The following is a 72089-nucleotide window of genomic DNA, read 5'->3' as shown; positions in this document are numbered from 1 at the left end:
GTCAGCTCTCAGTGCCACCTATCAGTGCCGCCTCTTCAGTGCATATCATTTAAAGTCCCAACTTCCCCCAATATTTTCTTCAGTGCTTATCAGTGCCACCTATCTGTGCCCATTTGTGCCACCTATCAGTGCCCATCAGTGCCGGCTATCAGTGCCCATCAGCACAGCCTCATCAGCGCACATCAGTGAAGGAGAAAAATTACCTGTTTTCAAAATTTTATAACAAACTATGAAACGGTTTTGTTTTTTTGTTTTTTTTTCAAATTTTTCGGTCCTTTTTGTTTTATTTAGCAAAAAATAAAAAAACCCAGCAGCAATTAAATTCCACCAAAAGAAAGCTCTATCTGTGTGAAAAAAATGATAAAAATTTCATTTGGGTAAACTGTAGCATGACCACGCAATTGTCATTCAAAGAGTGACAGCGCTGAAAGTTGAAAATTGGTCTGGGCTTGTTTTACTTATCCTGTTTGGTTTACAAGTGCCGTACTTTACTTCTAAAGATTAAACCGTTTTGTTCTAGACTATCAAAAGTCACTTCACCTTTTTCTGGTTTGTTAGACACAGATTGCTGCTTTATAAATATGTGCTGCATTTGTCAAGTTCTTTCAGCAGTTCTTTAACGCAATAATTACCGTATTTATCGGCGTATAACACGCACCCCAAGTTTAGGAGGGAATTATATGGAAAAAAATGTTTTAAGGAAAAAACTTACATTTAAATGCCCATCAATGCAGCCTTGCACAGCGTCCATCTGCATGCTTGTCCAGTGTCATTTGCAGCCTTGCAGTAATTTGCAGCCTTGCAGTCAGCAGCCTTGGTGTCATTTGCAGCCTTGCAGTCATTTGCAGCCTTGCAGTCAGCAGCCTTGGTGTCATTTGCAGCCTTGCAGTCATTTGCAGCCTTGCAGTCATTTGCAGCCTTGCAGTCAGCAGCCTTGGTGCCATTTGCAGCCTTGCAGTCAGCAGCCTTGGTGTCATTTGCAGCCTTATTAGTGTCCATTTGCAGCCTTGCAGCTTTGCCAGTGCCAATCTGAAGCTTTTCTTTGTCCTTTTGCAGCCTTGCCCAGGCTGCAGTTAAACTGCAGTGATATGTCATGGTGTCATTTGCAGCCTTGCAGTCATTTGCAACCTTGCAGTCATTTGCAGCCTTGCAGTCATTTGCAGCCTTGCAGTCAGCAGCCTTGGTGCCATTTGCAGCCTTGCAGTCAGCAGCCTTATTAGTGTCCATTTGCAGCCTTGCAGCTTTGCCAGTGCCAATCTGAAGCTTTTCTTTGTCCTTTTGCAGCCTTGCCCAGGCTGCAGTTAAACTGCAGTGACATGTCAGTGTCACTGCAGTTTGAAAATGGCGCAGCCGGCGCCGAAATACACAGAGCCAGTCCTCGGCTCTTCTCGGCGGCTCTCGTTCACTTTCGGCCACTTTCGGCTCCACTCGTAGTCCCACCCGGGATGGGCGTGACTGTGAGCAGAGCTAGCCGAACCTAGCCGAGTACACTCGGCTAGGTTCGGGCGGCGCTCGAGTGAAGCCGAAAGTGGCCAAGAAGAGCCGGCGGCGCCATTTTCAAATCGCGGTCGGCGATCGCTCCGCTCAGTCAGCGGGGGATCGCAGGGGATCGGCGTATAACACGCACCCGCGATTTTCCCCTGATTTAAAGGGGGAAAAAAGTGCGTGTTATACACCGATAAATACGGTAATTGTCATACTGCACAAAAACAAATGTCTGTTGAAATGTAGACTATTTATCTATTCACAGTTTCACTTCTTCATAGTATGACCACAAGGCAGCGAAATGCAAATGAAATAGTATTGTACTCTATTACATCATATATCATCTTTTAAAAGAAAAGTGCGGGGTTAAAAAAAACAAACAAACATGTATACTTACCTAGATGGCTGCAGCATGGATCCAATGCCCTGCAGGCTTTACACAGAGAACTGAGTGATCAAAAACAGCTGATTGCTCAGTTTTCAGTCTTCAGTGGGCCGATGACTGTCAATCACCAGCTCTCTTCACTGATCCTCCAGCACTCACTGAAGAACTGGGCTGAGGAAGGGGTGAGAGTGGCTGGCTCAGGCTCTTAGCAGTGCTCTGAGACAGACATCTGGGTGGATTCCAATATTGTTTGCAGGATCCATGCATAGCGCTAAGAGCTTTTTTCCATACTTCTCCTTTAAACTATGATGATGTCTTTTGTTCATTATAAAAAGATCAATAGTCATTTGTAAACAGCAAAATGATAGGGTCTCATTTTCCACTTTATCTCACCTGATGCATGAGGTTGGGTTACAAATCTTCACATCCTTGTACATTTAGCAATATGTGTCTTTAATGTGTATTATTGCATGTATTTTATACATCCACTAACATGCCTTAGGCCTCATACACATTAGGCTGCAAAAAACACAAATTTTGCGAGCATTTGGTGTGTTTTTTTTCAGCCTGTAAACTCACCTCTATGTTAGCCTATATGTCTATGCACACATAGGGGTTTACAGGCTTATTAGAAGAGGTGTGTTTACAGGCTAAAAAAAAATCATCCACACAAAATCGCAAGCGGGAATGAGAGTTCCCGCTACGCAAAGTGTGAATGAGACCTAAAACTACATCGCTATTATTTAATAGTGCCTAAGGTTTATATTCTATATTATTCTAATATATATATATATATATATATATATATATATATATATATATATATATATATATATATATATATATACATATATATATATATACACACAAACAGTAGTTACTGCCATGCATTGTTGCAATCTCTTTACAGAACATGTACTTAGATTAAGCTTCCACAAGGTGGTAGTGTTTTATTATAAGAAATAGTATTTATATAATTTAAAGCAGACCTTCATTCATTCTTCAACTTTCCATCTATTAAGGGGGTTGTAAACCCTCAAGGTTTTTCTCCTTAATGCATTCTATTCATTAAGGTGAAAAACCTCCTGTGATGCAACAGCCCTCCCAGAGCCCCCCTTTTACTTACCTGAACCCGGTCTTTCCAGCGACAGGGACGAGCACACCAGCTCCAGCCGGTGTCTCGGATCCTGATTGACTAGATTGATAGCAGCGCAGCCACCGGCTCCCGCTGCTGTCAATCAAATCCAATGACGCGGGAGTCGGGGAGCGAGGGTGAGTCCTGCTGTCTGTGTCAATGGACAGAGTAGCAAGACACGGGAGTGTGCCCGCACGAGTGCCCCTAGGGAGAGCTGCTCTCCAACAGGCGCTCGAGAAGAGGAGGAGCTAGGAGCGCCGCTGAGGACCCCAGAAGAGGAGGATCGGGCCACTCTGTGCAAAACCAACTGCACAGAGGAGGTAAGCATGACATGTTTTTTTTTTAAAACCAACCTTAAGTTATCCTTTAAATCTTCTGCCCTTGTTTGTTTTATCTTTGGATAGTAAAACATTTCTTTTCTGCCAGTAAATACCTTATACAGCCTACTTCCTGTTTCTTGTCTGGTCATTAGCCTAGGCTTATAACATCATGCACAGCTCTCTTTCTCACTCTCGTGAGAGTTTGCCAGGAAGGGAGGGGGGATGAGCCATAAGAGCGCCAATGAGATCTGCAGGGCTGCAGAGCTGGAGGTGTGTCTGTGTAAATCCAGGAAATGAACAGGCAGCAGCTTCAGCTGCCCACAGTAAAATGGATGCAGCCAGACTTAGTGAAGGGAAATTTCTGAAGCATATTTGGCAAGTACAGAATCACAGTATATATAAAATAATATGCAAAGTGGTTGGAAAGAAGCTTCATAATGGCAAAGGTGTTTTTATTACAGCTATACAACACAACACAGGAAGCACCTCCATGGTTAACAGAGGACAGAATTAAAATTAGACTTGAGAAACTTAACATTAATAAATCACCGGGACCAGATGGCTTGCATCCGAGGGTACTTAGGGAACTCAGTCAAGTGATGATGTGGTTGTTCCTAATTTTTACAGATAGTCTACTGACTGGAATGGTACCAGCTGATTGGAGAAAAGCCAATGTAGCACCAATATTTAAAAAGGGCCCAAAATACATCCCTGGGAATTACAGACCAGTTAGCCTAACATCAATAGTATGTAAACTCTTGGAGGGGATGATAAGGGACTATATACAAGATTTTAGTAATAAGAACTGTATCATTAGCAGGAATCAGCATGGATTCATGAAGAATCGTTCTTGCCAAACCAATCTATTAACCTTCTATGAGGAGGTGAGTTGCCATCTAGATAAAGGAAGACCCGTAGACGTGGTGTATCTGGATTTTGCAAAAGCATTTGACACAGTTCCCCATAAACGTTTACTGTACAAAATAAGGTCTGTTGGCATGGACCATAGGGTGAGTACATGGATTGAAAACTGGCTACAAGGGCAAATTCAGAGGGTGGTGATAAATGGGGAGTACTCAGAATGGTCAGGGGTGGGTCGTGGGGTTCCCCAAGGTTCTGTGCTGGGACCAATCCTATTTAATTTGTTCATAAACGACCTGGAGGATGGGATAAACAGTTCAATCTCTGTATTTGCAGACGATACTAAGCTAAGCAGGGCAATAACTTCTCCGCAGGATGTGGAAACCTTGCAAAAAGATCTGAACAAATTAATGGGGTGGGCAACTACATGGCAAATGAGGTTCAATGTAGAAAAATGTAAAATAATGCATTTGGGTGGCAAAAATATGAATGCAATCTATACACTGGGGGGGGAAGGACCTCTGGGGGAATCTAGAATGGAAAAGGACCTGGGGGTCCTAGTAGATGATAGGCTCAGCAATGGCATGCAATGCCAAGCTGCTGCTAACAAAGCAAACAGAATATTGACATGCATTAAAAAGGGGATCAACTCCAGAGATAAAACGATAATTCTCCCACTCTACAAGACTCTGGTCCGGCCGCACCTGGAGTATGCTGTCCAGTTCTGGGCAACAGTCCTCAGGAAGGATGTACTGGAAATGGAGCGAGTATAAAGAAGGGCAACAAAGCTAATAAAGGGTTTGGAGGATCTTAGTTATGAGGAAAGGTTGCGAGCACTGAACTTATTCTCTCTGGAGAAGAGACGCTTGAGAGGGGATATGATTTCAATATACAAATACCGTACTGGTGACCCCACAATAGGGATAAAACTTTTTCGCAGAAGAGAGTTTAACAAGACTCGCGGCCACTCATTAAAATTAGAAGAAAAGAGGTTTAACCTTAAACTACGTAGAGGGTTCTTTACTGTGAGAGCGGCAAGGATGTGGAATTCCCTTCCACAGGTGGTGGTCTCAGAGGGGAGCATTGATAGCTTCAAGAAACTATTAGATAAGCACCTGAATGACCGCAACATACAGGGATAGATTATGTAATACTGACACATAATCACACACATAGGTTGGACTTGATGGACTTGTGTCTTTTTTTCAACCCTCACCTACTATGTAACTATGTGAGCAGACTGCAGTTCCTCTTTAATGATTTTTTCTTGGAGGAATATGTCAAAACTATGACATTTATAAGTCCTTGTATGATTTGAGCACCTATAGGGTACACCTTGCCTTAGGGCATAATCTATACAGGGTGAACTACACAGGCATATTTTCTCTGATTGCCCTTTCTTATCTAAAATGAAATGAAGACTTTGGTGTCAAATATTGTACTGTTAGCCCCACTGTTAAATAATCTGACTGGGAGACATAAATATTTTCTTGACTTTGTATCTGGCTTAGTAAATTAATATCATTTCTTCCATATCACATTTGACCTTATTAGGATAAAGATGCAGTAATACAGATAAGCAAGGAACCATGTCTCCGTTTAAACATAATAGTGACGCCTGTTTAACCAATTGAAGACCGGCAAATTAAACCCCTTTCCTGTTCAGCCATTTTATAATTTTCATTACTAATATACTTTGACTGACAATTACTAGGCAATATTGTACCCATAGATTTTATATTGTTTTTGAGACAGAGCTTTCTTTTGGTGGTATTTAACTACCATTGGGTTGTTTATTTTTTTACTATAAAAGGAAAAAAGACCAAATGTTTGCAAAAAACAAACAGTTTTTCTTAGTATTCTGTAGATTTCTTTGGTTAAAAAATGTATATTATTTAGTCTTCTATACTGTATATATTTGAAATGTATAAACCCTGATGTTCTGACTGTTTATCTGCTTTCCTAAAACCCTACAAACACCCTAAAAATGACCCATTTTTGGAAAGTAGACACTCCAAGGTATTTAGTAAGATTTAATTGTCATTTTAACAAGTTATTTCTCACTCATGGCATAAGCATGCTTATAATTACACCATAAAACACATTCTGCTTCTCCTCCAAAGTATGGGGATGTGTGAGACTTTTTCACTGGATGCATAGAAGGACCAACAATCGAGGGTCACCTTTAGGGATGAGCCCAATGTTCGAGTCGAACGTAAGTTCGACTCAAACAACGGGTGTTCTCCTGTTCGCTGAATAGCGAACAATTTGGGGTGTTCGCGGAAAATTCGAAAGTCGCGAAACACCCTTTAAACGCCTATGAGAGAAATCAAAAGTGCTAATTTTAAAGGCTCATATGCATGGTATTGTCATAAAAATGTTTGGGGACCTGGGTCCTGCACAAAATGACATTTCTAAAGGAAAAAAAGTAATTTAAAAGTACTCGCGGCTATAATGAATTGTCGGGGCTCGGCAATACAGATAAAAGTCATTGAAGAAAATGGCATGGGATTCCCCCCAAATTCCAAACAAGGCCCTTCAGGTCTGGTATGGATATTAAGGGGAACCCTGTGCCAATTTTTTTTTTTTAAATGGCATAGGGGCCCCTCAAAATCCATACCAGACCTGATTTTAAGGGGAACCCTGCGCATAAATTAAAAAAAAAATGGCGTGGGGGTCCCCCCAAAAATCCATACCAGACCCTTATCCAAGCACGCAACCTGGCAGGCCGCAGGAAAAGAGGGAGGGACGAGAGAGCGCCCCCTCCTGAACCGTACCAGGCCACATGCCCCCAACAAGGGGAGGGTGCTTTGGGTGGTTGTGGGGGTCTGTGGGCGGGGGGGCTTATCGGAATCTGGAAGCCCCCTTTAACAAGGGGACCCCAGATCCCGTCACCCCCTGTTTGAAATGGTAATGGGTACATTGTACCCGTACCATTTCACAAAAAAAGTGTCAAAATGTTAAAAAAAAACACAAGACACACTTTGGGACAAGTCCTTTATTAAAAAATAAAAAAATAAAAATGTCCCATGGAGTCCCTTGTTAAAGGGGGCTTCCAGATTCAGATAAGCCCCCTGCCCGCAGACCCACACAACCACCTGGCAATGGTTGTGGGGATGAGGCCCTTGTCCCCATCAACATGGGGACAAGGTGCTTTGTGGACTTGTACGGGTCAGGAGGGGGGCACTTTCTCATCCCCTCGTCTTTTCCTGCGGCCTGCCAGGTTGCGTGCTCGGATAAGGGTCTGGTATGGATTTTTGGGGGGACCCCCACGCCATTTTTTAAAATTTTGGCGCAGTGTTCCCCTAAAAATCCATACCAGACCTGAAGGGTCTGGTATGGATTTTGAGGGGGACCCCTATGCCTTTTTAACCGGTTCAATACCGGGCAATTTCACCCCCTTCCTTCCCAGGCCAATTTTTAGTTTTCAGCGCTGTCGCACTTTAAACGTCAATTGCGCGGTCGTGCGACGTTGTACCCAAAAGAAATTGACGTCCTTTTTTTCACCACAAATAGAGCTTTTTTTTGGTGGTATTTGATCGCCTCTGCGGTTTTTATTTTTTGCGCTATAAACAAAAGGAGAGCGACAATTTTGAAAAAAACACAATATTTTTTACTTTTTGCTATAATAAATATCCCAATTTTTTTTTTAAAAAACACATTTTTTCCTCAGTTTTGGCCGATACGTATTCTTCTACATATTTTTGGTAAAAAAAAATCGCAATAACCGTATATTGATTGGTTTGCGCAAAAGTTATAGCGTCTACAAAATACAGGATAGATTTATGGCATTTTTTAAACAAAAATATTTTTTTATTTTTTTTAGCGGCGATCGCGATTTTTTTTGGTGACTGCGACATTATGGCGGACACATCGGACACTTTTGACACATTTTTGGGACCAATCACATTTATACAGCGATCAATGTTATAAAATTGCATTGATTACTGTGTAAATGTGACAGGCAGTGAAGGGGTTAACCACTAGGGGGCGGGGAGGGGTTAATATGTTTCCTAGGGAATGATTCTAACTGAAGGGGGAGGGGACGCACTAGGGGAGGAGACCGATCTGTGTTCCTCCGTTCTGGGAACACAGATCGCTCTCCTCAGAGCTGACAGGCTGTGGATCTGTGTGTTTACACACACAGATCCACATGCCGGCCCGGTTAACGGGCAATCGCGGGTGCCCGGCGGACATCGCGGCCGCCGGGCACACGCACCGGGTCCCGAGGAACGCGGCGGGCACGCGCGCCCCCTAGACGGCCGGGAATCCCAGGACGTCATATGACGTCCACCCAGGATGGGAGATCCCATCTGTGGACGTCATATGACTATGGGCGGGTAGGGAAGTGGTTAAAAAAAATTTGGCGCAGGGTTCCCCTTAATATCCATACCAGACCTGAAGGGCCTGGTATGGAATTTGGGGGGACCCCCACGCATTTTTTTTTAAATTTTGGTTTGGGGTTCCCCTTAATATTCCTACCAGACCCAAAGGGCCTGGTAATGGACTGGGGGGGGGGGGGGGATCCCATGCTGTTTTTCAATGACTTTTATATGTATTGCCAGGACCGACAATTCATTATAGCCGCGAGTACTTTTAAATGATTTTTTTTCCTTTAGAAATGTCATTTTGTGCATGGACTGTTCTAAACATGGGAAAAATGCGCCACTTTACAGGCATACTATAGACAACCCCCAGGTATGAAATTTAAAGTAATATTTCACTTTTATTGTTTCACTTTAAGCATTATTAAAATCACTGCTCCCGAAAAAACTTTTTTTTGCATTGATACATGTCCCCTGGGGCAGGACCCAGGTCTCCAAACACTTTTTATGACAATACCATGCATATAAGCCTTTAAAATTAGCTCTTTTGATTATTCATTCATTTGTTCATGTCCCATAGACTTTAACAGTGTTCGTGTGTTCTGTCAAATTTTATGCCTGTTCGGTATGTTCTGGTGTGAACTGAACCAGGGGGTGTGCGGTCCATCCCTAGTCACCTTGAGGCTTTGAAGGGGCATAAGTTAGGCATCTTATTTCATGACTACCTATCACGTGTTTGGAGGCCCTGGAGTATCAGGACAGTAGAAACACCTACAAAATGAAAACATTTTGAAAAGCAGACACCCAAATTATTTTTTAGGAGTGAATCTTTTTAGCCCCAGGTTTTTGGAAAATGCAGAAAGAAAACGAACATTTATTTTTTAAAAGTTGTAAATGAATAAGATATTTCTCACATACAGCATTAACAAACTTAGAAATACACCCCAAAACACATTCTTCTACTCCTCCCAAATATAGAGATACCAAATATGTGAGACTTTTTTGGGACCTAGCTACAGGTCCCAAAATCCAAGGAGCACCAGGTTTTCAAGGGTCCTATAACGTGTATTAGTTATCTAACATCCTAACTTCCTGACTATCACTTTTTTGGAGGCCCTGGAGGGTCAGGACAGTAGAAACTCCCAAAAAAATTCAGATGGTGGGCCATCTTCATGCGGTAACTGATTGCCTGGATCAGGGGTAGGCAACCTCTTTGAGAGATGGAGAGCTACTCGAACAACTCTAATGAAGTCAAAGATCACCACCCCCCCCAAAATAAAAAAAAATAAGCCCGACCTTTTATTTTTTTATTTTTACTCAGAACTAAAATAAAATAAGTATTACAAGAGTGCAGGGTTTAGGAGTGCGTTATGCAGAGAATACAGGGTTCACCAGTGAAAACAGCAAAAAAAAAGTCTGGCGCCAGAAAACTGGGACATTTGTAACAATGGGAGTAAAGCCGCGTACACACGATCTGATTTTCAGACGGGAAATGTGTGATGACAGGCTGTTGGTTGAAATTCAGACCGTGTGTATGCTCTATCGGACAATTGTTCTCTGATTTTCCGCAGACAAATGTTGGATGGCAGGTTTTAAAATTTTCCGCGGACAAATGTCTGTTGTCGGATTTTGCAAGCGTGTGTACACAAGTCCGTCGGACAAAAGTCCAAAGTACAAACGCGCATGCTCGGAAGCAAGGACGAACCAGAAGCAGTCGGTCTTGTAAACTAGCATTCGTAATGAAGAATTAATATTCGTGACGTGGCAAATGATCAAATCTCCAAATGCAGCGCACATTCTCTTTTTCTTTAATGGGATAATAATGAAGCTGCTTTGCTGGTGATACTGATGGAGTTATTGCAAACGGATTTTCAAAGGCTTTTTTTTTCTAGTGATCTCAAGGAAAATATTATTGTGCTTTTTTTTTTTATTATTTGGGCAAGTTACCACAACACCATTATCCCATAGTTTTTAACATCAAAGATACAACTACTGTATGTTGGTGTCCCTTGTCAATTTTACATCTTTTTAAATGTAACTGCCAACTCCCAAACTGTCATTTGAAGTAAAACACATAGCCAAAAACAAAACAAATAAAATTAGACATGCTATCTGCCAATAGAACTTAACCAAAAAGTGCATTCTATGCATCCAAAAATATAGAAAATATACCAAATCAAACCATTGTTCAACCAAAAATATAATGCCAAAGCAATAACTCCAAGGCCAATAATAAATAACATGTTATCTCCCCTGATTCCGCAACATGTCTGGTTGACAAACGGCCGTTCAGAAACAAACTGAAAAGCATGAAATGAAAAGCGCAAACTGAAAAGTGATAAATGAAAAGCGTAAAATGAAAAGCGCAATCTGGAAAGCGTGAAATGAAAAGCGCGAATCAACACTCACCAAACTTCTACTAACACGAAATTAGCAGAAGGAGTCCAAAGGGTGGTGCTAAAGAGCTGAAAAACCACGTAGTACATCACTATGTTCGTGTTTGTTGACCGACAATTCCTTGCTGTTTGTATGCAAGACAAGTTTGGGCCAACGCCCTTTGGACAAAAGTCTGTGGTTTTGTTGGCCAACAATCCGATCGTGTGTATGAGGCTTGATTCTTTATGTCCTACTTGTGCCCAATAAGTGATAAAAGTGCATACAGTCAATGGCAACCATAAGGAAAAGCGCTATTCGAACCAGTCTTGTGCGGACAGATAAACAGGCAAGAATCAATAAGGAGAACCATTTATCAATTTATTGATGCCATAAGATGATTTTTTTATTTAAAAAAACAATTAAAATGCTCCTTTGCGTAGATGGTGGACAATCAGCGTACTCACCACTATTGGTCTGCTTTCACACTGGGGCGTCGGCGGTAAAGCACCGATATTTTTAGCGTCACTTTACCGGAATTTCTGCGGAGGTTTTCAGCCACTAGTGGGGCGCTTTTAACCCCCGTTAGCGGTCGAAAAATGGTTAAAACGACCCGCAAAGCACAACTACAGCGGCGCTTTGCCGGGTGTTCGGCATCTCTGCCCATTCATTTCATTGGGCGTGGGCGCTTCAGGAGCGGTGTATACACCGTTCCTTCACGGCTCCAAAGATGCTGGAAGGGGGAGAGAGACAGCAAGTGCCAACCTGAGTGTAGTAGATTAGATCTCCTGCTTAGTTTGGTCAGTTTTTAATAGGAAAGCAGAGGGACTGACAGGAACACCAGGGATTTCACACAAAAGAAGCGGTACAAAGAGAACTGAATACTTTTTTCATACAAATACATGGTACAGCAGGCACTTTTCATGAATATGAAATGTTGGGTTTACATACTCTTTAACTCCAGGCAGGCCTGTTGGTCCTCATTCTTTTCCCAGTTTGACTGTGTCAATACCTTCAAATCCAGGACAGCCAATTCTTGTGCAGATGCTCTTTCCTGTTCATTTGACATGCAAGATTCTGAAACTTCTATTGAGGCAAAGTTTATCATTCCTCCAAATTGAGTTCTGGCCCTGGCTTCTATCCGAAACCCAGTCCTTCCTTCAGGCATTTGTATCCAATGGAGTTACACAACTAACTTCTATGGCGGGCCCATGATTCCAAGTTTACTGGACACCCTGGGTCCATAAAACCTTTGTTCTCTTCTCTGCTCTGGTTACACAAAAAAAAAGCCTCTGCTGATAACTGTGGAAATACAGTTTCCTAACTCAGCTGATCAGTATGAGAGGAAACAGAGTGTTGACTGCAACACATAGAAATCACAGAGCTTGCCGCTGTGCATGCTACATGATGTGCACAAGTGGTGCAAAAGGGAGGCCATTGCTCCCTGCCCTCAGGGACAAGCCATCCAGCCGTTTCTATGTAGCACGGCCCCCTGGAGGACTGCTTGGATTTACCTGCTCATCTGCATCGTCAGGACTCTGTGAACCTTCCAACCCACCTGATGTTCAGACATCTTTCACAAGCACCTTTAAATGACACGTCACACAAGTCAATGTACTTGTATTATCTCAGCTTTACAAAAGGGAAGGGCAATAGATCAACTGAGTTCTGGATAACAGCCCAAACTCGTCAGAGGAATTCCCCCAAAGACAGCTTAAGAACAGTTTAACAGTGGGAGGATACAATACACACTTATGTACAATGAGATACCACCTGAAGCATGACCTGTAGGACAATAAAGGGTTAAATGTTTAATGCAGTTGGTTACACTCTAAAGGGGAACCCCGGGCCGGCCTATTCAACCTTTGAATCCTAATGAAAGATCAGACAGAATAAGAATAGCGTAGGGCCCTTTAAATAGTAGCCACAGCAATGTCTGAGGTGCAGGCCTGATAGCCTTCACTGGCAGCTCATTAGATTATATCCAGTAAGGCACAGTGATGCATTAACAGTCTGACTGGCTTAAACAGGCTAATGGTACGACATGAAATGGTTGTAGGTAAAGGTGTCTATGTACTGTGTTAAAATAGAATTGCAGTAAAGTGTTTCCAAGGTAAAGGTGTCTTTACACAGTGCTCAAATACAGTGACCAGGGAAAGACTGCAGAAGCTGGGCAATTGCCCTCTCATCAATGACTCAACCGAATTAGATGACTTGCAGACAGCGACCCCGGAAATAGATGTCCGTCAATGGAATCGCCAGTGATGACCTATCGGTGCGGAGCGTGGATGAACGTGATGTTGAGCTCCTGAGTTGGTGCCGAGTAGATGTCTGACGAACAGCTAGCAGAGCTGGGCCTTCCGAGGCCGGGCTGGAAACACTTGAACACCACGTGGTAGGCCGCAACCTCTCTTTCCCTGTCACGGAGAGGTGTGCATTTCGCAAGGCCAGAAGAGAGTGTGGGGCGGATCTCCGGTCTCCTTTATAGGCTCTCCCAGAAGTTTCCTTGACTGGTAGCAAGGATCCCTGGGATGTGTAATCCCGGTGTATGATTAGGCGATGGAATTGCTGGTCAGAAAGACTACTAATCCCACAATCCATTGGGTTGGGGTCACCAATATGATGACAGTCATTGGCGCCCAGCATTAAAGAGACACAACTACAGGTAGAGAATGACGAGGAAACATACTGTATTACGATATAGTCCATCATCGCTACATCCTCCCCCCACTTGAAAGTCTTTGGTCCCTGGAGACAGAACACAACCTGTAAGATCACGTTACTGTATCATAAGAAAATAAACAATTAGTTATGCTCTGCACCAGAAGCTGTAAGAGTCAGCAACTGATCCAAAGAGGGATTCTCTAGAAGCAAATTATATACATCGTTAGGCAAAGTCATATCAATTTGGTGACAGGCCAGTAATATATTATTGGCCCACCCAGTAGTGTCAGGAGGTGGATCAAGGTCATCCTCTATCAAAGGTTCGATAAAGGAGGCAAGTGCTTGACTAGAACGTTGAGTAGTGGTGATAAGTTCATCATAATTTTCCCCCAAAGGTGTCATAGGTCAGTCTCTTGGGAGGGCAGATTTTCTGGGTCAACCTAGAATAGATGCTTTCCAGTGGCTCCGGCCCACGATCTATTCCCCAGAAACTACACCTGGATTCTGGTTCAAGCTCTGGCTCAGGTTCTGTTTCAGGTACTGGTTCGGGTTCTGGCTCAGGTTCTGGCTAAGGTTCTGGTTCCTCTTGGATGCTAAGAAAACTCTTGCTTTATTAAAGGAAACAGGGGTTTCCGCCACATTAGATGTCTCCCTGAGTTCCATCTTAACTTCCTTGTTTCCTCTTGCAGGGTGGAACTCCAACCCCTCAACTTCTGTTAGAGAAACCTGGGTCTTCCTCTCAGAATACGGTTCCTTACTGTTTCCCCCTGAGGTCTGAGGAGGGGTAGAATTGTCTTCAAAGGGGGAAATCCATAGCCAATCCAGGGTTAGTTCTTCTTCATCACTCTCCTCATCTGGAGGCATGGATTCAGGGTCCCGATCAACCCTAGGCCTCAGTGTAGGAGTCTGATAGGCCTCGGGGTGAGAGGATGGAGGCACTCTAACAGCCTCAGATATAGGCTACAAGTGATTCCAATGCCAAGTTTTAAGGGGGCCAGTCTGGCCTTCAGGCCGGATCTGATACATGGTAAGCCCAGGTAATCGTTTGAAGACAATATAGGGCTGGGAGCGCCACCAATCAGCCAACTTATGCTTCCCTGGCACCCCCAGGTTGCGCAACAACACCTGATCTCCAGTCTGCAGGTCTTAAACCCTTTGAGGTCAAAGGTTTGATTGTTTCTTTGCTCTCTGGCAGTAGAGGCTTCCCTAGCTTTTTCATATGCAATCTTTAAATTCTTTTGAAGTCTGTCGACATACCCTCGGTAAGAGACTTGGGATGTGTGATCTAATGACGTTCCAAAAGCCAAATCCACCAGCAAGCGAGCTTCCCTGCCAAACATCAACCAGTAAGGAGAGTATCCAGTAGAGTAATTCACTGTGCTATTGTAAGCATGAACCACTGCAGCAATGTGGCCTCCCCAATGTTGTTTCTTCTCCAAAGAAAGGGTTCCTAACATGTTCAACAAAGTGCGGTTGAAACGCTCAGGATGTGGGTTTCCTTGAGGGTGGTAAGGAGTGGTCCTGGACTTTTTGATGCTCAAGAGTTCACACAATCTTCGGATTAGCTTACTCTCAATATCCCAACCTTGATCTGAGTGTAGACGCTGAGGCAGTCCATAATGGATGAAAAACTTCTCCACTAGGGTCTTCGCTACAGTACTGGCTTGTTGATCGGGAAAGCCTGAGCATAATGAGTAAAGTGGTCAGTCACACCCAGGACATTACTCCGCCCACTCAGGTCAGGTTCCAAGCACAAGAAATCAATGCACACCAGCTCCATTGGTCCCTGACTCTGTAGATGGCCCATTGGGGCTGCCCTGCCTGGTAAAGTATTTCTCTGAATACATCTGATGCAAGAGCAACAGTAGCTTTCCACTTCAGCCCTCATGGACGGCCAATAAAATTGGCCCCTGACTAACTTAAAGGTCCTATCTGGGTCTAGGTGGCCATGATCATCATGGAGAGCGGTCAACACTGTCAATCAGTGTTTCTCAGCAAGGAACAGTTGACGAACACCCAGAGGCGTATCTAGTGAAAATGGCGCCTATGGCAAGCACTGAAACTGCGCCCCTGACAAAACATTTGAAACCCATCTTTCAGATAACTTTAACAAAAAAAAAAAACAGCACCAGTTGGATTAAACATAGCACTGAATATGTTTGTTTACATTTTCCTGGAGTTGCCCTTTAAGTAGAGCCATCCATGCCCACCAGCCTGCCTCTGACACCTCCAATCCCCACCCCCCCAACACTCCTCCTGCCACAGCATGGACATTGTTACCGCGCACTCAGACCGGCTGTGACCTCTCCACCGGAAGCTCTCCTCTCTTTTTATCCCTAGGGATACTAGTTTAATACTAATGAGAATAAAATAGGCAGCTCTAAAATAAATGCTCTGATTAACAATCCCAATAAAAAACGTCTGGTGGGAGTCCACCACTTCAATAAGCATAGAAAAGAGAAAAGAAGACCCACAGTGCTTATTCCTGAGTGATAGAGGTGGATGCACTACCCACTGGAAACACACATGGCTGACCCTGGTAGTGTGTCTATGTTACTGGTGCACTATACACATATTATCAGCCTAGGGTCACCATCTTCTCTGACTCACCTGTCTAGGAGAAAGACTATTCAGAAGCCCCTGAAATTACCCAACGGTTCTGGCACTCGTTCCTCCACTTGCCAGGTAACAAGTTCCATTTGGATTGGATGTGGATTGGTGCGGCTGTGTGCAACATCCAAATCAGTTCCCAGTGTACTTTGTCACTGAAAGAACAGTTCCGGCTTTTCCATTTACAGGATGTGTTAATACGGTGCTGACAAGTTTATTGAGCTTTACATTTTGTGCAGGACATGCGGCTGGAGCCACCCCTGCCAAGGACAAATTTTATTCAGGGACAGACAGTGTCCTCAGTTCAGGACTGTACACTTGGTCACCCTATGGTAAGTGCCTTGCTGCCCAACCACTCAGGAGCACCCCCTTCATATGGCGCCCATGGCACTTGCCATATCTGCCTTGGATACGCCACTGCGAACACCTTCTAGTTCCTTAGATGGGCCTTTTTGGTGTACAACTTCTTCTAAGCGCATTCGTTTCCATTCTTTATTAGACTACTTTAGCTCCCTCAATGGAACTACTTAACAGCATTTGAGGATCCCGAGCTGACAAGGATTTCTTTATAAGGTTACCCAATGGGTCTTCACCTTGGTCCTCCTGCATGTCCTCTCCGGTTAATTGAGGCAATTCTTGACTACGCACTTGGGTCAAGTCACAGTAATATCTCGGCTCTCCAGCAGGGGTGACCCCCACAGATTCGGCCCCTGTCGCCCTTTTATGCCTGTGCTCTACTTCTTGACATACAGCCAGTACTCCCTCCAAGTGCAAACGGACCCAGCTCTTCTGACCAGTATCTGTGGTGTAGGGTCTTCGGGAAAGAGCATCAGCATCTCGATTTCCCACTCCTGGCCGATATTTCAAACTGAACCGGAACTCAGACAGTGCGGCCAACCACTGATGTCCAGTGGCATCCAGTTTGGCAGTGGACAGCAAGTAAGTCAACGGGTTATTATCCGTCTTCACCACGAACGTGGCCCCATACAGATAATTTCGTAGCTTGTCCACCACCACCCACTTGAGGGCCAGAAACTCCAATTTGTGTACCGGATAATTCTTCTTAGAGTGAGTGAAACTTTGACTTACATAGGCCACCGGGCAGAGTTCTCCTTCCGATTATTGATATAACACCCCCCCCAGACCATCTCGGCTAGCATCCACATGTAATTTGTAAGGTTTAGAGGGATCGGCATAGGCCAACACAGGCACTTCAATAAGGCTCTCTTTCAAATGTTCAAAGGCGCTTTCACTGTCCATTGATCTTGAATACACTCACATGGCTTCCTTTGGCCTCCAATGTGAGCCTTCTGCAGGTCATCACCCATCTGCTTCTGCAATAACTCATTCAGAGGTTTGGCAATCTGTGAAAAATTCCTCACAAATCTTCTATAGTAGGAGCAGAAACCCAAAAAAGACCTCAACTCAGCGACGGTGCTGGGGCAGGGCCAGGAGGTAACAGTCTCCAACTCCTGAGGGTCAGTAGCTACTCCCTTGGCTGAGACCACATGTCCAAGATAGGTGATTGAAGTCTGATAGAATTGACACTTTTCTAAAGACAACTTCAGCCCTTTGGCATGTAATTGTTGAAAAACTTTCTCCAGTCGAGCTTCGTGCTCCTCCAACGTTTTGCCAAAGACGATGATATCATCCAGATACACCAGCACCTCTATCAAGTTCATGTCTCCCATGGTGGTCTCCATCAGTCTCTGAAAGGTGGCAGGAGCCCCTGTTAGCCCCTGTGGCATTCAGTCGAATTCAAAGAATCCTCTGGATGTATTGGTATCCGATAATATCCACTCTTCAGATCCAGGACACTGAACCATTTGGCTCCTGATAAGCTTTGCAGGGCCTCTTCTATGCGAGGGGTTGTGTATTGATCTGGAATAGTCCTCCGATTTAAAGTTTGGTAGTCAATATACATCCGGAGGGACCCGTTTTTCTTTCTCACGACCACAATAGGAAAGGCATAAGGGCTCCTGGATTCCCTAATGACCCCCGACTTCTTCAGTTTAGCCAACTGCTCTTGAAGGTCCTCCAGGTCACACAGGGGGATTCGTCTGGCCCTCTCCTGGAAAGGCTTATCTTCACTTAGCCGAATTCGGTGTTGGGCACTCCTGGCACAAGCCACATCGAAGTCATTCTTGGAGAACATTTTGTCCCATCCAGCTAATTGAGCTTTGATTCTTTCTTCCTATCTGGTAGACAGATTTGGGCACTGGATAGTGGTCTCTCTTCCACTTTCCTTCCGGGTTAAGTCGTCCCCTGTCACTGGGGTGGCAGCACTTACTTTCCCAATCACCATATGAGGCTTCAGGCTGATTGGGTGGCTGGTGACGTTCCTCACTAGGGATGGGCCGAACACCCCCCCGTTCGGTTTGCACCAGAACATGCGAACATGGCCGTTTTTTCAGGCGCAGTGATTTTAATAATGCTTAAAGTGCTAAAGTGAAACAATAAAAGTGTAATATTCCTGACATTTCTAAAGGAAAAAAAGTAATTTAAAACTACTCGCGGCTATGATGAATTGTCGGTCCCGGCAATACACATAAAAGTTCATTGATAAAAACGGCATGAGATTCCCCCACAGGGGAACCCCGAACCAAAATTTAAAAAAAAAATGCGTGGGGGTCCCCCCAAATTCCATACCAGGCCCTTCAGGTCTGGTATGGACATTAAGGGGAACCCTGCGCCAAAATTAAAAAAAAAAATGGCGTGGGGTCCCCCCAAAAATCCATACCAGACCCTTATCGCACGCAACCTGGCAGGCTGCAGGAAAAGAGGGGGGATGAGAGAGCGCCCCCCTTAAACCGTACCAGGCCACATGCCCTCAACATTGGGAAGGTGCTTTGGGGTAGCCCCCCAAAGCACCTTGTCACCATGTTGATGGGGAGAAGGGCCTCATCCACATAACCCTTGCCCGGTGGTTGTGGGGGTCTGCGGGCAGGGGGCTTATCGGAATCTGGAAGCCCCCTTTAACAAAGGGACCCCCAGATCCCGTCCCCCCTGTGTGAATTGGTAATGGGGTACAAATGTACCCCTACCATTTCACAAAAAAAGGGTCAAAGATGTTAAAAAAAGACAATAGACGGCTTTTAACAATTCCTTTATTAATGTCTTCTTCTTTCCCCGCTTCTTCTTCCAACGTCTTCTGGTCTTCCTTCGGTGTTCTTCTTCTTCCTCCATCTTGTTCTTCCCCCGCTTCTTCCTCTATCCTCCTCCGCTTCTTCCTCCGGTCTTCTCGTCCGGCATCTTCTTCTCCGATTCGTCCTCCGCCTCAATGGGAGTCTCCCACCGTGTGATGCTTCTGTTCAGGTGACAGCTCTTATATAACGGAGGGCGGGGCCATCCGGTGACCCCGCCCCCTCTCGCACATAAGGACTTCCCTATGGCTTTCCCCGTGTTGTCAGAGGGGGGCGGGCTCACCTGTTTACATAAATGATGTCCACCTCTGTCATCTAAGTGTCAGATGATCTGTCATTACATATACACACCTTTTTGAAAGGCACCAGAGGCTGCAACACCTAAGCAAGAGGTACCACTAACCAAACACTGCCATGAAGACCAAGGAACTCTCCAAACAAGTAAGGGACAATGTTGTTGAGAAGTACAAGTCAGGGTTAGGTTATAAAAAAATATCCAAATCTTTGATGATCCCTAGGAGCACCATCAAATCTATCATAACCAAATGGAAAGAACATGGCACAACAACAAACCTGCCTAGAGACGGCTGCACACCAAAACTCACTGACCGGGCAAGGAGGGCATTAATCATAGAGGCAGCACAGGGATCTAAGGTAACCCTGGAGGAGCTGCAGAGTTCTACAGCAGAGACTGGAGTATCTGTAGATAGGATGTCAATAAGCCGTACACTCCATAGAGTTGGGCTTTATGGCAGAGTGTCCAGAAGAAAGCCATTATTTTCAGAAAAAACAAAATGGCATGTTTTCAGTTTGTGAAAAGGCATGTGGGAGACTCCCAAAATCATGTATGGAGGAAGGTGCTCTGGTCTGATGAGACTAAAATTGAACTTTTTGGCCATCAAAGAAAACGCTATGTCTGGCGCAAACTCAACACATCACATCACCCAAAGAACACCACAGTGAAACATGGTGGTGGCAGCATCATGATGTGGGGATGCTTTTTAGCAGTCGGTACTGCGAAACTGGTCAGAGTTGAGGGAAAGATGGTTGGTGCTAAATACAGGGATATTCTTGAGCAAAACCTGTACCACTCTGTGTGTGATTTGAGGCTAGGACAGAGATCAGGACGGAGTTTCACCTTCCAGCAGACAATGACCCCAAACACACTGCTAAAGCAACACTTGAGTGGTTTAAGGGGAAACATGTAAATGTGTTGGAATGGCCTAGTCAAAGCCCAGACCTCAATCCAATAGAAAATCTGTGGTCAGACCTAAAGATTGCTGTTCAAGAGCAAACCATCCAACTTGAAGGAGCTGGAGGAATGGGCAAAAATCCCAGTGGTAAGATGTGGCAAGCTCATAGAGACTTATCCAAAGCGACTTGGAGCTGTGATAGCTACAAAAGGTGGCTCTACAAAGTATTGACTTTAGGGGGGTGAATAGGTATGCACATTGACTTTTTCTGTTATTTTGTCCTATTTGTTGTTTGCTTCACAATAAATAAAAAAAAATCTTCAAAGTTGTGGGCATGTTCTGTAAATTAAATGATGCAAACCCTCAAACAATCAATGTTAATTCCAGCTTGTGAGGCAACAAAACACGAAAAATGCCAAGGGTGTGAATACTTTTGCAAGGCACTGTATACAGTATATATATATATATATATATATATATATATATATACACATACATACACACACAACATTCCAGTGTGGTTGTACAGTGAGTCTGATTAGTACAGATCAGACTGGGGTTCTCGGTTACCCTGTGCCCCTCTTAGGGACACAGGGTGACTTAGACATAGGAGGTGCTTGGGGAGCTGAATCAAGGGTTTCCCAACCTCCCCAAGGGATTCTGGGTTCCACGGCCCCCCCGCCCAAAGTGACTTCCGTCACATCTCTCCCCTTTCAGGAGCAGACTAACACAGGAGGAGACCCCAGGCGGTTGACTCCGAAGTTAGTCAGTAGTTCCAGTCCCCCAATGCCGATATCCACAGAGTACCCCAAATAAATTGTCCCAAACATAGCATTACTCACCCAGCCAACCTCTGCCTCTCTCAGAGAACATACCCGCCACTGGGGAGAAGGGCAGGCTAGCCCTTGTCCCTGGAGTCCTTTCAGCCACTGGGGAGAAGACAGGATGGCTGGGCTCACTTCATCATGCTGTTGGGGATCTGGGCCGACTGCCCAGAATCCCTGGAGTATACAGGTGGAGACCGTAGTCCCATCTACCAACAACAGGTCAAGCTGCAGTTGTGAAGCGCCAATTGCATTCTCTCCCTGGAGCTCTTTTGCTGGAGGCTCACTTGGTTGTTATTCCTCAGCAAAAAATTCCATTAAATCACAAGTCTCTGGAATTGCTGAAAATCCACGGCACGGGTTGGCTGCACTTGGGCCCAGTGCCAAAACTATCAGGTGACTCATAATCCATAACACCCTCCAATGAATGGTCAAATAAATCTATACATTCTGTGGACTGTGGCTGGAGAGATGAGCAGACTGCTCCATCTCCCATACCCTCATCCAGCTGCTGAACAGACGCATTCCTCCATCGAAGATCATCCCATAATGAAAAAGGATCATCAAGGTCAGTCAGCACTTGCTGCATCCGCCATAAGACCTCCCCATCCATAGCGACGGGTGGAGATGGATAAAGCACACTGTTACTCTGCCATGTTGCTGATTTTTCAGCCAGGATTTCAGAGTTGTCAACTGGTATTTCCTGATAGTCCCAGGCAAAGGGAGCCCAGACCTGCTGCTGAGCAGAATCTAGCAGCCGTCTGTAGGCGATCTCCAGCTCCCATTTCTGATTGGCTAGAAACTCCAAATCTTTCAGTGCCCAGGGAACTTCTGAGACATTCAGCAACCATTCTCTGTATTCTGAGATTTCTTCCAAACACCACTCCAAATCGCTCCCAAAGTCAGGGTCCTCGGACAGCCTCTCTAATAAAGGCCCGCCGTATCCAAAGCCTTCTGTTGGGGTGTGTCCGCAGGCACACTTGGACTTCATACCAGTGGAGGGCTCTGTAGCTCTCATCGAACCGCATTTCTCCACCTGGACCAGCATGGTTAACTCAGCTTTCCATTCCTTGTGCGGTTGTCTCCCCAAAAACACCATTCGCACTTCGTACTGCGACCAGTACCTTTCCTGGAAGGAGGAGAAAATTTTTCCCTGATGTCGCTGCTCAAGGGCTAGCACTTCCTTCCAGAGTTCCCAGTGGATAGAATCATACCATCCTAGCAGGACCTGCTCTGACACTGGTCCTCTGTGCTGTATCTACATCTCTCGCAACCTCCTTTCCGAATTCCTCTTCCATGGTGGCTGGTATCTGTACCTCTCCTCTCCTGCTATCCGGACCTTGGATCCAGGTGGTTTGGATGTCCCAGACTACAGGAAATGTCCCACTGCTTGCCACCAATGTAACGAAACGTACCACACTCCGCTTGAGTGCTTTCGTCATATACCGCTTCCTCCCAGTCTGAATATAGATATCAGATATTCCAACCGCTTGCAACCACAAAATAGACAGTACTCATTTTGGTTGCTAAACATGAAACTGTTTATTGAAACACAGGTACACAGAGGTAACACTCAGGACAATCCCTCCCCTTTGCATTCAGGGCAGGGTAGACTGCCCAATCAGCAGAGAGAGCTGTTGGAGGAATTTCCTCCCTCCCCTCTCACAGCTAATCTACATACGCATCCCATAATACCCAAGGCAGACAGACACATTAGAACAATGGACTACAGCCACACCCCAAATGACCCAACTCAGAGCACACCATAGTATGGGACAATATACAAAATATACTATATATATATATATATATATATATATATATATATATATATATATATATATATATATATATATATATATATATATATATATATACACACACATACACACACACACACACACACACACACACACACACACACACACACAACATTCCAGTTTGGTTGTACAATGAGTCCGATTAGTACAGATCAGACTGGAGTTCTCGGTCACCCTGTGCCCCTCTTAGGGGCACAGGGTGACTTAGACATAGGAGGTGCATGGGGAGCTGAAACAAGGGTTTCCCAACCTCCCCAAGGGATTCTGGGTTCCACGGGCCCCCCCCGCCCAAAGTGACTCCTGTCACAGTATATAACTGTCATATGGGCACTTTTGCGTTCCTATACCCCAGATCTCTAACTCTTCAAGTTTACACAAGAGAATGTGCCTCGAGTACTTGTGATAGAAATCCCGATACAACAACGTCACCTGAGCTCCGGTATCCAGCAAGGCTTGAGTATAGATGCCCTCTACTTGTATTGAGACTATATTAGAAGGCTCTACCAGGTCCTTCAGCAGACTTCCAGCTGGTGATTCTATAGTTTGGGCCCTAATCAGCCTCTTTGGAGGCAGGGGAGTCTGTTTAACAACAACAACAGCTCAGAAGGGTGTGCATTGATTTCTCGTGAATGTTTTCCCTTCCCTGGGGGCCTTGTTTTCTTTTTAGCAGGCAAGGGAGGGGAAGGGGTGGCAAAGGACTTTTGTTCCCTTGTCTTCTTGGATGCTTTCTTAACTTTGGAACGCAGTTTTCCCAAGGGACTCTCAACTAGCTCCTTCACTGAGGTCCCCTGAAGTTTCCCGCTGGCTTTTGGAAGAACAACTTCTGTAAGGCTTTCAAAATTTCCATGAGCAATTGTGGGCTGATTCCAGCTTTGGGGCACTCAGACCGGAAGTGTCCAACTTCTCCACATCCATAACATTTCTTTTCTCGCGCTCTGGAAAACTTTGGCCCTCCTTGGTGGGATCCTTGTTCCTGGACCTTGGCTTGGGTCTCCATTACTCACATCAAAGCATGGTACATCTGAGTTTGAGCTTGAGCTACCTGAGCCATCAGTTCAGTGGGTCCATGTTCGCTCACTGGCTTATTAGTATCAGGGATGGCCAGCCTAGCCTGTTCTGATTCAGTTCCGCTGTCCTCATTGGAAAAACCGGCGTCTACATGGACATTTCAGGCAATTACTTTCGCCCTATGACTCTTTTCTTCCAATAGCGCTTCCTCTTCTCATACTTCTCTTATCAATTCAGGATACATAGGTACCACCTTGGTTCTTTTCAGTAATAACTTCAAGACAATGGGGGGGGTTTGGCAGGGCCCCTTGCAAAACCCGGTCCAAACGAGCTTGATCAACGTCCTTAGGATACCCCTTTTAAGGATAATCCGGTGTAACATTCTGTCTACTCAGGAGATGTTCCCTTTTGTTGATGAGTGTGATTAAATTTGTACATCAGGTCTGCAGTTGTTTTGACTCTTCCGAATACAGAGTACAAAGCATCTATGTAGTCTATGGAAATACAGGTTCTCTTTCCCATTCTCAAATTGCGGATTACATCAGCTGCAGGGCCAGGAAGGCTGTCACTGAGCCGCTGTCATTTCACGGCCTCTGGAACACTCCATTCCTCCATGGCTTGAATGGCCTGACTCATCCAGGTCTCAAACTCATCTTCTCTGATAGGGGTCGTTAACTTCCCTGAGAAAAATCTGAGTCTCCGGTAGCTCTGGTTTGCATTTCCAGATCTGTTCTTTACTAAGCTATCAACTAGCCGGCTTATATCAATGTAGAAAGAAATGGGAGGGGCACTGGCCCCATGAGAGTCTGTCCCAACCGATCATGAGCCCCTCTCATGGTCCCTCAATAGTGGCTGCCTCTCAACAGGCTCTCCCCCCACTTTCAGTGGGATCACCCTGGCAGGCCCCCCCTTAGCTAGGCATACCTCTTCGTCCTGAAAGCACACAGGTATTTCTTCCTGCCATTCCAGGCAGTACCCGGACTTGGTCCAGGTCGTGTTCAGCTTCCATAGCCACAATGTAGGCCCTTTATCCTGATGCTAAGGCTCTCACCCACTGTCGAACCTCCTTCTCAGTGCATTCACTTCCTGAGATCTCTAGGACAGTGCTTCTTTCCACTTGAGCTCCCTGGGCTCTGCCCAAGCATCCACAGTTACAGAAGCTGCCTCTCACGCGGATCATGGTTCTTGTCTAGGTTGACTATGGCCGGCTGCAGAATATATCCCGGATGAGCCCCTAAATGTAGCACGGTCCCCTTGAGGACTGCTTGGATTTATCTGCTCATCTGCATCGCCATGACCCCGTGAACATTCCAATCCACCTGACACTCTGGGTTCAGACATCTTTCACAAGATGTTTTAGCCAATCAGTGGGCTATCATCAGGAAGCTTCCTGATGATAGCCCACTGATTGCCTGAAACGTGTCGAGCCTTGATCGCGTCACTGAGACTCACTGAGACTCAAACTCCAGGAAATCGAGCTGAACCTTGGTAAGCGGTCAACCATCCAGTGTGGGCTGATTTCCCCTAACAAATCACCTGTTATTCACACCAGGTGCCAGGATACAGGCACCTTTACATGTGAGTGTAACCCACTTTTTGTTTTTAATAATAAACCTTTTTAAACGGTATTGCTCAATGAGGTTTCCTTTTTACTCCTATTCATATCTATGAGGCTTATCCACTTCAAGAAGTTGCCAGAAATGGACATCTACAGGGGTCTCACCACATGCTTGTTTGACCATGCTAGTGATAGTTGGTCAACACCTAGGGGTGAGTGCACCCAGTCTGAGCACCAAGGAGCACGGATGTATTTTTGAGCATGAGCACTTGTAAACATCACTTAATGGGACTGTTTAATTATCTGTCTATTGTGTGTTCATTAATGTGCAAACCATATTTCTAGCACAGTTCAATTGTTTTCTTACTCACACTTGCTGTCTGGCAAGTTTTTTTCACTGCAGCTGGTTTAAATTGTATTTTAAATTAACATTATTTATTGGCGCTTAGTACTTTTTGTTATATGTCTGTACACAGTGTTCAAATACAGTGACCAGGGAAAGATTGCAGAAGCTGGGCAATTGCCCTCTCTTCAACGACTAAACCGAATTAGATGCCTTGCAGACAGCAACCCAGCAATAGACGCCAGTCAATGGAACCGATGACCCACGGGTGCGGAGCGTGGATGAACCTGATGTCAAGCAGCAGAGTTGGTGCCGTGTAGATGTCTGATGAACAGCAAGCAGAGTTGGGCCTTCCGAGGCCAGGCTGGAATCACTTGAACACCGCGTGGTTGGCCGCAACCTCTCTCTTCTCGTCACAGAGAGGTGTGCATTCCGCAAGGCCCTGGAAGAAGATGGCATGGTGTGGATCTCCGGTCTTCTATATAGGCTCTCCCAGAAATCTCCTCGACTGGTAGCAAGGAACCCTGGGATGTGTAGTCCTGGTGTATGGTTAGGCGATGGAATCGCTGGTCAGAAAGACTACTAATCAAACAATCCATTGGGTTGGGCTCACCGATATGATGACAGTCACTGGCGCTCAGCATTAAAGAGACACAACTACAGGTAGAGAATGACGAGGAAACATACTATATTAAGATATAGTCCATCATTGCTACATCCATACAATGCTTAATCTCCCAGGCTAAATCTCGGAGAGCAGACTTTGGCCTTGGAGACTTTGCTCTCTTAAAATAAAGCGTTTTTCTCATTCTAGGATATGCTTTTTGTTTACAGCCTACATTAAATGAAATCATGTTATGGTCACTGCTACCCAGATATTGATTTAGAGTGACAACGGTCAGTAGGATAAATAATAAGGATGGATTGTCCAAGCGAGTATACCTATAGTAATAAAAACCTAAACATTTTTATAAACCTTCCCTACTCCCTAGGACAAAAAGTTTTGATTGGAGTCCTATTGTGATCCTGTCATTGTACAGTATAATGTCTTTAAAAAAAAAAAAAAAAAAAACACGCCATACCAGAAAAACTAGACAATATATATTCCATGTTTCTGCTCCCTTAATCACTGAACATCGATCCCAAGGGACCTTCTGCTGAAGTCCACTAAGAATCAGTTCTCAACAGTTCCTCTAGCTGACCTACACATCACCAGTATAATCCCTACATGGAGCAATGTTGGTGGCATGGTAGAAGGGCAGGTGAGTACCTGTATATACACTTTTCTTTTACAGGCTAAGGCTTGGTTTAAAAAACTAATCGGATAACGTCAATTTAGATCTTGCAGCCACATGCATAACTGAAATCAAGACACGTACCAGCACAAATTTAAAACAAATAGACATTATTGTGAGCTTATTATTATAAAGTTGGAAATGTGTCAGTAAAAGGAATTAAATCTTGTGACATTTTGAAGGAATTGTACTAATCTGCTCTTTTTTAAATGTGCGTCCTGCTCTGGTTTTAAGCTTTTGCTCATTATCAGTCTTGACATTATATTTTATAAAAAAACATGCAATTTTGGATTAAGAATAAAGAAACAGCTCCTGATAGGTAAATGTTAAATAAATGCAGCAGGCAGTAATAATTATAGGGCATCGGTTGAAAAATCAGGCTCTGATCTTTCCATATTGCTCCAGTAATAACTGATTAGCTTTTTGTCAAGTTTACACTTCCTTAGCATGTAGATCAATGTTGGTCAGCTTACTAGATTTAGTGTGGCCTCCGACATTAGCAAAAGTCTGCAGGTAATATTTAGTATACATAATGCTTGAGAGACTGTCTGAGACTACAGACAGTCTACATGACCTGATGCTGCAAACATGCTACAGGTGTAGTTGGATACTAGGAACATGTTGAAGGTGGCTAGAGGCTAAGGGCATGTTACAGTTGTTGGTGGAGACTGAGGACATTCTGCAGATATAGTTGGAGACTGAGGACATTCTGCAAGTGTAATTGGAGACTGAGAACATGCAGCTAGTATATCTAGTGACTGAGAACATGTTACAGGTACAGGCAGTCCCCGGGTTACAAACAAGGTTCTGTAGGTTTGTTCTTAAGTTGAATTTGTATGTAAATTGGAACTGGTACATTTTTTTAAGTGTAACTCCAGCCAAAAAATGATTTTTACTTTTTTTGGATAGCATAGGGAAGGGTTAACACCCCTGTAAGGTTTGTTTTGCTGTCTGTGCCCCTGTTCAGAAGATTTGATCTCACTTCCTGTCCCGGTGACAATTGGATATTGAACATTTTGGGTTGTTGTGGAAACAAGGATTGGCGATAAAGCTTCAGTGGAGACACATTTTTACTATGATACAGTAACTCTTACAGGAGTTAATTTCCCTTCCTATGGGTAATTTCCTCTCACTTCCTGTTGTTTCCCTCTGTTTGTAAGTATGAGTGGTTTGTAAGTCGGATGATTGTAACTCGGTGACCGCCTGTATAGTTAGAGATCAAGAAAATTCTGCAGGTACTGTATATTGCAGCTGATCAATCATTAGATGTGGTGGCTGCAAAAGTTTTCTTTTTCCCCACTTGGCTTTCACCTAGTGATCTGGCCAATAACACATCTCTTGTATAAGTGAGATACAACTCTGGAGGGATGAGCACAGGCGCCACAGCAGCGCAGACAGTCTGGGAGGGGGTGTTCAATGTATTAGCAGATTTATAGACACAGTAACAAATTAAAGCCAAACTCAAGCTCACACATTATAAGCAATTACAGTGGTTTATTTTCCATTTTGGATAAAGGTTTTGCATAAATAAATAGAACCTGAACATTTTAATCTGAATCTTAATCTGAAAGCTGAAAATTGGTCTGGTTAGGAAGGGGGTTTAAGTGCCCAGTGGGTAAGTGGCTAAACCTTCTTTCACCCCCAATGTAAGCCCTATACTAACTATCCTAAAAAACAAAACCAGAGAATGAAGCTACAGGAAGCAAAAAATCATAAAATAAACAAAACATTAGTCCATCAATGATAGTGTATATTCCTTTAGGCCAGTGATGGCGAACCTTGGCACCCCAAATGTTTTGGAACTAATTTTCCATGATGCTCATGCACTCTGTAGTTGAGCATCATGGGAAATGTAGCTTCTAAACATCTGGGGTGCCAAGGTTTGCCATCACTGCTTTAGGCAGTTTCGGCCTGTAATGCAGGGCGCTGGGGGTGCCTCCCCCTATCCATGTGTCCGGCCCCCTGATCTACATGCAGGGTGCTGGATGCATGGATTCCAATGTTTTTTTTTCTTTTTTCTTGAAGCATGTGATTAGAGGCTCTAATAGGCTTCAAAAAAGGGTGGGCTCGGGGCAGTGTTAGTAGAGCAGTGGACGGTGTCAGTAGAGCAGTGGATGGTGTCAGTAGAGCAGAGGACGGTGTCAGTAGAGCAGAGGACTGTGTCAGTAGAGCAGTGGATGGCATCAGTAGGGCAGTGGACGGCGTCAGTAGGGTAGTGGATGGCGTCAGTAGAGCAGAGGATGGTGTCAGTAGGGCAGTGAACAGTGTCAGTAGAGCAGTGGACGGTGTCAGTAGAGCAGAGGACGGTGTCAGTATGGCAGTGGATGGTGTCAGTAGAGCAGTGGATGGCGTCAGTAGGGCAGTGGATTGCGTCAGTAGGGCAGTGGATGGCGTCAGTAGGGCAGTGGACAGTGTCAGTAGAGCAGTGGATGGTAACAGTAGGGCAGTGGATAGTGTCAGTAGAGTAATGGACGGTGTCAGTAGGGCAGTGGATGGTGTTAGTAGAGCAGTGGATGGTGTCAGTAGGTCAGTGGATGGTGTCAGTAGGGCAGTGGACAGTGTCAGTAGAGCAGTGGATGGTAACAGTAGGGCAGTGGATAGTGTCAGTAGAGTAATGGACGGTGTCAGTAGGGCAGTGGATGGTGTTAGTAGAGCAGTGGATGGTGTCAGTAGGTCAGTGGATGGTGTCAGTAGGGCAGTGGACGGTGTCACAAGGTATTTTTTTTTTTAAATAACTGTTAAATGGGTAAGAAGGGGGTGGAAGAGCTTTGCCTTGGGATGAGCTAAACTTTCTGAATCACTAAAGCTGGCCATACACTAGTAGAATTTCATAATGTTCATTCAATTTCCTAATCGTTAGTGGGGTCAAAAACATTTGTTTTAAAAAAAAATAGTGACAGGAAAAGGTGCAGAATTGAAAAATTTTCTCCAACAAATTAATTTCTAACAGTGAATGTGTTTTTTGTTTGGGAAATTACATTTCATTCTAAAAATGAATGTTACAAGCAAAGGAAATTTTGACCTACTTTCAAACAACATTCATCAAGTCATTGAATGTATCAAGTATTTTTGCACTAATATTCATATGAACCTTCATTCAAAAATCGAGCTAAACCCTGTAATGGCAATTTAATGACTCACAGACGGCTGTCTTTTCCATCTTGGCTGATGACTAGCCCCAGGGGTGCGCGAGAGCAGCCGTTCTGTGCGCTGTCATATGACGTCCACCCAGAACGAGAGCCGCACCGACCCACCGTCATTTGATGGTGGGTGGGCAGCAAGTGGTTAAAGAAGAGGCTTCAAGACTAAGATCCTCCTATATTTTCAGATAGTCCTGGGTGGTCTCATAAATAGAGGATAGAAGAAAGGACTTCATGGTGTAGTATATCCCAAGTGAATTTATTGTAAAAATGTAGCAACGCTTACATCCAAGAACACGGTAAAAAGATTTAAAAAACAGCCGCGGCTCAAGCCAGCTGACTGTTTGCGTGATGACGTCAAGGGCTTAGTGCTCCACCCGACGCGTTTCCCCATACAAGGCATCGACTAGGAACGAAGGCTGTATTATCCTAATAATTGAACTTTTCCATAATATCACCCCCCCCCCCCCATATCCCACTCAAACCTTTTTTGTCAACTACTCCCTCACCTTCTATTTGAAATATGTCTTTATTCACATTGTTTGTCATAAAAAAAATACTGCCTGGGGGCAAGCCCAATAAAAGACAAGGTGCGAGAAACAAAAAAAAAAGAAGACAGTAATACCTTTATGTGTCCGGGGGTTGGACTGCAGTTCCAGGATGACACTGGCAACAGTGTCAGCATACATGTCATTCGCTGGACTGGCCACCCACTAACAGGAAGAAGTGTCAAACAGATTATGGAATATTGTTTTTAGAATGCGATTACGGTAATTGTTTTAATGTAAACTTGGGCCTGAGAGAAATGTTTTCAACAGAAGCTGCAGAAAGTGAAGTCAGAACTACTGACCTACAAACTTATTTGGAGTAGTGACTTGAACTCCATGGATCTTCATGTCTGTAATGCAACCAGCATTTTCCAAAGGAGAGGTGAGAAATGGCAGCCTCCTATTATTCTCAGCACAGGTTTTCTTTAAGTAAGATTGAGTAGATGGTCCTTACCTCCAGCATCACCATGCCGTGTTCCTTTATCACAGTGATTGCTTTAAAGACACTTAAACAGTCCTTCTCATTACCTTCCATCTTATCCACTTCTCCTGAATAGAGCAAAATCAACAAGAACATTTTTGTATATCAACCAAAAATTTGCAAAAATAAAATTGGAGTCTATATAATGAGGTTAATGAATAGATAAAGTAGAAGAGAAACATTGGATAACACAAACATAGACCACAAATACATTTTTGGTGGACTCTTGCTAAAGCTACAAGCTAAAATTACAGACATAACCAACTTTTGGATAAATATGGCTACTTCTACCACGTATTAAACTCACACACCATTGTAGAAATATACTTATTCGTATCTTCAATCATTTTTTAGAAGGAAACATTTTCTAATTCAGAGATTAGAATATTTTACCTCCTAAGAACTAAACTAAAGCTGATCTCTCTCTTCCTATAGAGAGGGGAGAAGCAATATCCTTTCTGCTTTTGCACATACCATCTATCCTGCTAGGTGCAGGGCTTATAGCCTAGAGGACTGCTCTGTTCCCCTAAGAACATTCAGAGAAATATAGCTGCATACTGAACTCACCTGGAAGCTGTTGTAGCTGGTAAGATAACAGATTAAAGGGGCCAGTATATGGAATGGCTTGCGTTTGGGTGACAGTGCTCATGGCCAAGTCAGTATAATCTGTAGGGAAAAAAAGGCTATTTAAATACATAACATCTTACATATCATACACTAAGCAGATATACAACATTTTCATGCAACACCCACAGTGTGCTACATCAAGTCTGGGAAACATCGCCCAAAAACACTGGTTAGTAAAACCTTTGAAATTACCGTATATATATAAAAAAAAAGGTCTACGTTTCTAAGGGGCATGTCATTGTGAATGTGAACTAAGAAGAGTTAATTAAATAATAGGATTTTTATAACAGCTTACATGTGAAATCCTTTTCTTTTGAAGTACATCACGGGACACAGAGCCATAGTAATCACTATGTGTGTTATAGGCCATCTTCAGGTGCTGGACACTGGCACACCCTAAACAGGAAGTTGCCTCCCTATATAACCCCTCCCATACCGGGAGTACCTCAATTTTGTAGCAAAGCAATACACGTGTATACTAGAAAGAGGGGCGGGACCTCTGTGTCCCGTGATGTACTTCAAAAGAAAAGAATTTTACAGGTAAGCTGTTATAAAAATCCTATTTTCTTTAATCGTACATCATGGGACACAGAGCCATAGTAATCACTATGTGGGATGTCCCATAGCAATGCCAATTGAGGGGAGGGAGACACAACAGAATTAGGGCAACATGAGACTAGAGCAGTTATACTGCTGCCTGCAGCACACTACGCCCGAAGGCGATATCCTCATGCCTTTTTACATCCACCTGATAGAATCTGGTAAATGTATGGATTGAAGACCAAGTTGCGGCCTTGCAGATTTGAGCCATGGAGGCTTAGTGATGCACTGCCCACGCAGTGCATCACTAAGAGGAGTGCGTTTTGATTTGAGAGGGTGGAATCTATCTCTATAAACCATAAGCTTGAACGATTACTTGTCGAATCAATTTAGAAATAGTAGATTTTGATACTGCCTGTCCTCTTTTAGGACCTTCAGGCAATACGAACAAAACAGATTTGGAAATTGGATGATCAGTCGCCTTTATGTAGACTTTAACTGCTCTCACCACATGAAGAGAACAAGGTGATTTTTCTTCCATAGAACAGGGTTCTGGAAAAAATGAAGGTAAAAAGTTAGGATGAGGACACAATACTACCTTATCCTTGTGAACAATAATAATATGGCTCTTTACAAAAAAAGAGCAGCCAATTCTGATACCCTTCATGCAGCAGATATGGTTACCAGAAAAAAATAGTTTCCTTGTCAAAAAGGACCAAGGGAATATGTCGTATCGGCTCAAAAAAAAAGCTTTTTTTGTAATGCCGACAAAACTAAATTCAAGTCCCAAGGGTTCAGGGGTGACCTAACCGGAGATTAAGCCATGTTACCCCCTGAATAAAGTTACAAACCAAAGAATGTGAAGCAAGTGGTCATTGAAATAATACCGATAAGGTCGAGACCTGTCCTTAGAAAGTACTCAAGGCCAGCTTAATATCTCACCCCCTCTGCAGGAAGTCAAGGATTATACCTATGACCTATTTCCTCGGGGGGCAACCCCTGGTTTCACACCAGGAGACATATGCTTCCCAGACTCCATAATATATCATTATGGAGGCCGGCTTCCTTGCATTAACCAAGTTAGATACCACTGAACCTGACAGCCCACGCTTCTTCAGAGTGTTGGCCTCAATAGCCAAACCGTTAAATTTAGCATTTGTAAGGTAAGATGGAATACCAGACCTTTGCAAGAGAAGGTCCGGACGTGGTGGTAGGGTCCATGGGACCCCTACCGCCATCCTTATGATCTCTGCATACCAAGATCTTCTGGACCACGCTGAGGCCATAAGAATCACCAACTTCCCTTCCTGCTTGATCCTGCGAAGAAGTCGTGGACGCACGCAGAAAAGGAGGAAATGCATAAATCAGTAAAACTGATTCCATGGGAACACCAAGGCACCTGTTCCGCATGCTAGCAGATCCTTTGTTCTTAATATAAAGATGTCAATCTCCCTGTTGAACCTTGATGCAAACAGATCTACGTCTGGGATCCCCCATCTTTGACCTATTGTCAGAAAGATATCGGGGTGAAGGAACCATTCTCCCAGGAACAGCGACTCAAAATAGCCTGCTTGCCAAATTTCTATCCCTAGAATGAAAAACTGCCGATAGGCAAGGTACATTGTTTTCTGTCCAAGATAGGATATGATTCACCTTTCTCTGGGCCACACAACTTCTTGTGCCCCCTTGGTGGTTGATATAGGCCACTGCTGTGGCATTGTCGGATTGGATCCTGACAGGATAGCTCCGTAAATTAAACGTCCAGGACCAAGCGCTCTGCCCAAATCTGTAGAATGTTAATGGGCAAGGTCATTTCTAATCTGGATCACTTCTCTTGGACAGTTGCCTCTTCCAGGACTGCTCCCCAACCTACAAAAGGTTGGCATATGTTGTTACAACTTCCTAGGTAACTGTAAGAAGGATTTTACCCTTTGCAGATTTTTGGTTATTAACCATAAACTGAGGCTGGCGCACCTTTGGAGTCAGACACATTGGAAAATCTAGAGCTTGAACCCTCTTGTTCCAAGCCGATAAGATACTATTTTGCAGCAGTCTCGAATGAAACTGAGCATAAGGAATGGCCTTGAATAAAGACACCATCTTTTCCTCATGCAAGCTGAATAGAAGGATTCATTCTGCTTCGACCACCTTAATTAGTTCCTTTATGGTGCTGATCTTTGGGACAAGAATACCCTTTTCTGGGTGTATCTATGAACAGACTCATAACCTCCTTAATGGCTTTAAGGAAGATTTCTCTAGGTTGAGAATCCAACCTAGGTATTCCAGGTAGTTGAATGTGGTGACCATACTTTGGTCTAAGCGGGCTACCGACTGGTCTATCAAGAGCCGATCGTCTAGGTAAACTATAATCGTTATACCTTGGGCCCTTAATCTGGCTAGAGGAGGTGCCAGAACCTCAGTAAACACTCAAGGTGCAGTAGCTAGACCCAAAAGCAGAGGTACAAACTGAAAATGAAGATTTTCTACCTTGAAGTAGATAATAATGGTGAGTGGGGAAATATGCCCGCGGAGGTATGCAAACTTGACGTCGATTGACGTCAAAAGTTCTCAGACTTGTAGGATGGAGACAACTGATTGGATTGACTCCATGCGAAAAAGAGCGGATATCCAGGAACCGCTTTAGATTCTTGAGATCCTGAATGGTTTTGACATCTCAATTCGATTTTGCCACGAAAAAAGGTTTAAATAAAACCTCAACCCCAGCTCTTTAATGGGGACCAGCATGACCACTCTTTGCCAAAGGATGGTCCAATGCTAGAAAGAGAGACTTCTTTTTCTCTGGTTCTTTAGGAACGTCTGACCCGAGAAAACGAGGAGACGGGAACTCTTGAAACCCCAGATTGTACTCTAGAGCTATTGAAGAAGCCACCCATCTGTCTTGACATTCCTTCTGCCAGACACTTGAGAACTGCAGAAGTACCCCCCCCCCCCCCCCGTGAGCGGGGGGCGCCCCCTCATAAGAAAGCTTTATTATCTTGTTTGTAGGTTTCTTTTGTCCCTGGGCTTGACCCTGAGGATTACCTCTTGAACTTGAGGGCGAAAGCCGTCGTGACTACCTGGAGGCTAATGCCCCTGGCACTGGAGAAGGAGCTTGTTTAACCACTTCCCGACCGCCGCACGACTATATACGTCCTAAGTTTGAACGGGGATATCGTTGTTATGGCAGCAGCTAGCTGCCATAACCCCGGTATCCCCGTTTTCGTGCGGCGGCCGGCTTTCAGATAAAAGTGGTCCCTGCGGCGGATTCGCCGCAAGATCACTTTTATCGGTGGCGGGAGAGGGGCCCCCCCCCTCCCGTCGCGATCCGGTGCCCTCCGCCGCTTACCGGAGCCGTCGGTAGCGGCGGAGGCGATCGCGTCCTTCTGCGTGGTGTGTCTGGAGACGAGTGAGGCCAAGATGGCGCTCACTCGTCTCCATGACACTGCTGGGCAGAAGCGACGTCAAAACGTCACTTCCGTCCACGCCTCTTAAAGGCATATTTTTTCAAATGTCATTTTTCTAAATGACTTTTTTTTTTTTTTTTTTTTATTGCATTTTAGTGTAAATATGAGATCTGAGGTCTTTTTGACCCCAGATCTCATATTTAAGAGGTCCGGCCATGATTTTTTCTATTACAAGGGATGTTTACATTCCTTGTAATAGGAATAAAAGTGACACAATTTTTTTTTTTTTTTTTTAAACAGTGTAAAAATAAATAAAATATTTTAAAATAAATAATAAAAATAAAAAAAAAATTTTTTAAAACCCCCCTGTCCCGACGAGCTCGCGCGCAGAAGCGAACGCATACGCGAGTAGCGCCCGCATATGAAAACGGTGGTCAAACCACACATGTGAGGTATCACAGCGACCGGTAGAGCGAGAGCAATAATTCTAGCCCTAGACATCCTCTGTAGCGCAAAATATGCAACCTGTAGAATTTTTTAAACCTCGCCTATGGAGATTTTTGAGGGTAAAAGTTTGACGCCATTCCACGAGCGGGCGCAATTTTCAAGCATGACATGTTGGGTATCAATTTACTTGGCGTAACATTATATTTCACAATATAAAAAAAAATTGTGATAACTTTACTGTTGTTTTATTTTTTTTATTCAAAAAAGTGAATTTTTTCCAAAAAAAGTGCGCTTATAAGACCGCTGCGCAAATACGGTGCAAAAAAAAGTATTGCAATGACCGCCATTGTATTCTCTAGGGTGTTAGAAGAAAAACCATATATAATGTTTGGGGGTTCTAAGTAATTTTCTAGCAGAAAAACCTGTTTTAAACATGTAAACACCTAAAATCCAAAACGAGGCTAGTCCTTAAGTGGTTAAATGAAATACGTTTACTAGTTTTCTTAAATGGCAAAAGGGGTACATTTCCAATAGAAATTCTTTGGAAGAATTATCCAAGATATCCCAAAACAGCCGTCCACCGCAAAAAGGAAAATCAGCCAGGAGTTTGTTTTTTTTTATGACGCTTTGGCTGAACAATTTTTCAACCATAGTATTCTATACATATGTACCAGCCCAGCGAAAGGTGTGAGGTCTGAAGATAGAATCTCTTATAGCGTCTATTGCCAACATAAAGCTACTAGGAGCTTGCCAGATCCTGGGCCTGCTGAACATGGATAACCTTGAGCACCTGTTTAAACTGGTCCCTCAAGGATTTTGACTTATATTAACCACTTGAGCCCCGGACCATTATGCTGCCTAAGGACCAGAGGTCTTTTTCCAATTTGGCACTGCGTCGCTTTAACTTTTAATTGCGCGGTCATGCAATGCTGTACCCAAACGAAATTTGCGTCCTTTTCTTCCCACAAATAGAGCTTTCTTTTGATGGCATTTGATCACCTCTGCGGTTTTTATTTTTTGCGCTATAAACGGAAAAAGACCGAAAATTTTGAAAAAAAATGATATTTTCTACTTTTTGTTATAAAAAAAATCCAATAAACTCAATTTTAGTCATACATTTAGGCCAAAATTTATTCGGCCACATGTCTTTGGTAAAAAAAATGTCAATAAGCGTATATTTATTGGTTTGCGCAAAAGTTATAGCGTCTACAAACTAGGGTACATTTTCTGGAATTTACATAGCTTTTAGTTTATGACTGCCTATGTCATTTCTTGAGGTGCTAATATGGCAGGGCAGTACAAAACCCCCCCAAATGACCCCATTTTGGAAAGTAGACACCCCAAGGAAATTGCTGAGAGGCATGTTGAACCCATTGAATATTTATTTTTTTTGTCCCAAGTGATTGAATAATGACAAAAAAAAAAAAAAAATATTTACAAAAAGTTGTCACTAAATGATATATTGCTCACACAGGCCATGGGCCTATGTGGAATTGCACCCCAAAAAGCAAAAGCAGTCTAGAGGCTAATTAGCCGCTAGGATTGCTTTTACATGAAAGCTGAAAAGAATGATACCAAGATGATACCTAAACCTGCAGGCATCATTCTGGTATAACCACTCAAAGTCCAGCAACATACCAGTACGTTGCTGGTCCTTGTTAGGCATATATTGTAAACTTTTTTTTCATGTAGCCTGTGGGCTGAACGAAAAAAAGATATTGATCGGTGGGTATGCCCACCATTAGAATACCTCCCTTCATCCACCCACTTCTAATGATGGGCATACATGCACCATTTTATATATGCCGAAGCATGGGGGCATCCTCCCGCAAAAGGCAGGAGCAAATTGCTCCTCCACCCACTGCTGCCCCCACGCTTCGGCATATATGCTGAAGTATGTAACTGTGGTGGTGAAATCACCTCCGACAGCGCTGGAGTCACGGCTTTATATATCGTGGGAGCAAACGCTGTTGCTGTCAAGATAAATAAATCCGCGCTGCAACTGAATGGCGTACCTGCTAAGCAAATGATGGTTAACAATAAACCAAAGTAACATTACAGTATAACAGTAAGACTTACCATACCTGCAAAGCAAATACAAAAAAAAAAACATAGTAAAAAATAAAACATTTAACGCAACCTGTGCCTAAAATATATATATGCCGAAGCATGGGGGCATCCTCCCGCAAAAGGCAGGAGCAAATTGCTCCTCCACCCACTGCTGCCCCCACGCTTCGGCATATATGCTGAAGTATGTAACTGTGGTGGTGAAATCACCTCCGACAGCGCTGGAGTCACGGCTTTATGTATCGTGGGAGCAAACGCTGTTGCTGTCAAGATAAATAAATCCGCGCTGCAACTGAATGGCGTACCTGAAAACAATAAAATGGTTACCAACAAAACACAGTAAACGGTAAAGTATAAAAAATCTGAAAAGCAAACATGGTAAAACATAATAACGATAAAACATTGCAGAATAGAATAGAGTAAAAAAGAGCAGAACAATAGAGAGAGAATAGAGAGAGAGAGAGAACAATAAAACAACAACAACTATTTTTGGTTTTTTTATTTTATATTTTTTTTTGTGTTTTTATTTTTTTTAATTTTTTTTAAATTTTTTTTTTTTACACTTTTTTTTAGTAACTTTTAACTTTTGTAACTCGTTCCAGGTTTGGGTCTCTCAAAATGCAATGGCATCTTGGGAGACCCTGTGTTAGTGTGCCTACTCTGTGCAGTGCTGAACCCTACGCTAATACTCAACTAATGTATGGTAGCGTTCAAAGCATTCACCCATGCAAAGACCAGGATTGCCAGGACAGGAGGGACAATAAGACCGGGTGTCACGCCTAAATCCGCGCTTGCTACAGACACGACATCTTTTTTGGGGGGCTCGTTGGGTAGGGGTACTCGGGATGGCATAAAGAAAATGCCGCTCATGCAGCCGGCTTACTGCATTTGGTTGGGGAAGGTGAGGTAGAGCACCGTCTGGAAACAGAAGGGCTCTGACGATCTCTTCCTGGAATTTAAGGAAGGATCCAGTCTGTCCTGAAGCTCTGTATAGCACATGAGCGTTCAGCAAAGCCAATTGAAATAAATAAACAGACACTTTTTTGTACCAGCGTCTGGCCTTACGGGCAACTAGGTACGGCGCCAACAACTGGTCGTTGAGGTCCACCCCTCCCATATTAAGGTTGTATTCGTGGACACAGAGGGGTTTCTCCACAACACCAGTCGCCGTAGTAATTTGGGTCGTCGTGTCTGCATGAAGGGAGGTGAGAACGAAAACATTCTTCTTATCCCTCCACTTCATAGCGAGCAAATTATTATACTTCAAGCAGGCTCTCTCCCCCAGCCTAAGACGGGAATCTACAAGCCGCTGGGGAAAGCCCCGGCGATTAGGTCGCACGGTGCCACATGCTCAAATCTGCTGATCAAACAAGTGACTAAAAAGTGGCACGCTCGTATAATAATTGTCCACGTACAAGTGGTACCCCTTTCCGAATAAGGGTGACACCAAGTCCCACACTATCTTGCCAGCGCTTCCTATGTAGTCAGGGCAGTTTGTCGGCTCTACGTGACTATCTTTGCCCTCGTAAACCATAAAACTATATTTATAGCCTGTGGCCCTGTCACAGAGCTTATACATCTTGACCCCGTATCTGGCACGCTTGCTGGGAAGGTACTGTTTGAATGACAAGCGGCCAGAAAATTTAATCAGGGACTCATCAATGCAGACAACTTGATGGGGGGTAAACAAGTCTGCAAAACGTTGGTTGAAGTGGTTTACGAGGGGCCGAATTTTGTAGAGCCGATCGTATGCAGGGTCTCCACGAGGACGACAGAGTTCATTGTCGTTGAAGTGCATGAACCGCAAAATCTGCTCGTATCGTGCCCTGGCCATGGAAGCAGAGAACAAGGGTGAATGGTAAATTGGGTCAGTGGACCAATATGACCGCAACTTACTCTTTTTATTCAACCCCATGAGGAGGGAAAGGCCCAGAAAGGTCTTAAATTCGGAGACCGTAATTGGTCTCCAATCTCTGGCAAGGGAGGACTGGGGATTAGCGGCGATGTGTTGACCAGCGTATAAATTGCTTTGGTCCACAATAGATCTATAGAGATCTTCGGTGAAAAACAGTGAATAAAAATCCAGTGGCGTAAAGTCAACTGTTTCCACCTGAATTCCGGGTTGGCCAGTGAAAGGGGGAAGTACGGGAGCTGCAGAAGTGGAGGGTTCCCAATTCGGATTGGCCAATGCAGCAGGAAGGGCACTATGGGCACGACGGGCCTGTCTTTGTCTTCTTGGTGGCAGCGGGACACTACTAGTGCTTGCCACCTCGCCAGCTTGAACTGCACTTATGGGACTCGCCACGTCACCACGTGATACTGCAGTGCTGGATGTACGACCAGGGTGTACTAGGCCGCTGGTGCTTGCCAGTTCACCAGAAGGAATAGCGGCGCTAGTACTTCTCTACTCCATACGAGAGCCCTGCGGTTCTTGCACTTCAAGGACAGAAGAAGATTGGGGTCTGGTACGCCTGACCTTAGCAGGGACCACAACTCTGTCGTCAGAGCTATCTGTCATGGAGCCGCTGTCCTCTACAGGTTCGTATTCTGAGCCTGAACTTGACAGATGACTGACTTCCTCTTCACTATCTGTCATACTCAGAAACATGTAGGCCTCTTCACTAGTGTACCTTCGATTTGCCATTTTGGGCTCTAAATTTAGGGGTACACTAGTGAGACTCACAGGCAAAAAAGCTCCTGACTGTCAGCGACTGTATCAAAACGCTACCAAAAAACTGTTAGCGATCGCAGGGATCAGGCCTGACTCTGCGAACGCTGCAGTTATGTGTGCTTAGTGTTTTGTAAGTGTCAGTTATCGATCGATACTGCACTTGGGTGGGCTGGGCAGGGCTGGGCAGGGCTGGGCCGAGGAGCAAAACGCAGGTGCTAGCAGGTATCTGGGCTGATCCCGCTAACACTGCGTTTCAGGGAACCCTAAACTGCTGGGGAGTATAGATCTGATCGGATCAGATATCGATCCGCTCAGATACTATAGCACTAAGGGAGGTGTATGCTGCGTGCGTGGGTTTTAGCGGTACTGGCGCTAACCTGACGCTGCCTGGGGCGACGCAGACCTTATCTGACCCTAAAAATGTAATTTATATCACCGCCGGGCAATTAGGGGGTTAAACCTTCATAGGGTAATAAACGGCGGGTGCCCTAAAACTATAATAAACTGTAATAAACTGTAATAAACTACAAAAAACAAACTAGCTAACCAGCGTCACCCGTAACACTTATACGGTGATCGCTGGTGAAAGGGTTAACTAGGGGGCAATCAGGGGGTTAAAACCTTTAGCAGGTAGTATATGGGGGTCCCTGTCGCTATAAAACACTGACAGCAAACCTATATACTTACCTCCCTAACTAGCGTCACCTGTGTCACTAATACAGCGATCAGAAAAACGATCGCTTAGCGACACTGGTGACGGGGGGTAATCAAGGGGTTAACTTTTATTAGGGGGGGTTGGGGGGGTACCCTGGACCTAAGGGGGGGTACCCTAGACCTAAAGGGGGCTAACCTAACTGCCCTAACACTTGTAACTGACACAAACTGACACCAATGCAAAAAAAAAAAAAAAAATGCTATTGGTGTCAGAGTGACAGGGGGTACAGGGGGGTGATGGGGGGTGACAAGTGTGCCTGGCGTGTTCTACTGTTAGTGTAGTGTTGTGCAGACTTACTTGATGTCTTCTCTCCTCGGCGCCGGATCAAAAAGACCGACTCGAGGAGGGATGACATCACTTCCTTTCCCTCTGTTTACATTACAGAGGGAAAGGAAGCATTCTCATTCGCCGGGAGCGATCGGGAGGGGGTGGCCAACAATGGATGGCCTCCCCCTCACCTCTCATCGCCCGGGAAGAAATGGCGACCGCCTCGGGCACCGGGGGGGGACCGATCGGACCCCCCACCCGCGGAACGCAAATCACGTATATGTACGTGATTTTGCCTGTCCGTGCCACCTTGCCGACGTAAATCGGCGTGAGGCGGTCGTCAAGTGGTTAATTACTGTCAGCACAGGCTGAGACACTCAACCTGTCAGGAAAACAATATACCGTATTTATCGGCGTATAACACGCACTTTTTTCCCCTTAAAATTAGGGGAAAGTCGTGGGTGCTTGTTATACGCCGATACCCGCTATCGCTATGTGAATTTCGGTGATCGCCGCCGACATTCACATAGCGAGTAGTTTGAAATATGGCGCCGCGGAGTTCGGAAGGACTCGGCGGTGCTGTACGAGCGCCGCCGAAATCACAGAGCCGAGATACACATAGTCGAGTGTATTCGGCTCTTTCCGGCGCCGCTCACAGTCACGCCCAGTCCCGCCATTGGACCTGTGTTATGTCCATCATAGGGCGGGACTGGGCGGGACTGTGAGCGGCGCCGGAAAGAGCCGAGAACCCTCGGCTATGTGTATCTCGGCGGCGTTCGTTCACTTCCGCCGGCCCCGAGTCCCTCCGAACTCCGCGGCGCCATATTTAAAAGTACTAGTATGTGTATGGTGGCGGCGGCGGGGACAAGGCTGCAGGGACACTGGGGACAAAGCTGCTCTGTGGACAAGGCTGCTCTGGGGACAAGGCTGCTCTGGGGACAAGGCTGCTCTGGGGACAAGGCTGCTCTGGGGACAAGGCTGCACTGGGGACAAGGCTGCACTGGGGACAAGGCTGCACTGGGGACAAGGCTGCACTGACAAGGCTGCACTGACAAGGCTGCACTGGGGACAAGGCTGCATTGACAAGGCTGCACTGGGGACAAGGCTGCACTGACACTGAAAAGGCTGCAATGACACTAACAAGGCTGCAGATGAACACTGATGAGGCTGCATTGATGGGCATTTTAATGTAAGTTTCTTTTCCTTAAACTTCCCTCCTAAAAGTTTTTTTCCTTAAAATTCTCTCCTAAACTTGGGGTGCGTGTTATACGCCGATAAATACGGTATGTTTTTTTAATAGGAATTCCAACTCTTTATCCGTTGGATCCCTAAGTATTTGAGCATTGTCTGACAGACAAGTAACTTTTAATCAGAAGATATAGCAGCGTCAATTGCTGGTATCTTCCACCTTTAATACGTTTTTTCCGCCATAGGATAAAGTGTGAAAAACTTCTTAGGAGGGAAAAAATGCTTATCTGGGTGATCCCACTCAGAATACATAAACTTTCCCAACAATGAATGGACAGGAAAGGCATGCACAGTTTTGAGAAGGCTTTAGCGAACCCAAAACAGGAAGTGGACACTCAGCAGCAAAAATTGAGCTTTTTAAGAGCACTCCCGCGCCGGATGTTGGAGGACGCCAACGCTAAGCCCCACCCCCCTCACGCCCCCTCCTCTCTCTTTCAAAAGAGAGTTTTCCTGCGCGAGCGCGGGCCTCTGCTCCGACGGGATCGGCTTGTGTGTGAAGGAGGGATGGCGAGGAGGAGACCTAGACAGGCCGCCGTGCAGGGGCGGTAAGAAAACAGAGGGGCATGCCGATCGTTTTTAGCTTTCCCCTTTCCAGGCAGAGGGGGGGAGTTTTGTCCAGATGGGGGGTGTCTGGTGGAAGAAACCCCCCCAAACTTACTGGAGGTCTGCCTGCTAGCCAGAGGAAAAAGCCTGCTGCTTCCAATCCTGACACAGTGTGATCTCTGAGGAAAGCATGAGAAGGTACGTGCTCTATACAGCCCCCAGTGGTGACTCTTAGGTAATCTTCACCCTTCATGGTGGGCTCTGTTAACAAACCTTCAGGAACCGGGGATCCTCGGGGAACCCACACTCCTGGACCCATAATAGCACCCCACCAGTAAAACTTTCTGGTTGAAAATAGCAAAGCACTGGATCCCGGGGTCCAGCTCTCTAAAATGAGAAGCGTTACAGGCAAAACCTCATTTCTTCAGACACGAGGCCCGGGTACCTTTCAATTCGGCCTAAAAGACACTTTGAATGGATCCGGCTGCATAGCTAGACCCAGCAAGGATTGCCCCAGTGGAGCTCAGCACAGCACATCTTCACTCGTGACCAACACCTTAGACACTGGCAAAAAAACTGAGGTACTCCCGGTATGGGAGGGGTTATATAGGGAGGCAACTTCCTGTTTAGGGTGTGCCAGTGTCCAGCACCTGAAGATGGCCTATAACCCACATAGTGATTACTATGGCTCTGTGTCCCGTGATGTACGATTAAAGAAAACAGTTTTAGTTAAGAGTGATTTATTTTTTTTCTTGCTGAAGGCCATTGGGTTGCATTTTTTACTTACATCTCCCAAACATGAAATTAGTGCCAGCCTTGAATGATATAAAACCCAGCCATAATGTTCAGCTGTCATCCCAACAGCTGAACGTGGGCAAAGCTAGGTCAGGTATCGAGATTTCCCTACCAGGGTCCACAAAACAAATTAACGACTTATATTTGAGATCGATATTACTTTCTTTTGGTAGTATTTAATAACCACTGGGCTTTTTATTTTTTTATTATACAAAAGGTTAAAAAAAAAAAAGACCAAAAATGTTGGAAAAAAAAAAAAGAAAAGGTTTCCCTTACTGTCTGTTATAATTGTTTTAAAATACAGCAAATAAAATGCCAGGACGGTACAAACACCCCCCAAATTACCCCTTTTTTGGAAAGTAGACACAACAAGGTGATCTAATTTCTTGCCCAATTTTTTTGGAAGTGAAAAAAACATGCTGGTAGTGAGGTGATTAAAGGTTGGTAATGGTGCAGCATCAATGGTCATATAGAAAGGAGATGAGATTGTTAATGTACTGGTCGCTTACAGTGGGATGATGAAGATAAATAGGTTAATGTTTGAATTTGCAGGGTAATGGAGATAAGGGGTAATACAGAGAAACAGAATGAGATCAAAAATAACGGAGGGGGAGGAGAAAAGTTTAAAAAACAGTCCCACAATCAAACACTCTCCTATCCTGAATCTACATTTTCTTTTGCTCCAGAACCAAAATATGATCTTTCATTCATTAAGTTACCCATCGTTTTTCTAAACAGACGTGGTGTGCTCAATTGGTCATCACAGTGGTACAGAGCTCCTTGGATCAGCCCTGTACACCTTGTGTGTGAACCATGCCGTCTGGTTCACAGACATTAACATGCATACTGGCTGACCGAGTGCTAAGTTCTCCTTTGGAACAGGTTACATATGCCACTTGTATTTAGGGTGGAGCATGTAAAATGCTCCAGCTTCTTCCCCCTGCACCCCCACTCCCTGTGACAGTGGGCAGGGGTTCTTTTCTCCACACCCACTGTCACTTTAAAAAACAGCTTGGCTGTGCAGGGCTCAGTCCACACAGCCGCAACTTATATTTACAGATTGTTTTGAACAAATAAAATCGCAAGTACCGTCTGCCACAGTAGACGATGGGCTTATAGTTTTAATGGGCTACGGGGAGCGCTCTTGTAGTCCACTGACATGTCCTCATACTCATATACCTCTCTGCTGCCTTCGACACAGTTGACCACCTGCTCCTCCTCAGCAAACTACACTCCCTTGGCCTCTGTGATTCTGGTTTATCCTGGTTCTCCTCCTACCTATCTCAGCGCATTTTCAGTATCACTTACAACTCCATCTCCTCTTCCTCTCTCTGTTGGGGTACCCCGAGGCTCTGTCCTTGGGCCCCTCCTATTTTCGCTCTATACCTCTTCCCTGGGCCAGTTGATAACCTCCCATGGCTTCCAATACCACCTCTACACCGATGAGACCCAGATCTATCTCTCCACTACTCAACTCACCCCCTCGATCTCCTCACGGATCTCAAACTTACTGAATGACATATCGGTATGGATGTCACATCACTTTCTCAAACTCAATCTTTCTAAAACTGAGCTTGTGATATTTCCTGGTGTCCCCCCACCATGACTTTACCATTAAGATCAACAGCACAACCATTGGTCCCGCCACATGCCAGGGTGCTGGGTGTAATCCTTGACTCTGACCTCTCCTTCAGCCCCCACATTGACTGCTGCCCCTCTCTGCCAATCCCTTCACTGGCTTCCCCTACCCCACCGTATAGAATTCAAAATGCTAACCACAACATACAAGGCCATCCACAACATCGCCCCCAGCTACATCACCAATCTCATCAGCACATATCGCCTAAATCGTCCCCTCCGCTCCTTCCAGGACCTCCTGCTCTCAAGCTCCCTTGTTAACTCCTCTCATGCTTGCCTTCAGGACTCACTTATTCAGGGAAGCCTATCCCACATCCACCTAACAACTGTCCCCAAGCCACCCCCCATCAAATCATTCCCTGTATCTATTACCTTTTTTACCATCACTACCTCCCTTTAGAATGTAAGCTCTATGAGCAGGGCCCTCCTGTCCCTTCTGTATTGAACTGTACTGTAATTGCGCTGTCCCCCTCTACATTGTAAAGCGCTGTGTAAACTGTTGGCACTATATAAAGCGTGTATAATAATAATAATAATAATAATAATGTCCTCAGGCTTTCAAACAGAAAAAGGTCTTTAAAGGAGCTCCAGGCTCCCAAAAAAAATTTCAAGTCAGCAGCTAAAAATACTGTAGCTGCTGACTTTTAATATAAGGTCACTTACTTGTCCAGGGATCCAGCGATGTCCTCACCTGAGCCGATTCTTTAATCGGCTTTGGGTCCAAGTGCCAGCATCCTAAAGTAAAGGAAGCCAGCAGTGAAGCCTTGCGGCTTCACAGGCCAGTTTCACAATGTGCATGCACTACCCGCACTGTGCTGTGCTTTGTGAATTGTTCTGCGGTCTTCTAGGACTTGGGATGTGTCCCAGAAGGCGTTGGGTGAAGGGGGGGCAAATTCCCATTCAGATCGCTGCAGCGCATCTAATCAGAAGTGGGAACCTGTCAAAACCATGTACCTACTCCCCCCCAAAAAGTGCCAAATGTGACAGTAGGGGGATGCAAACAAGCGGAACTTCCCCTTTTGGGTAAAGTTCTTCTTTAAGTGTAAAAAAATGGCACTCCATAAAAGGACAACCACCTTTCCCATAGTTCTTTTACAATATAGCAGTACGGAGGTGGTTAAAGGGTAATATGCAACTTTGCATTGTACAATACAAAAACAACCTGCAAACTGAATGTCTGATATATTACAAACTTCAGAATATAACCTATGATGGAGAACATAGGTATTCACATATTCAGGACTACTACAAGGCAGAATTCTGCATATGTACTTACTGGAAAGGTCATTTGGAGAAAGGATGTAATAGTTAAAGTTTCTCTTAACAAGGATTCCCGAAATCCATAGACACTGTTCTGGTTTCTTATCTGCGAGAGAGCCCATCACCTTTTTAAAATAAAAAAATTTAAAAAAATTTGGTAAACAAAAAAAAAAAAAGTACAGTACATCTTTGCAATACATGCACGTGTTCCCATGTTTTATCTTTATAGGCTCTGCAAAAAAAAAAAATGTACAAATGACCATTGCCCCCACATGGAAAGGTGAAGCATATCAAACAAAACCAAAGAAAATTCTTAGCTCAACTTACCGACCAGCTTGCAACCAACCGAATTGTCCTGTCCAACAGTATGATTAAAAAATAGTGGTTTAGTTTGCACACATTTGCAAATACATGCGTAAGCTGCAGAGCCACTTTACAGCACCCCAGTATTTTCTGCAGTCCTAACGCTAAATTTTGAGAGCCTCCACAGTGGAAGCACATTCATTGTAATGGATAGAGGGCAGGTAAGCCTGGAGAGAGCCCATCCCTCCTTACAGGCACAATGGCAGAAAAGGTGTCCAGTGCACCCCCTCACCAGTATTCCACTGCCCCCACTTATAACTGGCCTTTGCAGCAAAGAGCGCATGGAAGGGTGACATATGTCAAAATCCAGGATTCTGCCCACAACATTCTTACAAGGAAGAAAACCCCAAGATTTACACCAAGCAAACTTCCAAGTCCTGTGGTAAATTTTCCTTGAAATCGCCTTCCTAGCTCTCAGCAGGGTAGGAATGACTGAAACAGAGACTCCCCCATCTCTCAGGACCCTGGTTTCAACAGCCATGCCATTAAAGCAGAATGCAAAGAAGAATTGAAGATCAGCCCTTGCAACAGGAAGTTGGGTTGAATCGGAAGGGTCCAAGGGTTGTCCGCTGCATGTTCACAATGTCAGAGTACCATGTTCTCCTGGGCCAGGTGATCAGAATCAACAGAATTCCTTCCACATGAATTCAACAAAGCAGACTAGGTAGATGCTGTAATGATGGGAAGGCATAAATTAGGGAGACCTGGTCCCTCGGTGTCAACAGAACATCCACCCTGAACATGCAAGGATTCCTGGTCCTGGAGATGAACCTATTGAGCTTCTGATTGAACCTAAATGCCAGAATATCCACATCTAGGATTCCCTCCCATTGTCAGAGTTCCTTCAACACCTCTGAGTGAAGAGTCCGCACCCTGGAAGGCAGTTGTTGTTGACTGAGAAAATCCTCCTGCAAATTTTCTACCCCTGAATTGCGGACATGGAGAGTGCAGGAGCATAATATTCCACCCAAGGCTGAAGGAGATCCACTTCTTCTTTAGAAGCCAGACTGCTGGTGCTTCCTAATGATTTATGTATGTCACCGCTGTGGCGTTGCCCTACTGAAACTTTTCAGGAAGCCCCTTCAAGCTGCAATGACCAATGCAGCAGAACAAAACGAATCCTCCCCAATTCCAGAATATTGATGGGCAATGACCTTTCCTGTGGGGACCACTTCCCATGGACCAAGGCAATGGCCATAATTTAATTTCAGCCTGCCAGGCTAGCATCTGTTGTCAAAGGTGTTCTGGAGAGACCTCCCTATCTCCAGCTTCTGTGAGGAGATCCACCAGCCTGGGGTCTCATATGCTGTGGTGTAAAGGCATCCGGGAATCCAATGACTGTGTACACCTGTCCCCATGCCACTAAATTATTCTGTTGGAAGGGCCTGAAATTAAACTGGGCAAAGGGCACTGCCTCAAAAGAGGTTACCATGTTTTTCAGAACCCTCATGCAAAAGCGAATAGAGGGATTTGTCAGTCTTAAGCAAGATATTTGTTTGGAGGGGGAATCATTCTCGCATGGATGGCTTCCAGGGTCAGAACTAAATAATCTAACCTCTGAGTTGGGACTAGGGCTGACTTCTGTAAGTTCAGGACAGCTTGGTTTCCAAAAGAAAAGCAGATATCTTCCTCGGAAGTAAGTCACCCAGGTACTCTATAACAAGAATACTCAGGGAAAGCAGGAACAGAGCACGTACCTTGGTGAACACACACAGTGTACAGAACAGCTGTAAATTAGAAGAAACAACGGCTATCTATTTGCTTGTATCAACATTTTTTAATGAAATCTGTAGATTTTCCCCATCTAATTTCCCAACATGTGAGAAGACTCAGACTCAGGTGAACCTCTTGTTATGGGCAACCCAATTCCTAACAGAACTAATGAGTTGAGGAGAAAACCATCCTAGGAGACATCATGAAACAAACCATGCCAGTTAATTATCTCTACAGGACACCATTACCATCATTTAAAGTAGTGTGTGGTACTTTAGCCCACCATATATCATAGCGTACCTTAGCTAGCTTCTCTCCTCTGAAGTTTAGAGACACTGCCTCTGTATTTCTGGGGTTGTGAACCTCAATATTAACTTCCTCATTGTCCTCATATTCCCAGAGAATTGCAGCTTTAAGATGGACCATTTCATTCTATTCCCCATGTACCAAGATCTGCAAAACAAGGAATTCCATTGGATGCTACATATTATGTGCCACCAATAAAATAACTTTTACTAAGGGGAATCTGTCATTGAAGTAAAGTCCTGTTTGAAAAGCTTTATACTCATTATGGGGTAATGAAAAACCAGTTCAGAGTTACCAGGTCAGATGATTGACCTGGAAATAGTATATAGCTTGCATGTCACAAAATTGCAGCTTCCAGTAGAAAAGTATTGAAGACGGATTCCCCCTTGTATGGGTTTTCCATTATTATTACTTGTCTAAAAAGAAGATTATGCTGCCAAGGCACAGGATGTATACACTAGCATGGGGATTCACTTACCACACGGGGAGGTTTGAGGGCCCTGATGAACTCACTGGTCTGCTGGTAGTCTGTATGTGCTGAGAATGAGATGTAATCTACAGACATCTTTAGAGGCAGTTTCTGTCCAGACATGGTGGTGACTTCCTCAGGTTCAGACATGATATTCTGAGGAAAGATATTACAATAACAATGTTTATATATTTAATATTTCACACACCTGCTTAAATGCGCAAATACAGATTGAAAATTTAAAAGGTGGTATCCACAAATTTGTATGCATAAACGCCTATAATATATATTGGAATATATTTTCAGTGAAAAATATACACTTTAATAGCTATATATGGTAAAGATGTGGAACACCTTTCTACAGTTCGTGGTATAAGCAAGCAGTGTAGATAAATAAACAAAAAACGATTAAAAGCGAAACACTGTTTATTTGTAATCCTTATACTGCTAGCATTATGAAATAGATAGGAAAGTATATATTTATTTGTTTTAAACTTTTTAACATTTCTTCAGTTACTTCCTGCTTTCTAAGTCAGCACTGGGCTGACTTTTCATTGGGGTGTAACCTATATGCTAAAGAAGGTTTGCAGTTGAATGGAAGAGGGTCTGCTGTGCTGGGGGGAGAGGTTTATGAGAAGGCTGGAGGAGCATTTAAACTAGGATGGGGGGGGGAACTAGAATTACATTAGGAACACAGGCCAGTTAGGGGTCAGACATTAATGGAGGGTGGAATGGTGATAGATGGGGGGATGGGTTATGGCAGGTGACAAGAAAGTTCCCATGTTGCAAACAGCCACTGGAAACTAAAGTGCCATTTGTACTACTGAAAATGATATGAAAAACACCAGAGCAAAATGTAATAATGCATTAAAGTGTTTGCTCACCAATGCCAGAAGTCTGCCAAGCAAAATAGGCGAGTTGGAAGCTCTGGTGCCTGAGGAGAGCTATGATGTAATCGGTATTGCTGAAACTTGGCTTCAATCCTCACATGACTGGGCTATTAATATTCCTGACTATGCACTCTTTCGGAGAGACAGGGTAAAAAGGATAGGTGGTGGGGTCTGTCTCTATCTGAGAGGTGATCTCAAGGCAAGTGTGAAAGAGGACCTGGTTGATGGAGAGTGTGATGAGTCTGAAGCATTATGGGTGGAACTGAATATAGATGTGCATAGTTCAAAGTTAATCATTGGAGTTTGTTATAGACCACCCAATGTTAACGAGGAATAGACTCAGTTCCTTGCAGATGGAAAGGGCTGCAAGGGCTGGGACAGTGATAATAATGGGGCATTTTAACTACCCAGAATTTGACTGGAGTAATGGCACTGCTGGGACAGTTAAAGGGCAAAAATTGATAAACCTATTACAGGACAATTTTATGGTCCAGTTTATTGAGGACCCAACTAGGAATGAAGCTCTGTTGGACCTGGTAATGTCAAACCACGCAGAACTTATTACTAATGTTTGGATAAAGGAACACCTGGGTAGCAGTGATCATAACATGATTGCATTTGATGTTAGCTGTAAACAAGAAATACATACGGGAAAGATAAAAACACTTAACTTCAAGAGAGCAAATTTTCCAAGGATGAGGGCTGCTCTCCAGGATTTAGACTGGGAGGGAATATTGGCATCGATAAACACAGAGCAGAAATGGGAATTCTTCAAAAAGACTGTTTGGGACCTCACTGTAAAGTATATTCCCATGGGCAATAAGTCTAAAAGGCTAAAAATAAAACCTATGTGGCTCACGGTCAAAGTTATAAACAATAAGAAAAGAGCTTTTAAAAAATATAAAAATGAAGGAACACTAGTGTTGTTTTAGAGTCCCTTCACACTGGGGCGGGCGTCGGCGGTAAAACGCCGCTATTATTAGCGACGTTTTACCGTCGGTATTCGGCCGCTAGCGGGGCAGTTTTACCCCCCGCTAGCGGCCGAGAAAGGGTAAAATACCACCGCAAAGCGCCTCTGCAGAGGCGCTTTGCCGGTGGTATAGCCGCGCCGTCCCAATGATTTCAATGGGCAGGAGCAGTAAAGGAGCGGTATACACTCCACTCCTTCACCGCTCCGAAGATGCTGCTGGCAGGACTTTTTTTTACCGTCCTGCCAGCGCATCGCTCCAGTGTGAAAGCCCTCGGGGCTTTCACACTGGAATGAAAGCAGCGGCACTTTCGGGTCGTTTGCAGGCGCTATTATTAGTGCAATAGCGCCTGCAAACCGCCCCAGTGTGAAAGGGCTCTAAATGTTACAAAGAATTTAACAGAATATGTAAAAAGGAAATCAAGGATGCAAAAATTCAAAACGAATGACAGATTGCAAAAGATAGTAGGACAAACCCCAAAAAATTCTTCAAATATATTAATAGTAAAAAGGTCAGGTCTGAGCATGTAGGCCCTTTACAAAATAATCTAGAGAGTGGGTGACTGGGGACAAGGAGAACGCTAATTTATTAAATACTTTTATCAGCTCTGTGTATACAAAAGAGCATGGGGGAGCTCATGTCCATAATGGGGGTGGTATTGAAACAGCCCCAAATGATCTGCAATGGCTCAAAAGTGATATGGTCCAGAAATATTTAGACAAAATAAAAGTGGATAAAGGACCTGGACCTGATGGCATCCACCCACAGATCCTAAAAGAATTGAGCTCAGTAATTTCAAAGCCATTGTATCTAATTGCTAGGGACTCATTAATGACGGGAATAGTACCACTGGATTGGCACAGGGCGGACGTGGTGCCTGTATTTAAAAAGGGATCAAAGTCTTTACCAAGTAACTATAGACCTGTTAGTTTAACTTCTATAGTCGGGAAGATACTGGAGCGTTTATTAAAAGACCACATAAACGAGTTCTTGCTGGAAAAAAACATTTTAAGCAACAGACAGCATGGGTTCATGAAAGACAGAAGTTGTCAGACAAACCTGATTTCTTTTTGTGAAGAGGTAAGTAAAACCTTGGACAGAGGGGTGGCGGTGGAGGTGGTATACTTGGATTTTGCAAAAGCGTTCGATACAGTCCCGCACACACGGCTATGTGTAAGGTAAAGTCTACAGGCTTGGAAATATCAGTTTGTAAATGGATAGAAAACTGGCTAAAAGACAGAATTCAGAGAGTAGTGGTTAATGATTCTTACTCTGAATGGTCTAGGGTTATCAGTGGTGTACCTCAAGGTTCAGTGCTGGGACCCTTACTTTTTAATATCTTTATAAATGATATTGGGTCTGGGATCAAAAGTAACATTTCTGTCTTTGCAGATGACACCAAGCTATGCAGTGGAATAACATCCTTACAGGATGTCTCCAATTTACAAGCCGACCTCAATGCACAATTGGGCGACTATGTGGCAAATGAGGTTTAATGTTGAGAAATGTAAAGTTATGCATTTGGGGGCTAAGAATATGCATGCATCATACATGCTAGGGGGAGTACAACTGGGGGGATCTATAGTGGAGAAGGATCTGGGGGTTTTGGTAGATCATAAGCTCAATAATAGCATGCAATGCCAAGCTGCGGTTTCCAAAGCGAGCAAAGCCCTTTCTTGTATTAAGAGAGGTATGGACTCCAGAGAGAGAGATATAATTTTGCCCCTGTTCAAATCATTAGTAAGACCTCATCTGGAATATGCAGTTCAGTTTTGGGCACCAGTTCTCAAAAAGGATATCGGGGAACTGGAGAAAGTGCAGAGAAGGGCAACCAAACTGATAAGAGGCATGGTGGAGATCAGCTATGAGGAAAGATTAGAGGAACTGAATTTATTCACTCTTGAGAAGAGAAGAATAAGGGGGGATATGATCAACATGTTCAAATATATAAGGGGTCCATATAGGGAACTTGGTGTTGAGTTATTCTTTTTACGATCAACACAGAGGACATGGGGGCACTCTTTACGTCTAGAGGAAAAGAGATTTCTTCTCCATATACGGAAAGGTTTCTTCACAGTTTAAGAGCTGTGAAAATGTGGAATAGACTCCCACCAGAGGTGGTTCTGGCCAGCTCAGTAGATTGCTTTAGGAAAGGCCTGGATACTTTCTTAAATGTACATAATATAACTGGGTACTAACATTTATAGGTAAAGTTGATCCAGGGAAAATTCGATTGCCTCTTTGGGGATCAGGAAGGAATTTTTTTCCCCTGCTGTAGTAAATTGGAGGATGCTCTGCTGGGGTTTTTTGCCTTCCTCTGGATCAACTGTGGGTATAGAATTGGGTATATTGGATTGTACAATATTTTTCATTTAATTTAATTTATTTATTTATGGTTGAACTGGATGGACTTGTGTCATTTTTCAACCTGACTAACTATGTAACTATGTAACTATGCCCAGGCAAATGATGTCATGCATCCCAGGAGTCTTCAGGAGAGGAGGGGGGGTTTTCCCAGCTGAGCACACCATCCTATCTGCATGCTTTAGCTAAGGGCAGATGGATTCCAGGAAGTAAATGCAACATGAATCATCTGCCCTTACTTAAGATGGCCACAGACAGAAATGATAGGGGGGTGTTTTTCAAAGTGATTTCTCAGCAAAATAAAGCATGGAGACATTAATGGATGGGGGAGTTTGCTTTAAATGTTAAAAATGAATTAAATAGCACTATTGGTTTGTAGTGCCATTTTAAATGTTTATGGATATGGAAATGGAAGAAGGAAGGAGAAACAGGAAGAACCAATAGTGAAGTATGTTTTAAAATATCACATTTATTTAAAAGACATATATGGCGGTACTCGCAAAAAAAAAAATTCCCTGATGAAGTCACGTGATCGTGACGCCACGCGTAGGAACATACGGACACCGGAAGTGACGTTCGGAGTACGAGCTCGTTTTGTTTTACTTTGCTCTGAAACGTTTTATGTGAGTACCGCAATATATATCTTTTAAATAAATGCGATAATTTAAAACATACTTCACTATTGGGGCTTCCTGTTTCTCCTTCCTTCTGGTTTACCTAAAATACTGCCCTGAGAGGCAAAACTTGTGGATGTAGCAGAAAAGCATACAAGTTACCAATACTGAGTTTGTTTACTTGCTTGAAAGCAATAAGGATAAACATCTAGAGATACCGTTTGAAAGATATAGCACCGTGTATTTCACCCGATTATTACTAATGCGGTTTATCTTACAGCAGTAAGGTAAGGAGCCACTGCACCTGTAGGTGTGAGCACGCCGAAGATAAAACCACCCAGTCACTGTGTCACTATTGTTTGAAGAAACACAGCACCCTATTCACCAGCACCCTTTCCTGAAGACTTTTTAATATCTACCTCATTCATCTTTTTATATTAATTTGGATACTTCCTTTTCTTCACATTTGATTACATGGTTTATCATATGAATTTTATGGACTCTTTCTGTATGATTGTATAGTAGTTTTTTGTGATCACAGTATATTTGGATTTTTGGATATTTTACTGTTTCTACTTTTATATGGATTTTTCGCACATTTGGCACTTTATTGATCACATTAGCACTTTATCCATTTGGAGCGCAACACCAAATATTCATTTTTCCAATAAAATATCATGACTGAGGGGGAGGGGCTGGCTTTGGTGAGAGGCAGGGCCACGTACTAGCAGCTGATGAAAAACAGGATTGAGGGGGTAGGCCTGGCTCTGGTGCCAGGAGGGGCCACGCACTTGCACCTCTTCAGCGGTGAGACTTCACCAAGAGATGTCAATGCTGGAGGACTGTATAAACAAGCATATTGTGCTGAGGGAGCCTCAGTTGTCAGCCAAACAACCAGAGGAGCGGCATGGATTTGGCTGCTCTGCTTACAGGGAACTGGAATCTCCGCTCCTCTGTACTCTGTATACAACTTCACTTCTGTATCAGAGAAACAGTCAAAAGGTGAAGCCAACACATTCCAGGGCCACAAAAATCAGCTCCCTTCATTAGGGCCTGAGGAGAAGATGAAGTGTTCCCTCATCTTCTATTATTCTGTATGTATGGACACAGTAATACTTCTCTTGTTTTCTACGCTTGGTGTGATTCTCAGCATCCGTCCTTATTTTTTATGTATAAACCCTGCAGTGTATTTCTTATCTTCTGTATGCTGTGTGGAAGTCAAAGTATATCATTTTTTATTTATTTATTTTTAACTCTGCCAGCAACCCAGCCTCGTGTAAAAAAAAAAAAAAAAAGAAAAGCGGGTTGAACATAAAAAAACTGATAGATCACTGCAACATAAGCAGTGTTGATGTGGGAATATCTCCCTCTGTTATATTGTATTCTGGCAAGGAGACTTCACCCTGTCAGAAAACAGATCAGAATTTGCAGCCATTGGCTGGGGAGAGATATACAGTGCCTCTTGGCCTTGGGTAACCAATGAGGATGAAGACTTTTCCTTCCCAGCAGGGGTGTACAAAATAGGCCATAAAAACCAAGACACTGGTACTAAGCCCAGGTAAAGAATTCTTCAGGCGAGACGCCTGTAGGCGCTTTCATCACATAAGCACACTAGCTATAAAACGGAGGCTTAACTAAGCTGGGGGGTTATGCCTGGGTAGAAAATTTACGACTTTTTGTTCAGTGACTATTCCCAGTAAGGTGACAGTATGACCTAAGTAGAAAGGCGTACAGCGCTGAGGTGTCTCGGCGTTCCCCCCGGAGTTCATTCATCTTAGTATTGCTGAAATGATACACTGAGCTGTGCGGGTGCAGTGCAGTGTAGAAGCTGTACATGCAAGTAAAAAACTTAAATGCAAAAGTGATCTAGTATGTCTCTTCATTAAAAATCCTGTCTGCCATTTTTCCCTAAAGTTCCACTTTAAGAAACATATCCACAGAATGAAAAAAAAGCAAGGAAAAATGTGCACAGCATAGTAGTGACATCACCAAATCTCACTCCAAATCTGGTGAGATTGGCCGCTAACAGTGCCAGTGCTTCTGGCAACAATGTTAAAAGAGAAGTGAAGTGCAGGAATCTAAAATTCTGCAAACTTTGCCCCGTATGGCTCTAGGCCTGAGAACTGAGCAATTATGTGACCACTAATAGCTCAGTTCTTGGGTCCTCTCTAAGTGGACAGCGGTCACTGTCAGTCATCACTCTCTCCCTGGAGTGTCGGGTTGGGGAGGGAGTGGAAGAGGTTGGGATCTTTCCAGAGTCTAGAGCAGTGATTCGCAACCTAATAGTGCCGTGACACCTTGATAAAATTTCACAAGTTGTAGGGACCCCTAACAGTAAAATTATTTTCATAGCGTGGGTTGTCAGTAATTTGCGCCCCTAACCCATGGACATTTAGCGCTCCCTGAGTCCCTTCCACTCATACAGTATTAAAACCCCTTATGGTACATTTTAGGATGTACCACTCTTTCTCTTTGTTCTCCTTCCTTTCCCTTTTATCTCTCTCTATCCTAATTTCTTGTTTTTTTTTCTCTCTAGCCATCTTTCTTGTTCTTTCTATTATTCTTTCTCTCCCTTTTTCTTTGTTCCTCCCCCTCTTTTCCTCTCCCTTTCATGTATTCTCAATTTTGATTTCTTCTCTTACTCCTTGGTGGGGGTGGGTGGGAGTTTGAGTAGCAGTGCTGGTGGGGGGATGAGATCAGTGGCAGTGCTAGGGGGAGTTCTGATCAGCCAGCTTAGGTGCTCTTGATCAGAAGGTCATCTGCTAATCTGAGAACTGTAGTGGGGACTTTTAATGGCAACTCTAAACACAGCCTGGTAGTGTTACTCACTGTGTCTCCAGCTATGTGGTGTCTCGCAGCAGTGACACCTATGCCGAAATCAGGAGATAGGGGCTCCTCCCACTTCACATTCCTCACCAGTCAGCTGACCTCTTGTCTCTCCAACCACCCATGCCATGAACTGAATGGGCGGCTGCGAAGAGGCTGAGTGGGCAGCCGCGGGCTACAGGAACAGCCTAGCTGGGCGGCCACAGGCTGCAGGGACAGCCCTGCTGGGTGGCCGCGAAAAGACTGGGAGAGCGGTGCGGACTTCAGGAACAGCCCAGGATTCGGTGACCCCTGGCAAATTGTCGTTCAACCCCCATGTTGAGAACCACTGGTCTAGAGCCTCTGTGATGGCTTTAGCCCGCTTTCAGCTAATTCTGGGTCACAGGAGAACAGAATTAGGTGCAATCACACCTGTGATCCACATGAGAAGTATGACCAAAAATGCTTTGGCTATACTTCTCTTAAAATGTATTTTATGTTAATATTTGAGTAAGAGTCCATGTGTGGCTTGTCCCAATTTGTATTTTGGAATCATTTGATCCACAAGTGATCAGTCTCTAAACTTGCCTCTATGCTACCAGCCCTCTTTAGTAACTTGAACCCTCTTTGTAACTAAAAAAAAAAACGTTATCAGTTATGTCTGCAAACAGGTCCACTAGCTTTCACGTTATGCTAGATTACTAAACACAGAAGGCACAAAATCCAGAAGGAAGACCAGGCAAAGATGGATGCATCTAGGGCCCACTAGATCAATTATGCTGCAGCGCTGGAGGGTTTCTTTGGCAGGCAAGCCTGCGATAATGTGCTAATATGCAGTGCTTACTAGCACATTATGGCATAACTGGGGACCCTTTATAATTGTATTTTAGATATGTATAAAACTTAACTACCATGTTAATATAGGCTGTATATATGCAGCGGTATGACAGTGATCTTTAACCCTGAGCTGTCACACATATACATACAGCAAGTGCCACTCGTTTGTGTTGGGTGTCCCAGTATAGTGACTGTGCTATCACCGACAGCTTCTGGCCACTGTTAACGATGTGAAGCGGGTGGGCGTCCTTTTGATCACGTAATCATTGTGACCGCCAATCACAGTGATAAAATGATTGGGAAGCCCAAGTAACACCACTTGCATTATGATTGTTTAATAGGCCTGCTCATGCTAGCTGGAAAGTGTTAAAGTAAACCTCCTGGTTAATAGTAATGAAGCCTAAACCTCATACCACCTCCCTTCCAACACCTATTCTCAGGCCCAGTCACGCGATCCCTCATGCCAGCTACAGGGGAGAGGAGAGAGTGAACGACAATGGCCGAATGTCTGTGCGGTGACTTCACCCATAGGCTTACTATGGGCCATCCATTGTCGGCGCACCCTCCTCCTCCCTGAAGCCGCTGCTAGCTGAGAGAGAAGAGCCAATCACAGGACCAGACCAGAGCGCCCTGAGAATAGGTAAGTATATGCATCTTTCTTTTACAGGGTACATAGCATAGGTGTTATAAGAGGGGTGGGTGCAGTTTTAAGCTTAGTTAGTATTACCCTGGAATTTTACTTTAATAAAATGTTAAAAAGAAAATAACATTTTGGATTGCATGCAAAAGAAGGTCTGTTCTCTTCTCTCACAAGACATCTCTTACTTGTCAGGAATGGCAGAGGCTCACTGCAGGTCCTGTCTACACCCAAAGCAATAGTGGAGAGCTTCTTCATATTGTTCCAATGAAGCTGCAGACAAACAAGACAAATACTTTATGAACCTCCAATGTGACCACAGGGGATACTTTGCTTCTTTGAGATCTTTTTAGAAGAGGTGAGACCCTATTACCAGAATATGCAGGTAAAAGCACCAAAATCAAGCATTGTAAATGTATACTTGCAGTGTTTTCCTTTTCATTAATAACTTTCATTGACTTGAAATGTGCCTCTGAACACGCAAAAAATTTTGATGAATGCAGAAAGTGTCAATCTCCTACCACAGCCCATCTCTCCTTACACACCATACCCTTCTCTTCCTTTGGAAGGGTCTTATTACTGCCTGTGATGACCCAGCTCCTCCACCTCCCCACCTAACCCTTAATGTAGCAGCCAGGAGAAAAGCGAAGGGGAATACCATAGATCTCAGGCCCCCAACCTGCAACTATTTGGCATTTTCTGTGCAGCCCTCAGGGCCCCTGCAGGCACTGATCTGTATTTGCCTATTGCCCTGTTATAGCAGTCCCATGCAATATGTCTCCAGTCTATTATTGTCTAGTGAAGAATATCCAGAGTCTCCTAAATGGCTCCTGTAGCATGTTTACAGTCTTTGACCGACTACTGCAGCATATTCATAGTCCCTGATCATCTCTTGTATCCTGTTCACAGTCCCTGATCATCTCTTGAATCATTTCTGTAGTTTATGATCATCTCTTGAATCATGTCTCTGACCATCTCTTGTATCATGTCTGTAGTCTCTGACTGTCTCTTGTATCATGTTTGTAGTCTCTGACCATCTCTTGTATCATGTCTGTAGTCTCTGACTGTCTCTTGTATCATGTTTGTAGTCTCTGACCATCACTTGTATCATGTCGGTAGTCTCTGACTGTCTCTTGTATCATGTTTGTAATCTCTGACCATCTCTTGTATCATGTCTGTAGTCTCTGACTGTCTCTTGTATCATGTTTGTAGTCTCTGACCATCACTTGTATCATGTCTGTAGTCTCTGACTGTCTCTTGTATCATGCTCGTAGTCTCTGACTTTATCCTGTTGTCTCTGACACTGAATATTCATTGCATTGTATGCGGAGCCTTGGCAATGGTTTTTACAGGTAAAATATCTGGGGAAAAATATGTTAGATGTACATATAATCTATTGGGAAGATTGTTGCTGTAAGGAACAGTCTGGTGACAGGGTCTCTTTAGGGTATCATAGAATTAGTGCAGTAAAAACCTGACAGGAGTTCTAATCCTTCCCCACTCCATCCAAAACTATAAAAAATAAAGATTTTGACTGGACAAATATATTAAACAGAACAGAGAGCTCTGAGCTGACTGCTTCCTCCTTGAACATTGTTAGGTATAAGATACAGGCCGGGACACCCATCTATGAGACAGAGTTTCTGCAGTCATAAAAAGTCCTGCCTGTCTGCACTTCTAAAAAGACTTAACTCCTACTCCTTCCTTATTTAGTTGGATGGAGTAGGGAAGGATAAGAATCTCTGCTGGGTTTCTACTTCTATTCAGGGTGTTGTTAGAGGGCTAATTCTCCCTCACTTCCTGTTCTAGTGACAACAGATTTATCAGACAGGAAGTACCCTTGGGTCTTGTGACAACTGTCTAAGGGGGGGGGGTGAATTCCTTTGACTTCCTGTTGTCTCTGTGGAACAAGATCCAGAACCCAACCCCCCCCCCTAAAAAAAAAGAAGAGGGCAGACCCGATGGACTACTCAGTCTTTTTCTGCCATCACTTTTCTATGTTTCTATTGTAGTTTTGGGAAGAGTTAGCCCCGTAATGAGAACTTTGACTTCCTGTCCCACAAACACAACAGGAAGTCAAAGGAATCCCCCCTCCCCCATTGGACAGTTGTCACCAGACCAGGTGTCTCCAAGGGAAAGATTTCCCCTCACCTCCTAACATTTTGGATTCACCCCACCATACTGAGTACCGGACTATCAGGTGTGCCTCTTTCTCAGAACTAAAGGGTAAGCCTCCCTCCCTTCCAATAGCATTCAGTATTGGGCCCTACAGTTTAACTACTTGCCATCCACGCTGTAGCTGAATGACAGCTACAACGCAGACCTGAATTTCTGGGAGGCCATCATAGGACGTCCTCCCCTTTTTGCGCTCCCCCTGCAGGGCGCGCGCTGTGATCACTGAGTCACCAAGACGCAGGTGATCACCAATCCGGTAAGGGGCCGATCCCGGCCCCTTACTACGTGATCAGCTGTCAGCCAATGACAGCTGATCATGTGTGTAAACAAAAGCTTGTGATCGTTTTTTTTTTTCCCTCGCTGTCAAAAAAAGCCGATCACCGGCTTATGTTCAAGGGACATTGGTCCTGAAGAAGAAGGAGGCACATCTGCCTCCTCCTCTGTGCCAATAAGTACTCCCTGCCAGTGCCCACCAGTGCCACTTATCAATGCCCACAAGTGCCACCCATCAATGCCCACCAGTGGTGCCAATCAGTGCCTCATCAGTGCCACCTAGCAGTGCCCATCACTGCCACCTATCAGTGCCACCTATTAGTGCCCACCAATGCCACCTATCAATGCCCTTCAGTGCCACCTCTCAGTGTCACCTCTCAGTGCCCACCAGCACCGCCTGTCAGTGCCCACCAGTGCTGCCCTGTCGGTGCCCATCAGTGCAGCCCATCGGTTCCCATCAGTGCAGCCTATCGGTGCTAATCAGTGCAGCCTCATCAGCATACATCAATGAAAGAGAAAAATTACCTGTTTGCAAAATTTTATAACAAAATATAAAAAAAATATATATTTTTTTTTAAATTCGGTCTTTTAAAATTTTTTATAACAGAAAATAAAAACTGCAGAGGTGATCAAATACCACCAAGCTCTATTTGTGGAAAAAAAAAAGATAAAAATTTCATTTGGGTACAGTGTTGTATGACCGCGCAATTGTCATTCAAAGTGCGACAGCGCTGAAAGCTGAAAATTGGTCTGGACAGGAGGGGGGTTTAAGTGCCAAGTAAGCAAGTGGTTAAATACACGAAGAAAAGAGGCATTAACATATATGTGGCGGAGATGGGTGGGGGGGAGGGGGTCACAGTATACTTTCAGGGGCCCCTCAGCCTTGCAGAGTGAGGGGCCCCTTACCCCCTCAGGTATACAGGGTGATGGCTCTCTTTGCTGTACACTGTCAGGGGCCCTTACCACTACAAGAAGCCCCTAAACTAAGCACTGTGAAGTAGGGCTGCGCATCTTCACTGGTCTCACGATTCGATTCGATTACGATTATCTGGTCAACGATTCGATTCTGCGATGCATCGCGATTACTGACGAGCTTCTGCTTGGGCCGCCTAGGCGGCCCTTCTACCCTGCAATCTTCTGGGACACATCACAGTTCCCAAAAGATTGCCCGGCTATGCAGGACAGCGCAGTGAGACATGCGCACCCGGCTGTGAAGCTGCAAGCTGTCACAGCCGGATGCCCACAGTAGTATTGCCAGCGCTGTGGACAGGCGGGGCAGAGAAAGGAGGATTTGGGTGGCCACGTCGCTGGATTGTGGGACAGGTGAGTGTCTTTTTATTAAAAGTCAGAAGATGCACTTTTTTTGTAGCTGCTGACTTCTAATAAAGAAAAAATTGACTGGAACTCTGCTTTGAATTAAAAATAACGTCACTCCCTAAAAAGTGCAGTAATCCGGTGCACTACAAGGTACAGAGATTCACACCCACACTGCTGCTTGGAGGTCAGAAGGAATAGAATCCACAGATGATAAACAGCCCTGTGAAGTTCCCTGTACTGTCTCTGTGCTGACCAGTGGCAGCTGGTGCTCAAAATTTTTTGGGGGGGCGCAAACAAACTGAAAAATACTGAACCTCCCCCATCAAATGCAGCCTCACTGTGCCCGTCAAACGCAGCCACCTGTGCCCGTCAAACGCAGCCACCTGTGCCCGTCAAACGCAGCCACCTGTGCCCATTAAATGCAGCCATAAATTAACCCCCCACAATTACTTTCTTTTAATTAATGTTATATTACAACAGATGCTGTGCCCCCGCTGTATGTGCTTTTAAAAAATGTCACCTCATACCGAATTTCGCCGTAGTAGTACGATCATGTGACTCCCGGCTCGTCCCGCCCCTCTCCCCTCCGCTCTCCTCTCACGTGTCTCCTGAGTCCTGACGTCAGTGGGGAATTCTCAGTCCGCTGACTACAGTTATCGTTTTAGAAGAGAGGCGGGTGGGACTGAGAAATCCCCGCTGACGTCTGGACTCAGGAGACGGAAGAGGAGCGCGGGGAGGGGCGGGACGGGAGTCACATGATCGTACTACTATGGCGAAATTCGGTATAAAGCGACATTGTTTTTAAAAAAGCACATACAGCGGGGGCACAGCATCTCTATTGTAATACAACTTTAATTAAAATAAAGTCATTTTAAAAATACGCACGCAGCGCTTTCCCGGGAGGGGCGGGGCTAGTAATGACATCATCGGACATCGATTTTCTGGTCCTTATGCATCGATGCCGCATCGGGGACACCCGAATCGCGATGCATCGATTAATTTCAGCACCCCTACTGTGAAGGGGCCCCCTCCATCCAAGCCTTCAATTTGCTGTACACTGTCAGAGGACCCTCCTCTTTAGTTGTATAGGGTAACGGCCCTTCCACCTCAGGCCTGCAGATTGAGGGCCCCCTTTACTGTCAGGGGGTCCCTCTTCTCATAAAGACACTGAGGGGCCCCCTCAGTCTCCAGGGCAAGGCCTTCTTTACTGTGAGGGGTCCCTCTTTCTCAGGCATAAAAGGTGGCCCGCAGACTGAGGGCCCCCTTTACTGTCAGGGGCCAATACACTTTAGACCTACAGGGTAAGGGGCCTCCTCCCACACAGTGAGGGGCCCTTCCAACTCAGGCCTGCTGTACAAAGCCCCATTTACTGTTGAGGGGGTCATAGATTTTATATGTACAAGGTGAGGGGCCCCTCCACCTCAGACCAGCATGGTAAGCGCCCCCTCCTCAGCTCTGCACTGCCACCAGCCAGCCATGGTAGTCTCAGTATCCCACACCCCTCCCTCTCCTCATTATCTCCATGTTATGAATGAGATGCACAAATCCTCTCCGTCAGCCACAGCCATGATCACTTCATCGCATCTCCAGAACAATTTTTTTGGGGGTGCTGAAAGCATAAGTGGGGGAGCTGATGCGCCAAATTTGTGTGTGTAGGCGTGGCTACAATGTGGGTGTGGCCAACAGGGAGTGTTTCTTCCAGTCTATAGTTTGTTACCTTTCCCTCTTTCTATAGGCTGAATAGAGCCTGGAGATACCCTAAAGAGACTGTGGAAGAAAAAGAAGCTCCATTGGAGCTAGCAATAAGAGCCCCCAACATACGTTAGGACCAGCAATGATAACCCCTAGCAAGGTGTCAGGACCAGCAATGATAACCCCTAGCAAGGTGTCAGGACCAGCAATAACCTCAAGTCAATGAGGCAGTGGGGTAGTTAAAGCGGGGGTCCACCCTAAAAAAAAAAAAAATTGCATCAAAATGCTCCTAAAAATGTGAAAAAAAAATAGAAAAAAAAAAAAATTTTACTTACCAGAAATGGCTGTTGCTAGGCAGATCGTCCTAATCTGCCAGTTCCTATACCACGGTGATCTTCAGTCTTTAGTCTCTGTCTCTGCTCCTCACGTTGTCTTCTGGGGAAGGTGGCGCGGTGTGTTCTGGGAACTGTGTGTGTCCCCCAGAACACAGCCGTCCATTCACAAAGCGCCGCGCAAAATGCACATGCGCAGTAGGAAATGGGCAGTGAAGCCGCAAGGCTCCACTGCTTGTTTCCCTTACTTTAAATGGTGGTGCTGGGACCCGATCCGATGGACGAATCGGCCTCGGGCAGCCGACATCGCGGGCACCCTGGACAGGTAAGTATGCTTATTAAAAGTCAGCAGCTACAGTGTTTGTAGCTGCTGACTTTTAAAATGTTTTTTTTTTTTAATCCGGACCTCCTCTTTAAGTATAGTAATTTAAGGGCCACAAGATGAAGGTCATGTAGAGATAACACCTAACAGTGGGAGTGGCTTAAGAGGAACAGGTTACATAGAATCTGATAAATGTGCACAGACTCAAGCACTTAGTGGTAATTCATCCAAAAAATGATAAAAAAAATGGAGAAAGCAGCAGACTGCATAAAGTGTGAATATACAAACACTTTGAGAAATAGCTAAATATTAACCACCTCAATCCAGTGCACTTTCACCCCCTTCCTGCCCAGGCCATTTTTCAGCTTTCAGCGCTGTCACATTTTGAATGACAATTGCGCGGTCATACAACACTGTACCCAAATGAAATTGTTATCATTTTTTCCCCCACAAATAGAGCTTTCTTTTAGTGGTATTTGATCACCTCTGCGGTTTTTATTTTTTGCGCTATAAACAAAAGAATAGTGACAAGTTTGAAAAAAAACGCATTATTTTTTACTTTTTGCTATAATAAATATACAATTTTTTTTTTTAAAACACATTTTTTCCTCAGTTTAGGCTGATATGTATTCTTCTACATATTTTTGGTAAAAAAAAAAAAAATCGCAATAAGCGTATATTGATTGGTTTGCACAAAAGTTATAGCGTCTACAAAATAGGGGATAGATTTATGGCATTTTTATTTTTTTTTTACTAGTAATGGTGGCGATTTTTATTGTGACTGCGATATTGTGGCGATCATATCGGACACTTTTGAAACATTTTTGGGACCATTCACATTTATACAGCGATCCGTTCTATAAAAATGCACTGATTACTGTTTAAACGTGACTGGCAGTGAAGGGGTTAACACTAGGGGGTGATTGAGGGGTTAATTATGTTTCCTAGGGAGTGTTTCTAACTGTAGGGGGGGCTCACAAGGGGAAGAGACCGATCGGTGTTCCTCTCCTCTGACAGGACGTGGATCTGTGTGTTTACACACACAGATCCACGGTCTTGCTGTGTTACCGGGCAATTGCGGGTGCCCGGCAGACATCGCGGCCGCCGGGCACGTGCATCGGGTCCCAAGTGACACGGCGGTGGGCCCTGGTGGGCTGGGAAGGTCAGGGCGTCATATGACACCCTCCCAGAACAAGAGCCACGCCGCCTGGCCGTCATATGACAGCGGTTAAATAGATGTGCTGATTTCATGCTGTGCAAAATGATTTAATAAAAGTGCTGAGTGCAAACAACGTGATACATACATAACTAGCATAAGGGAATATAGTTGAAACCATCAGATAAAATTCATTCATGCATTACAAACAAACGTTGATCTCCTGACAGACATTAGCTGCCAATTCATTGTTCCTCCACCAAAAATAAAGTGAAGGGGGCTGTAAAACCCTTCAGTTGAGCCACATTTTTACCACCCCTAACTGCTACACCCCCTCTTTAGCTGCATAGACAGCCAGCTAGAGGTGTGCACATGCTGTGGTCTTGATGTGTTTCATCATGGCAGGAACATCTGTGGCTTTTGACAGGTGCTACCATCCACTGAACACGACTCATTCAAGTGAATAGGGCTGCTCTGCAATGCACACAGTTGTGGTGCACTAGTGCAAGATTCAAGGAGATAAAGCAGGCAGAGAGGAGGCAATACAACACCTTCTCGCCACCTGTCTAATGTGCTCTGAAGAGTAATTAAAATATTGATTGCTCTTCAGAGGGCAAAACTAGTGTGAATGAGCCATAAGGGTTAAAAGAGAAGTATGGGGTTTCGTTTTATACCAGATTCATACTTGCCTAGGTGGATGCAGCATTGGTCCGATGCTACATCTGTCCACCACCTCCTCTAACACTGAGACCTGATCGTTCTAACACCGCCGATCACTGGGTTCTCAGAGCTCCCCGAGCAAAGAGCTGCTGACTGTCATTCACCGGCTCTCTGCTCACTGGAGTGCTGGGCTGTGGAGGGGGCGGAGTGGCTGGATCAGGCTCTAAGTGGCTCACTGAGAGGCTGAGCCGGGTGCTGTCTAGGCATGTGGGCGGATCCAGACGTCATTGTCGTGATCTTTCCCGAGCCTGGAGCGGCTCTGTGACGTCAGCTGACACGGGTCACAGGAGTGCAGAACAAACTGCACTCCTGTGATCTATAGGAGAGGTACAGCCTAACGAGCTTTGGCTGTACTTCTCTTTTAAAGATGGAACAAGCAGAGGAAAGAAACAGAACACACAGAGCTTGTGCATTCTTTTCTTCCTGTCAGAAAAATCTCTAATAAACATGATTTTTGCTGATAGAAATGAATGTATGAGGTCTGTGTTCTGTCCCTCTGATGCTGAGTATCTTTAACCGCCTCCCACCTGCTGTATAGTAAAATGACTGCGGGCGAGATCACCTCTCGTTCTGGAACATTGCCGCCCCAGTCACACGCCTGTGAGGGCATGCAGCACGGTGATCGCGGGCGTGCTGTGTCCCTGGGACAAGGCGCGACCCTGATTTCGGTAAAGAGCCAATGACACGGCTCTTTAACCATGTGATTGGCTGTGTCCAATCACATGTACACACGGAAGTGTCAGTAATCGTCTCTCCTCGCATCACAATGACAGAGTGTGACATGAGGAGAGCCAATCAGCAGCATTTCCTTGCAGGGGAGACCTGTACAGGTAATCGGTGCCCTGATTATGTGTGCAGCCCCAACAGTGCCCATCAGTGATGCCAATTTGTGCCCATCAGTGCAGCATCTTAGTGCCTTCTCATCAGTTCCATCTCATCAATGCCTATCAGTGCCCCTCAGTGCAGCCTCATGAGCTCACATCAGTGAAGGAGAAAAATTACTTATTGCAAAATAGACTGACAGAAACTAAGAAAACCTTTTTTATTGATTTATTTTTTCCCCCCTCTAAATTTTCGTCTTTATTTAGTTTTTTGAGCAAAAAATAAAAAACCCCAGTGGTGATTAAATACCACTAAACGAAAGCTCTATTTGTGTGAAACAGATGATAAAAATGTCATATGGGTACAGCGTTGCATGACCACACAATTGTCATTTAGCCTGGGTTCACACTATTGCAATGTGGGAACCAGCGTGATTCCAGTGCCGGTTTGTCTGTGTTGGCAATAGTGTAAAGTCAGCCTGAAGGTGTGACAGCGCTGAAAATTGTCCTGGGCAGGGAGGGGGTAAAAGTGCCCGGTGCTGAAGTGGTTAACAAGAGCCTGGTGTCAGAGTCATTACAACACTAAGAATATGTTTTCTTCTTGTCCTGTCCCTTGTCTACACTAAACAACAAACCTATCACTGTCCAGGCTGCTGTACAAATTCCTTCTCCCCTCCCTGAAGTATACATTAATAAAGATTCATGTGCGACTTACAGAGCTGCTTCTTCTTCTTCTTCTTCCTGAAATCAAAACAAAGGGGAGGGGCTGCAGCACAGACAAAGCATGATTGGATAAGACTTTGTAGGTGCTTCCAAGATCCCTCCCTCCCTATGCTGCACGGGGCACAGGCACTACATCATCTAGTCCTGCATCTGGCTTGCTGTATGCCGATCTCCGGACACAAAGGGGCGTCGCAGATAATCCCGGAGGGCGGGGCCTCCTTGCACTGCTGCTCGTGCTCCATGATGCCCCCAGGACCGATTCCCTGTCAGCGGCAACCACTATCGCTTCGTGCTAAGCAGAGAATGTGAGGGAGGAGCCAGTGGCCGGCAAAACATAGGCCACGCCTTTCAGACAGCTGCGGGCCGCGAGCTAATACACAGCAGAAATGCAGGGGCAGATCCTGCTATGGAGACCGCCAATCAGGTGCGAGCGCGCGGCGAGAGGGCGTTAACTTAGTGCGTCACTCTGAGGTAGGTTCAGTCTGCAGTCAGTCAGCTAGAGGAGACGTATCATTCGCCTGTTCTCCGTCACGCCCACCTTGATGTCTTCCTAAAGCAACACCTTTGACTGGTAAGAGGGCGGAGATTGTAACTAGGGGATTTACAGAGATAGGGGGCGGGGATTTACTGAAGCCGAGTCGGACATCTTTAATAAAGGATCGTAGGAAACTTATCATGGGCGGATCTAGGCTGGTTGTGCCCCCCCCCCCCACCCATCCCATATTGTAATTGCACCTCCCACCCATAGCCCTTCTCCACTCCTGACGCGGCGGAGGCGGATTTTAATTCTACGCCGGTGTTGGGATAAAGGTGCCAATAGACATCTCAGAACAGGGGCGGAGTCGTGTAAGAGTGAGAGACGCCCCAAGGTGTTGTCATGGTTATAGACGCCAGGTGTTTGCCGTGATGGGAGGGGGTGGGCTCTCCTCCCCTTCGCTCTCTGCTGACCTCTAGTCTCCGCCCCCCAGTCATGAAATACATTGAATGGTCGGCGCGGGCTTAAGGAGCCCCCCAGCTGTCCAAATTTAAGTCCCGCCCACTAGTATCTGACGGACTACAAAAGCCAGCTGTACCGGCCAATCACAGGCCACACCCCTAGTGCCGGTCCTGGTCCTCATCCTGCAGCGCATCGATGAGAAGCACAAAGTCGTCAGCGGCAGCCGCTATCACTACTTTGTGCCAACAAGAGAATATGGGGGAGGAGCCAGGGACCTGCAAAACACAGGCCACGCCTATCAGACAGCGGCATGGCCGCTAGCTTAGAATCAACAGAAATGAAGTGGCGGAGCCTGCTATGGAGACCGCCAATCAGGTGCGAGCGCGCGGCGAGAGGGCGTTTACTTAGTGCGTCACTCTGAGGTAGGTTCAGTCAGTCAGCTAGAGGAGCCGCATCATTCGCCTGTTCTCCGTCACGCCCACCTTGATGTCTTCCTAAAGCAACACCTTTGACTGGTAAGAGGGCGGAGATTGTAACTAGGGGATTTACAGAGATAGGGGGCGGGGATTTACTGAAGCAGAGTCGGACATCTTTAATAGAGGATCAAAGGAAACTTATATCACGGGCGGATCTAGGCTGGCTGTGCCCCCCCCCCCCACATTTCAGTTGTACCTCCCACCCACAACCCTTCTCCACTCCTGATGCGGCGGAGGCGGATTTTAATTCTACGCCGGTGTTGGGATAAAGGTGCCAATAGACATCTCAGAACGGGGCGGAGTCGTGTAAGAGTCAGAGACGCCCCAAGGTGTTGTCATGGTTACAGACGCCAGGTGTTTGCCGTGATGGGAGGGGGTGGGCTCTCCTCTCCTCCCCTTCGCTCTCTGCTGACCTCTAGTCTCCGCCCCCCAGTCATGCAATACATTGAATGGGCGACGCGGGCTTAAGGAGCCCCCCAGCTGTCCAAATTTAAGTCCCGCCCATTAGTATCTGTCAGAACACCGGCTGTACCGGCCAATCACAGGCCACTCAGCACGGCTCCTCAGGCACAAGCCCCACCCCTAGTGCCGGTCCTGGTCCTCATCCTGCAGCGCATCGATGAGAAGCACAAAGTCGTCAGCGGCAGCGGCTCTCACTACTTTGTGCCAGCAAGAGAATATGGGGGAGGAGCCAGGGACCTGCAAAACACAGGCCACGCCTATCAGACAGCGGCATGGCCGCTAGCTTAGAATCAACAGAAATGAAGTGGCGGAGCCTGCTATGGAGACCGCCAATCAGGTGCGAGCGCGCGGCGAGAGGGCGTTTACTTAGTGCGTCACTCTGAGGTAGGTTCAGTCTGCAGTCAGTCAGCTAGAGGAGCCGCATCATTCGCCTGTTCTCCGTCACGCCCACCTTGATGTCTTCCTAAAGTAACACCTTTGACTGGTAAGAGGGCGGAGATTGTAACTAGGGGATTTACAGAGATAGGGGGCGGGGATTTACTGAAGCCGAGTCGGACATCTTTAATAAAGGATCGTAGGAAACTTATCATGGGCGGATCTAGGCTGGTTGTGCCCCCCCCCACCCATCCCAGATTGTAATTGCACCTCCCACCCACAACCCTTCTCCACTCCTGACGCGGCGGAGGCTGATTTTAATTCTACGCCGGTGTTGGGATAAAGGTGCCAATAGACATCTCAGAACAGGGGCGGAGTCGTGTAAGAGTGAGAGACGCCCCAAGGTGTTGTCATGGTTACAGACGCCAGGTGTTTGCCGTGATGGGAGGGGGTGGGCTCTCCTCTCCTCCCCTTCGCTCTCTGCTGACCTCTAGTCTCCGCCCCCCAGTCATGCAATACATTGAATGGGCGACGCGGGCTCAAGGAGCCCCCCAGTTGTCCAAATTTAAGTCCCGCCCATTACTATCACTACTTTGTGCCAGCCAGAGA

General features: G+C 45.0%; 1 protein-coding gene and 1 long non-coding RNA gene across 4 annotated transcripts in view; one reads left to right on the top strand and one right to left on the bottom strand.

The window, feature by feature from the left end:
• Positions 1-28816: 28816 nt before the first annotated feature.
• On the bottom strand, positions 28817-69911 carry LOC141139361 (cleavage and polyadenylation specificity factor subunit 3-like). Of its 3 annotated transcripts, XM_073625382.1 has the most exons (7): positions 69223-69902; positions 59888-59972; positions 50594-50740; positions 50110-50262; positions 47750-47858; positions 32079-32177; positions 28817-31579 (listed from the first exon to the last, which is right to left on the bottom strand). In XM_073625382.1, the coding sequence occupies exons 4-7, from the start codon at positions 50233-50235 to the stop codon at positions 31440-31442; spliced, it is 474 nt and encodes a 157-aa protein (XP_073481483.1). In that variant the 5' UTR covers positions 50236-50262; positions 50594-50740; positions 59888-59972; positions 69223-69902; the 3' UTR covers positions 28817-31439. The 3 variants fall into 3 exon arrangements, with proteins under 3 accessions (XP_073481483.1, XP_073481480.1, XP_073481482.1); XM_073625379.1 differs by lacking the exon at positions 50110-50262 and having other exon boundaries at positions 69223-69908; XM_073625381.1 differs by lacking the exons at positions 50110-50262; positions 59888-59972 and having other exon boundaries at positions 69223-69911.
• Positions 69912-71901: 1990 nt separating this feature from the next.
• Positions 71902-72089, top strand: part of LOC141139362 (uncharacterized) — a 4964-nt gene continuing 4776 nt past the window's right edge. Inside the window, exon 1 of the long non-coding RNA XR_012243753.1 lies at positions 71902-72089. This exon is cut by the window's right edge and continues 253 nt beyond it. This is a non-coding gene — a long non-coding RNA (uncharacterized lncRNA).

This window comes from Aquarana catesbeiana, linkage group LG04, assembly GCF_042186555.1.
Source record: "Aquarana catesbeiana isolate 2022-GZ linkage group LG04, ASM4218655v1, whole genome shotgun sequence".
Taxonomy (NCBI): Eukaryota; Metazoa; Chordata; class Amphibia; order Anura; family Ranidae; genus Aquarana; species Aquarana catesbeiana.
Note: the sequence above shows the minus strand (reverse complement) of the source record. Positions and strands in the feature narration are given on the sequence as shown.

Excerpts from the sequence above, each read along its gene's own strand:
- LOC141139361 (XM_073625381.1), bottom strand. The coding sequence starts at position 50,734 with ATGTCTGAACCTGAGGAAGTCACCACCATGTCTGGACAGAAACTGCCT. Across the intron at positions 32,178-47,749 it reads TTCTCCAAATGACCTTTCCA|ATTATACTGACTTGGCCATG; the intron begins GTAAGTACATAT and ends TTTTCCCTACAG. Across the intron at positions 31,580-32,078 it reads CCAGCTACAACAGCTTCCAG|GAGAAGTGGATAAGATGGAA; the intron begins GTGAGTTCAGTA and ends TGCTCTATTCAG.